Source organism: Bradysia coprophila, unplaced genomic scaffold (genome assembly GCF_014529535.1).
Source record: "Bradysia coprophila strain Holo2 unplaced genomic scaffold, BU_Bcop_v1 contig_297, whole genome shotgun sequence".
Classification (NCBI taxonomy): Eukaryota; Metazoa; Arthropoda; class Insecta; order Diptera; family Sciaridae; genus Bradysia; species Bradysia coprophila.
In genome coordinates, this window is record NW_023503555.1 from 4,018,947 (window position 1) to 4,091,035 (window position 72,089).

General features: G+C 35.2%; 2 protein-coding genes across 2 annotated transcripts; both read right to left on the minus strand.

Moving 5' to 3' along the window:
• Positions 1-25,643: 25,643 nt before the first annotated feature.
• On the minus strand, positions 25,644-26,716 carry LOC119078536 (retinol dehydrogenase 11-like). Its single transcript, XM_037186103.1, has one exon. The coding sequence runs from the start codon at positions 26,684-26,686 to the stop codon at positions 25,748-25,750; it is 939 nt and encodes a 312-aa protein (XP_037041998.1). The 5' UTR covers positions 26,687-26,716; the 3' UTR covers positions 25,644-25,747.
• Positions 26,717-58,218: 31,502 nt separating this feature from the next.
• Positions 58,219-58,802, minus strand: LOC119078551 (glycine-rich cell wall structural protein-like). The gene is made up of 3 exons (XM_037186122.1): positions 58,591-58,802; positions 58,453-58,503; positions 58,219-58,392 (listed from the first exon to the last, which is right to left on the minus strand). Exons 1-3 carry the CDS (start codon positions 58,730-58,732, stop codon positions 58,277-58,279), a joined length of 309 nt encoding a protein of 102 aa, XP_037042017.1. The 5' UTR covers positions 58,733-58,802; the 3' UTR covers positions 58,219-58,276.
• Positions 58,803-72,089: the final 13,287 nt, after the last annotated feature.

The window sequence follows — 72,089 nt, forward strand, 5'->3', positions numbered from 1 at the left end:
GCTGTAAATCCGATAAATTTTATACGCATTAACTCGACCTATTCTCGATCTCTTTGATAAAAGTCTGGCCCATTCAATACTGCGAACTCGACGTATACTTGCTGAAGTAGAGTGTCATATCTGGATCGTCTCCAAAATGGGTTGACATCATTTTCTACCAATCTGTAGTTATTGATCATTTCTTGAAGTAATTGATATATTTCTTGATAGAAAGAAAGACGAAGAATTGCTTGATCAATACCACCCATATCCACATAAAACTCCAACATATTCTTTAAGTGTTCCAAACTCGATCTAAACTGTTCCCAAAAATTTGGGTATGATTGTACTTGAAGGTTCATTTCTGAAAATGACTTTAATTTTTGATACGCCTGAGTTCTTTCCCAACGATGTGTTGCCATTATCAGTCAAAGCGTGGTTAGCGATGTTATACTTAAAAAATTTAGTGTCCAGCGTCCAAACGTTTATTGAGAATTTTTTCTTACTGACAACTTAAGTAATATGAATTACTTGATCGTAAGATTTTGTAAGACTTTGAGTAAAAAAACATCTTAATTGAATCCAGGAAGACGAAGACAAGATTCTAAATATAGACGATAAATACCTTTTTTAATGAAATTTACGTATAGGTTTTATTTAAAAAATCTGTCTCGCCTATGAGCAGAACTTCATTACTAAAGTCAAATGCGTTAGAATGGTAATAAATGTTTTACAGTGCAAAAACTCAAGTAAGTTGAGGACTTTCGGTTACCTTCTGAACTTTTGAGATTATCGAGGTGGTGACATTGGTTCCTAAAATTCCACAATCCACTATCTTCCCACAGTAGTTTTTCAGGTTGTTTTGGGCGAGGGGGAAACTTCGCGAGCAAACTCTGCAAACTCTCGAGGTTCACGTACGATTTCCTTCTATTAGCACACTATTTCTTTTTATTTTTATTGGTCACTAATAGCGAATAGAACCTGTTCCAGTATTTCCCCTCTTTTTTTGGGTCTCTTCGGGACTTTCAGGTTTATTGAGGTAGTTAGTTTGTGGGTTTTCAAAAATGCCTATGGAATGGGCAGGATTTTGTGGTATTTCGGGCATTTTTGGGATGTAGTTCCCTAATATTATTGCCGGAGAATAGAAAACCGAAAGCGATCTTCATGATACTTGATTCTGTTACGATAGATGAAAACTATCGTGTACAGCATAATTATATCCCAGAAGTGTATTTGGTATGACCGTTTCACCGTTTCACAATCTCCTCGTCAACGTCATGATACAAAGAATTTCAATAAATTTAATTTTTAAGTCAAGCCATCTGCTATAGCTACAACAACAACAAAAATCGTTTGAACTAGTGATTTCTTATAGGTGTGGTTAATAGGCGTTATAAAAGTTTTACCGTGTAGCAGTACAAAATTTATTTAGCGATCTAGCGATTTATTTAGCGACTTTTAACAAAAGAAGTAAAAGATTTAACCCGGAAATTGAGGTACCTTTATCTAAATTATATTGACAATCGAGTATAAGTCTGTAGCAATGGGAATGACATCTTCAATCAATTTTGAGTCAAGACCTAAAGCAATTTAAAATTTTTCTGATTCTTTTAATGATTTTTTCGTTAGCAAATTCGAAATATCCGAAAAGGATGCTTCCAATTTTAATATTATTAAGATTGAATGAACAATTTTTTACTAAAAGCAAATATCATTGTTACAATCGTCAATGTTTTTGTGCCCACCTAAATGACTACAAAGATCGATTGTGTATGGGCACCGAAAGCACGGTTTTATTATTGCAAAACTTATTATATTACTGCATCAAAAAAAAAGTTTTTTTCTTCCACATTTCGCTTAAAACAAGAAGTTACATTATTTACAGCTTAGAATTGAACGAAAGAAAAAAAACCTAGGCTACGTACAGTATTCCAATTGCACTGTATATATACCACCGATTTACGTTCTTATTGTAATACGTAATGTGTATACCATATTCATAATTCACATGATTCATTGCAATGAATTGGAGTCAGACGCCAGCAAGCCACACCGCAGGGAACTAAATTGCATTAAATTTATGAACTCTCTTTTGCGCTCATAAAGCACACAAATTTTTTTGTTGTTGTTGGTTTGTTTCATTTATTATCAATCAAGTTTACAGGTAAAATAGCATTTTGATTTTGATATATTTCTATTATGAGTAATTTCATAAATTCACGAATATGGAGTACATTTTACTGCGAAATAAATTGCACGATCTCTATGTCGATCTGAAACACAAAAAACAAATCGTTTTGTTGGAGGCAATGTATTAGCCCACGAGAAGGAATAAAGATTTTAGATATTGAATTCACTCTTGACCCGATTTCAAATGTGTGTTCTAAAAAGTCGTTACAGATTCATTGAAAACATTGATGTGGACACTAGAAACACTCGACTTTAGAATGTTAAGCACTAGAGCCTGCCGTCGATAGCCATACCAAAACGTGTGTGTATGGTATTATCAATTGGCAATTATATTTATAACAACAATATTTTGAACCAAAACAAGTACTAGATTCAATGATTGTGACATTCGTTTGATGTGTAACATCTCTTACTACATTCGTTTCAACAAATTTTTACTATATAATACCACATCATACGGATTGATTATTGTCGTCTATGCCGTCGATAACAGATTATTAGAAGTATCTCGAATTCACTCCTTTATGGCGCTCTGATATGATAATAATAATTTTCAACAAAAATTCCGGATCTGTGTTCCACCCAAAACTCTGTCTTGCAACAATGTCGGATCAACTCACTTCACTTCTCAGTTGATCAAAAATGAAAGCAAGTCATCGGCAAATTCGGGTCAGTGTGATGTGACTACTTCGTATGTTATGACCTTAAGCAATTAACTTCACTAGTTAGGGCATTTTTGCGCGATGAACAATATTTACAAACGACAAGCGCATAAATCTATTACTTCGTTTGTTTAATAATTAAATAATATGCGCTTGCTATGTAAGGGACACTATTTAAGGCTCATAACCTATTCTGGTTGCCTTTGTCGTTTGTAAAAGGTTAAATTTACAGTCACTACACTCAACTAGACACAGATTTATGAACGAATAAAATTAACTTTACATGAAGCGTATCACCTCGGTATAATTGTCGGACCTACTCCTTCTTTTGTTCTTACAAAATCTTTTACTTATTGTAACATATCGTCTACAACATAACTAAAGGGCGTATCTCCGATATCTCAAAAATTACTGAACCGATTTTGATAAACGTTGTTTGCTTGAAAGGTAGTGAAAATTTATGAATTTTGAGAACGACGTAAAGTCAATCGATCATACGGTTCGGAAGTTATTGTGGAAAAACTGAAAATCCTCCAGAGATAACGACGAAAAATGCTGATTTCACTGAAAAAAATTTTATGCTCAAATTTCATAACTTGTTACTACCTTTCAGGGGAAAAAAAGTTTTTCAAAATCGGTTCAGTAGTTCCTGAGACATCGGAGATACGCCCTTTAGTCATGTTGCCAGGGATATTATGTAGCCACATTAGCATGAGTTCATCGCTTATTTTCTCACTGCTATCGTCAATAGATGATACTTAATAGATGCAACAATTCTTACCAATTTAAGTCTTAAAACACTAAAGTATAAAAAGTGTATGCATGAAGGCACATACGTACGTATATGGATACGTGCACCTTACCCGATACATTTTGTAATTTGAAACAGAAAATTCATAATCATTAATAATATTTAAGTCGGCACCGTAAATCTCCATCCAGTCAGTCGTCTCCATATTAGATAAATAATATTTTCAATGTTCGTAAAGCCGGAGAGCGTATACAATATAAAATATAAATTTGTTTCATAAATCCATTATGAGTCATATCGACGATATTGCTATTAAAGTGCGCATTTATAAAAAGCAAATAATATCTCGATAACAGGTGGATATTTAAATTGTTGTGCAGGTATTATTTTAAACGAGTCGAGCAGAGTTGTTGTTGCTTTTTTCATTATTTTTTTTTTCTTTCGTTGGAACAAAATGAATAAGAACTTAAGCTCCCAATATATTTAAGCGATTTAAGCGTTTTCTGTGATCATATTCCATAAGTAAATTAAATGTAGACGAGAAAAATCGGTTAAAATGTTTTTGTTTTTTTGTTTTTACAAATCTTCCTACCAGCAGTGCTCTCTCGGGTTTGTAATAAAGTGCGCAAGATTAGTTGTGTGGCGCTATGTTTTAAAAGTTTTCTTGATTATTTTTCTGGTTTCGTTGTTTTTTGTTCGTTCGTATTTTTCTTATGATTAAATGTAGGCATGGAGAATATAATGGATTTCATACAAAACACCTACGTTCGGAACAATCGGTCTACACTTATATGCGAACAGAGAGCATTACAGTCAATTGTATTTCCAACATTGGATGGAACATTTGAATAAAAACTTTTTACATATTGTGGGTCTAATGTTACGCTATCTTTTATGTTGTTAAACCACAATAAAGTCTGAAGCTAGTTGGTACACTGGTAAAATTAATGTTTATCTCTGCTCTATTGTACATTTTTAGAATTACAAAAAAAAGTTTTTTTTTTAGATAAAGCAAATAGACAAACACAACACATTATTATAATGTAACACACTATTATGGACTTTTAAAGTGGGGTAATGGATATATATAGAGAGGCTGGTTAGAAAAGTAGTTTGTTGTTTAGCAAATTGATGAACTACTAGAATATAAACAGAAAAAAAATTGAATGAATGAACTCTCTTCCATATATACCGCTCATAAATCACTTAATTATGTTAATTTAAAGAAATTTTTATTGTAAAGGAAAAAAAACCCTCAAAGCGCTCTACCGAAAAACACCTTTTGCTCTGCAATTACACATTACTTAGCTTTTACATCCGCATTGCAATGTTAATTGTTAGTCATCAAATTAAATGAAAAATTAAGATTTATTGGTTGTTAAATCTGGGCAGAAAAGCCAAAAAAGCACCCAGCTTACGTAGCGGACGCTGCGACGTTAGGCCCGTACGAACCAGCATAACTAGTACGAACGCAGCCCTTGTCCAAACTCAAATTCATAACATAACTTTTTCGCATAATATTAACTATCAAACACAAAAGCAAAACAAAAATCAAACACTATCACGTTACAATCTATCTAAGACAGACGTTTAACGGTTTGGTTTGTTTGTCTAGAGACCTCATTAACAGCATTTTACAACCAATAACAATTTTAGTCCGGTTTAACTGAGGAAAGTAAAGTACTTAAGTGCTAATCTAGTCTCAATGTAGGCTTATATCGCCTAAATATAGGTTAATCTCGTCTAAGTGTAGGCTTAGATATATGCACACAAATTCGTCGTACGTCGGTTACGTCATACAAGTCATATAGTGTGAACCTTGCATTTTGCATTACATTGTTGCGGTGTAGAATACTTGGTTGAGCTTCACTTCAATTTAATTTCTTAATATTTTATTCACACTTTTGTTTTGAATCGAAATTATTACTACACATTTTTCGCCAGTGCTAACCCCATCGCATCTCGTCCGTATGCTTATGTTACAGTGTTTTTATCTAACTTATAGTCCAATGAACCGATTTTCATAAACCTTTTTCCCTAAGATTTTCTGATTCTCTGACCTTTCTGTGTTTGAATTGTCCCTTCGGTACCATCAAATACTTCCTTCTTTCTTCGGACCCATCCCACTTATATTGCTTTTCTTTTAAAGCCAAAAATTCACATATCTTTCTCGGCATTTTAAAGTCGGTTTCTCAAGTTATGTCTGAACCAAATTGCCTAATGGATTTCATATGTGCTTAGACATAACTTGGCAGTGGCTCCATACTCTGGATTTTAAGTCCTACAAACGTCATATTAATTCTGTAAGTCCTCCGAACTTCGTATGGAACTCAAAATAATTTTTTTAATGAAATTAAAGGTCCAAACAAACGTCTTCGTCAAAATGGAAAATATAATTTGCAAAAGCCATTTATTTGAATTATATTTATATTCAAAAGTAACTTAAATTTTATTACCGCCAGTTTTTTTTTCCTTATATTCGTAAAACGAAAAAAAAAACAAAAATATTTTTTATGTGGCCATTTAAAAATCATTTTAATTTTTCAACATGCTCTTCAAATTCGATAATATTTTTTCCTTATAAATATTTACCATCGGATATGAAGTGAGGTTTTTCGTTATTTAAACGTTGCGGTTCTGGCAAAAATTAAATACAATGTGTGTAAAACCTTCCATGGCAATAAAATCGGTTCGTACCGAACTGAAAGGCTACTTTGAGGTAAAAATTAAGAAAGTTATTGGCTTCCAGCAGAGGTTTGAGTGTTACGAGAAGAGATAAATTGGATGCATTTCCTTCGACTAAATTTAAGTTTGGAAAATTTGATTGTTAAATGCTTCGAGAAGCTATCGGTGGAGGGTATAGAAAAAAAAATATTTATGAAATAATGACAAATGACATTAGAATTATTGAGGCAAATTTTTCCATTTTTATTTCAACTATTCATACTTCAGATGAGTCTCTAAGTTATTAGAGCCAGTTTTCCCCATACATGACCTCCAGTATGCAAAGTCTGTCGCTCTCGTCACCTGTCGAAACAAATGGCACTTTTTCGTGTTTTTTTTTTCGCTCATCTCGAATTTCCTCAAATTCTGTTCTATTTTCTTGAGCTCGTTGAGGCTTTTCCAAAGAGCCTCATTTTGTTGAAATTAGACCACTTTTAGATGCGATTTTAGCTCAAATTTATCGTTTTTTGTAGCGCATTACGCAGCGCTGCAGCGCAATTGAAATTGTTAAATGGTCGATTTTATGAAATTTTCCTTTCCAACTTCCTACACCTAACTTCATAGCATCATTTCTTCGGGAAAAAACATTCTTCATTCGACCGTTCGAGTGAACAGACGTGTTATTAAATCGCTCTGATTAAAAAAAAAAAAAGACAGTTATAAAACATACCGTTAAGTGATGTAATTTAAAAAAATGTTTATAATTACAAAAGACAAGTTTGTTGTTTATACAAACAAAAAGTTACCGTGAAAAAAAAAACCTCCGTGTATTTATTCTTTCAATAACATAAAATGTTCTCAAAGAAAGATAAACAAAGCCCGACCGCGGACAATACAAAAACAATCACGATTACGCAAGCAGACTATGACATTCTAGTGCATAATAGTGAATATGCAAAAAAATTGCATAAAGAAAACAGTGACCTACAATCGAGTCTTGATGCATGTATTAAACGAATTGCTGAGTTTGAAATCAGTGAAACTGCACAAAGTGCTACAAATGCTGACCTAAAAAAACAACTGGAGAAGTTGAGTGAAAAAATTTCTGCGATGGAAAATTCTTCCAAAAACACAGAACTAGAAAATTCAGTCGTCATAAATAATGTGGAATACACAACAGATGAAAGTGAGTTAGAAAAGGAAATTGATCCTAATAGCTTCAAACGTCAATCTAGTAAAAGACGGAAGAAATTTAAAAAGCCAATGGAAACGGATTCCAAAGGCTCGACGAGTGATGCAACAACAAAAGAAAAACCTATTAAAAATGAGAAACCTCCACTACCGCCGCCGATCAACGTGAGCAATGTGAAAAATTTCTCTACATTTAGTGAAAAAATCATTGCTAGTGCTAGCTCAGCCAAATTTAAAGCTACTTCAGTAAACGATATAAAAATCACAGTAGAGAATGAAAAAGAGTACAGGAATATTAAAAAAATTCTAGAAGAACAAGTGTCAGAAGAAGGAGATTTAGCTGGCATCGTATACCACACTTATCAGCTGAAAAGCGAAAGAAGCTTCCGTGTAGTAATTAGAGGCCTCCCCCCCACTTGCGACGAGCAGGACGTTACTACTGAGTTAACCAAATTAGGACACGAAGTCCTCAAGACAACCAATATAATCAAAAAAATTAAAAACAACGAAGGAAAAACAATCGTGAAAAAATTTCCATTATTCATGGTTGAAATTAAACAAAGCATTAATAACAAAGATATATATGATCTCAAATATTTGATGCACTGTAAAATCGCAGTAGAAGCACCAAGAAAAGTTAAAGCAATTCCTCAATGTTTGAATTGCCAACAGCTAGGCCACACCAAAAATTTCTGCACGAGAGAATCAAGATGTGTGAAATGTGCAGGACAGCACAGCACCACCACATGTACCAAAAAATTCAATTCTACACCAAAATGTGCTCTTTGTCAACAGGAAGGGCACACGGCTAACTACAAAGGATGCTCAGTTTACCAAAAGAAACTAAAAAATCAAAATCAACCAGCAAAAACAGCAATAAGCCGCCTCAGAGAGTCCCATTCTGAGGCTGTTAGTACACTTAAACCGTCTGAATCTGGACTATCGTATGCGCAAGTGACAAAAAATATAAATGAAAGCAAATCGTCTAAAGTCACACAAAACACAAATGAACCATCAATCAATGACTTGATGAATATGCTCACCGATATCAACAACAATATCGGCCAGTTATCAAACAGATTGGTAAAATTGGAAAAACTCCATTTACCAAAAAAAAAATCGAACGTTCAACACAACAAAAATGATTAACTCGTTCCTGCGCATAATAACTTGGAACGCAAATGGGCTGATAGAAAGAGCCCGTGAACTTGAAATTTTTCTGCGAAGAAGAAATATAGATATAGCACTGATCACTGAAATACATTTTACGGACAAAAGCTTCCTAAAATTATATGGTTATGAAATTCACTGGACTACTCAATATTGTGTTGGTATATGGAACATTTTGCTCTATGGACGCGATTTTTTAAAAAAATTTCTAGTGGTCACGAAAAATCGTCGAAGTTTGTATGGAAAATTTTTTCCCCCATAGTAGGCCATACAAACTTCGGTGATTTTTCGTGACCACTAAAATTTTTTTTAAAAAATCGCGTCCATAGAGAAAAATGTTCCATATACCAACACAATATTTTGTATCGTATGTAATTTCCAAATATCGACAAAAAAAATTTTCCATACAAGTAAGAATCACGCTACTACTCATCCTAGCGATAGAGCGAGGGGTGGATCAGCAATTATTATTAAGAATAATATAAAACACCATAAACAAGAAGATATACGAGAAAAGTTTATCCAAGCAAATATTATAACTATACACTTCAACAATCAGGATGTGAATATTGCAGCAGCTTACTGCCCTCCAAAACAAACACCTACATATCTACAATGGAATGAAATCTTCAAAAAAATGGGACAACGATTCATCATCGGAGGAGATTTCAACACCAAACACACAGCATGGGGATCGAGACTAATAACTCCCGTTAAAGGTAACGGTCTGCTGAACGCAATTAAAAAGGAAAACTGTACCTACCACTCTGCACGACGGCCCACATATTGGCCCGCAGACCCGAAAAAAATACCGGATTTACTGGACCTCTTCATTTCTAAAGGAATCTCAACAAACAACGTGGAACTGGAAAACATTGTTGATCTAACATCAGATCACACGCCGGTTCTATTGACCCTCAATGCATCAGTTGTACTAAAAAACAAAAAGGAAAATCTCACTAATAAATACACAGATTGGAACTTCTTCAGGAAATTGGTGGAAGAGTCAATAAACTTAAACGTCAGCCTAAAAACAAAACAGGAAGTTGATCTTCAGTGTGAAAAATTCATCAGCCTGCTTCGAGATGCAGCAAGAAAAGCAACTCCGAAACTAAAACCAAAGCCCATTCAAGAAGTAAATTATCCAGCCGAGATAAGAGACTTAATCAAAGAAAGAAGGAAAGCACGGAGATACTGGCATAGAACCAGAAATCGGAATGACAAAAATTACTTCAACCACATAAGCAACAAAGTCAACAAACTCATAAAACTGCATAAACAAAAATGTTTAGACAAATACCTGAGTAATTTGGGATCGGGTAAGGAAAATGATTATTCATTATGGAAAGCTACAAGAAAGTTCAAGCGACCGTGCGTACAAAACCAACCTATCAAAGACTCTAATGGAAAATGGATAAGGAAGGATAGCGAAAAAACGGAATATTTTGCAAAATACCTAGCAGAAGTGTTTCAACCCAACGAGATACAATCGAACGTTGATACAACAAAATTATATCAACCATACAAAAAAATTAAGAAAATAACTCCGCATGAAATCGCAACGGAAATTGACAAGCTAAACAAAAAAAAGGCACCAGGAGTAGATGAGATTGCTCCAGGTGTATTCAAAGAACTGCCAAAACAAGCCATGTATATGATCACATATATTTTCAACGCCTGTCTAAAATTGAAGTGTGTACCAGGGAGCTTCAAGATTGCACAAGTAATTATGTTGAGAAAACCCGACAAGCCAGCTGAGAAAGTTACATCGTATAGACCAATTTCTCTCCTACCAACAATCTCAAAAATTTTCGAGAAACTACTGATCAAACGTATAAAACCTTTTGTGAATATCCCTGATTTCCAATTTGGTTTTAGAAACAAACATTCAACAATAGAGCAAATTCATAGATTGACTACTACAATTGAAAGAGCATTCGAAAATAAGGAATACTGTCCAGCAGCATTTCTAGATGTATCACAGGCATTTGATAAAGTATGGCACGAAGGACTCATTTACAAATTGAGCAAAATACTTCCAGAAAACTACTGTAAATTGCTTGAATCATATATGTCGGAAAGGAAATTCCGAGTGAAAGACGAAGAAACTTATTCCAACTACTATCCAATCATGGCAGGTGTACCACAAGGAAGCGTACTAGCTCCTCTCCTTTACACGATATACACTGCCGACATACCCGTCTCAGAGAACTCTTTCATTGGCACATTCGCTGATGACACAGCGATTATGGCAACGGATTCATCTCATAGTGAGGCTGTTAAAAAACTGCAAGAATCATTGGATAAAATAAATCAGTGGACCATCGATTGGAAAATAAAACTCAATGAGTCAAAATCTAATCACATCACTTTCGCATTGCGTCACATAAATAGCAATCTCCGCATCTTCCTAAATGGAAATCCAGTTCCACAGGCAGAGTCAGCAAAATATCTGGGACTAAATTTGGACAACAAATTAAACTGGAAACATCATGTGAAACAGAAAGCACAACAAATTAAACTGAAATCAAGACAAATGTACTGGCTAGTTGGATACAACTCACAACTGAACCTGTATTGCAAGAGATTGATCTACAAATCAATATTAGCACCGATCTGGATGTACGGTGCAGCACTCTGGGGCTGCGCTAAAAAATCAAACATCGAAGTCATCCAAACATGCCAAAACAAATTTCTACGAATGATCACCAACGCATACCGTTTTGTGACGAACAAAGAAATACACAGAGATCTAGAAATAAAATGGGTAGCCGAAGTAATTCGAGAATATGCCATCAAACACGAAACGAGGCTGTTAAACCACACCAACATAGAAGCCATTCTCCTGCTCGACATCACAAGCGAAGTAAGGAGGCTGAACCGACTCAAACCACACGAATTGACGTGATGAGGAATCCGAACACTTCATTTGGGCCCGGTCAATGGATCGTCAACCCACTCACGTTTTACTAATTTCGATGCATTCGTAAAGAAATTAGTACCCTTCATCAGTAGTAATAAATTAACGTCAAGCTAAGATTGTACTATTCATACCAATAAAGGTGTTTTTGAAAAAAAAAAAAAATTCTTCGGAACTTGTGGTCCCAAATTTCATCCTATTCATAATATTCGAGTTTAACAATAGAAGTACCAGATTTATTAATTACATCACGTTACAGATACTGCTGTTCGTTTTACATTGTGTTGTATTAAGTCTGCTGTCAGATGAATCATTTAAATTAAGATTGTTAACTTAACACTCAATAAATCCAATTATGGAACTGTTTCTTGTGTGATTATTACTATGTATTATTGACCTACGAACGAATTCTTCATCATCGTTGAACAATGAACTACATTGAAACTCAATATCAAATTATCAATCACACTCCGAAAGTCTCTATTTTGCTCATGCTTTCGATCGCGTTTTCCACAATGACATTTTATTTTCGCTGTGTGACGACGAGAACTCGATTACCATTTGCATCTCGATAAGTAAATGTACTTGTTGGACTATGAACTATCATTTTATACGTTTTGCATACAATTTTCTAGAGACGAAATGCACAACTAATTCTGCAATAAATCATTCGTCTAATGAAGTTTAGTTTATAGCGAACAGAATCGAGAGCTGTTTGCGCTACATTGTTGTATCATATTAGATCGATATTCCAATTATATGTATAACCACAGTGTGGACTTTACCGGCTATCCGATGCGATATATACGGATGAAATTAATGCGTCCCAATAAATTGTAATCAAATTTTTTTCTTAAACTTTAAATAACACTTTAATCCGATGTATAAATTACATCAATCAGTCATACTTTCAATAAGCACACACCACAGACCATAAAATGTGATATTTTCAAATATTTATGTGCCAGTGTCTGTGTGTAATAAATAAGTGTTCGATTTAGAAAAATTAACTCGCTTAAAATCGTCTTGTTATTTTCACACATTTTCGAACTGCCTTACAGGTGATATTAAAATCACGCAAACAATATAAAATTACCTAAAACACTATTTACCATACCGAAATGAATATGACACGATTTGCCGTTAGCTATTATTTTGCTATAAGTGTTATATATTGAGAAAGAGAGAGATATGTAGATGCCTTACCGAAAATAAGTGTATACACAAACGAGGTTTTCATACCATTTTGCGAATTTTTAATTTAGAAGGTGATTATTCTGTGTGTGTAGCCGGAAAGTGTATGCTCTCTTCGCAACGGACAAAAAAATACACCAGGTCATTTCATAGAAATGAAGTCACGCAAAAATCCAAAATGGAATAAATTTTGAACTGACTTTTTTATGTGTGGAACATTTAAACGATATTTAGGATTTATTATGTTTTTCACTTGGAGATATTTAACTGGATAAATATAACAAGAAAAAAGCATAATAAACACACCGGTGTGGACAAGTGATGAGCTATTATGTTAATACAGTTATTTAAGCTTTTTCTTGCCATACATGTCTGCATTTTTGAGAATGTTTTTCTTTTACTTTCGAAATTATTGTGAGTTTTCTCTTTTCTCTCGAAATTATTGTAAGTTTTTTTTTTTGCTTATAATTGGAAAATAATCACTTTTTTGTTCGTTAATTTTACTTTATAATCAAGTTCTTTGTTAACCTTTTATAGATGGAATACGTCATAATGGAAAGACACCTACGTTCCTTTTGGGTTTTCAAGGCTTAGTGAGCGAATCTAGTACTTGGGAAAATATTTTTATTTAATTTTTTTAAATTTCGAGCTCAATTTACTATTTTTAAAAAATTTATTGGAATGTTGGTTCATTTCGTCAGTTTAGCCTTTACAAAAAAAAAGTCTGTGCTACATCTTCTGGCTATTGTTGGTTTTGTTTCTCCGCCTTTCACGTCTTCCAGCTATATCACGTTAGTTTTACTAACTATTATCTGGTAAAACTAAAAAGACTAAAATTTTGATGAAGTCGCTCGAAAAAATGTTATTTGGGAAACGTCAAAGTTCGATGATTTTCCAAAATTTGATGGGCTGCGATACATTGCTAAAAATTAGCTAGATTTATTTCTGTGACAGTGGCTATGGTCGAGCTGGTGTTAGGGAATCTCGCGCCGCTTCATTCACAATAACTCACAAAGTGACATCTTCCTTATACAAAATGTGTCAAAATGTGAATTATTGTGGAATGACGCGGCGCGAGATTCCTAGCAACCGGTCGAGCTATGGTCAATGGTTATTGACACCTACACCTACAAAACTCCGGATTAGAGCTTCCTGCTGCCGTTCAGAGACTTTCATTTTTTTAGAGGTTTTTCACTTGTTTACCTTCATAAAAGTTCACAATTTGACATTATTCACATGTGGGAGTTATGGATAAAAAACGATTTTCGTGATCACTTCGGAAAATTTTTTCTAGGAGCCAACACGATTTTTTCGCGACAAAAGTTGTTCCACGAAATTCTCAGAATGGAACGACGATTCAATTGAGCCACAGTTCGTTTGAATCGCCGTCGGCTTAAATCTCGATTCCACATAAGTTGTTCGAAGTTTTATCGAATTGACTGTTAAGCGTAATGTATACTTTATTGATGATCCAGGCTAGTTCTATGCTGATCGTGGTTTTTATATTATATGTATTATATGGATTTCAGAATATCGTGTTTCGTGTCCTACCATACAAATCATAGCACGAACCACAATACTGCGAAATCAAAGTTCGTGCTGTACAAATTTTTGTATGTAAATTTCTACATCCGGAAAACGAACATTTTTTCCGCTGCTGAACATACGATACAGTCAGAGGCAGTGAAATTTCAACATGAATTTGCTTCAGCTGTTTTTCAGCTGATACATACCACACAAGCAAAACTGTTTATACTTGCTTTACCACTACCACGCGAGTATGTGTAGTAGTTTCAACCGTATAAACACGTATAAATAGTTTTGATCAGCTGAAAATTTCACTTCCTCTGACTGTATCGTATGTTCAGCAGCGGAAAAAATTATATAAAACACTTATATATTAGATTCCAGTGGAAAGCTCAATATACAATAGAAAATACCGTTCACCTCGAACTAGAGGTAGTGATTTACGTTTTCCACACAAATTGTTGCACGTGCCTGCCAACATAAAAAAATGCATTTTGATTTTGAGGTTTAGTAAGTCATAGCACTACTAGCATTAAAGACTCACATATCAACCGTCAAAAAACCTCCAAAATTTGATACACTTGTATGAGCTGTGTATCCTGCATGTACGAAAGAAATGCAGAGCCTATTATGATATCATCAGCCTACAAATATTTTCTATGTTAATGCTAGGAGCAGTGCTATTGTGAAGTAGGTGACTGTCTTAAGATATCTTTGTTTAGCGCAAAAATTAAGCGATGATTAACAGTTGCGATAAGTTAAGTACTTTATTTTTACATGATATGATAAGATGTTGGAACAACGGATCTCCACGTAATAAAATGAATTCGCTTGTTTGGATTGTCTCCAAGTGTTTCTATTCTGAATGTTTGGATTAAAAAGTCACGACCAATAAAAAAACTCAATAAAAATATCAGTTTGTACGCAAACAAGTGTGTATACAGTCGTATGATTTTATGAGGCGAATGCGTCGACAAAACCAAACCACTTTTCATATAAAAATGGAATAATTTAGTTCTTCGTGATAGTAATTGTCAAAATGCTTTCAAGCAAAGCAGTACCTTTACTGTTAACGATCAGTGCAGCTGTCGTTCTTGGCGAACAGTTTCAATTCACCGAACTTCAGTTGAAAGGTGCCTGCCCAAAAATTCGTTACATAACCAATCTCAATTTGCCTCGGATTCTCGGCTGGTACTATCGAGCATTCTCCAATTTGGACAATCCACTCTGTTACAACAATGAAGGACAAACGATGTACGTGGCACAGTATGATGCCACACGCATGGACGCGGTAATATGTTGCCGCAGTTCTGCCGACCCATTCCAATTTGTGGGGCTAGTGTTGGATCTGGAGCTGTGACGGCCACGTCAAATCCCGGCGCTTTCACGTACCAGTTCGAAGATAATGTTTATCCGATCTTTATGCTGGACACGGACTATGAAAATTTCACGATTGCATACGGTTGCAAACCGGGAAGCAGATACAACGAGCGTGATGAAGTGATTTTTGTTGAGTCTCGTGACTATGGTTTGAGTCCGCTGTTGAAGGCCCGTGCTCGTGCTGTGTTGGAAAGGAATGGAGTGCGATGGTCGGATGCGAAGCCTGTTGAACAAGGACCGTCGACACCATACACACCATTTGCAAAACAATGTTTATAAAAAGTTACATTTTTGTATTATTCTAAGTTACATTCGATTGATGACATGATGGCGCTTTGTCGCCTCCAATATGTCTGGTTTGCAATAATTTTTTTTTGATCGCCAGGACCAGCATGTCATCTCTCGAGTATTTCTCTATGAACTAAACACATGTAGCATGTGCAAAAATTGAAGAATATGAAATTAAAATCAGTCAAAAATCCTTAAAAGAGTAAACGTGACGCAAGTCCCTGTGCATACTTCCAAAACAACTGATATCGCTGTAGGTGACGCATTCTGCGCTTGTACGCAAAAGGAAAAATTAGGCCATCAAAATTCTAGAAGAAAAAGTTTGCGTCACAAAGTTGCAGATGATTCGGCTACTTTTCATTTGTACATTCTTTCAGGACGTATTTTTCCCTATTTTAACAATTTTCTTAACAGTACTTTCCTCAACATCTGCCACTTGTGACGCAAATTTTTTTTGGTAAAAATTTTCTTCTAGAATTTTTTTGGCCTAATTTTTGCTTTGACAATTTTTGCGTACAAGCGCAGAATGCGTCACCTACAGCGATATCAGTTTTTTTTGGAAGCATACACAGGTACTTGTGTCACTTTTACTCTTTTAAGGGTTTTTGACTGATATCAATTGTTTTGGAAGTATGCACATGGACTTGCGTCACTTTTTACCCTTTTAAGGGTTTTTGACTGATATTTGAAAAATTGAAAAAAAATTAAAATTTGAAAAATTTAAAAAATACTAAATTTAGGAAAAAAGTTCGCTTACCAAAAGCGAACAAATTTGTTCTACCATGCACATCCACACACACACACACACTTAAAGGTGTTCTTATATGGGAACTTCGAGAAGCCCCAGCTCCCAAACGAGGTCCGTTCCCCCAATTGTTTTTTCTGGAATGTCTTAGAATGACGACTAGATTCTACTCCCAAAATTTCAAGAAATTCCGAGGGGTGGATAAACATAAAAAACAAGGTTCGAAGGGATAGAAAACAGACATAAATTTGTTGCAAAACAAATAAAAAACAGAAAAACAAGAAAAAACACAAAAACAAGAAAAAACCGAAAAAAAAACCGGAAAAAAACGAAGAAAACAAGAAAAAACCGAAAAAAAACAAGAGGAAAACCGAAAAAACAACTGTAAGAAACTGAAAAACCAAATTAAAAACTGGAAGAATTAAAAAGAAAACAGAAAAACAAAATTAAAAATACAAAACCCGAAAGAAGTACCATGTTTTTTTGTTTTTTTCTTTGTTTATAAACAAGAAAAAACAGAAAAAAAACAAGAAAACATTTGTTTAAAAAAAACAAGGTTCGAACGGAATTTACGTTTATCCACCCCTCGAGAAATTCTAAAGAAGACTTTTGAGATATGTCTCTAACTGGAAACACGGACGAACGAACGGAACCACAAAGTAACGTAGGATTTTTTCATTTCGTTTAAAGTACTGTAAGAGACCAAAATGTATGGAGATAGGACTTCTTGGAAGATTTATTGCGTGGCCAAATTTTAAGCTGCAAGAACGTGTGATTTGAATTGTAGCAGTCTACGACAAAAAATTTTTTTTTTAATTTTTTCTAGTAATAGGACTTGCGTCACGGGCGCTATGCTAACCCCCGCGCCCTTGATGGGTTTAGGCCTAAAATTTGTTTCCATCGTTCTATTCGTTCCACATGAATTTCATCTCATGAAGTGACTCTTTTTACGTTTCTTTTGTTAAAAGCATAGAAAATGATGCGGACAGAATAGCTCTGCAGCTTTTTTAAACACTGGACTATCACACTCGGCCTACAACAGAGAATATTTTCGGAAATTAAAGCTCTTGTTTTGTCAAAATTTATTTCTAAAATTTCAATATTTGCACTGGTCAGCTAAATTATTACAAATATTTTTGAAATCAAATTGATAGAAAACTATTTTCGGAAAAACCGGGGAAAACGTCCTTATTTTACTTATTTTCTTGAATTTTTCTAGATTTTCATTAATTTTTACAAAAAAATAATTTTGGGAAAATTTGTAAAAAGGCAAATTTAGTGAAACTTCAGAAAATATAGGAAAATATTCTTCCAAAATTAGTCCCTGTTTTTCATTATGTGTACAAAAAAAAGTAATTTTGAAGTCAAAAGTAAACTTTCTAGATTTCACGGCATTCAGATTTAAAAGAGTTTTGAAAATAAAAAGTCAGTTCCTCATGGTGGCTAGTCACTTTCTCATAAAAGTAAGACGAAATCGTTTAGAATGCTCAAATGATTGTCCTTGTAATGTAAATCGAAATTTTAAAATAAAAACTACTTTGAGAAACTCTGCGGGTAGTATACTGACTACGAAAAAAATTCTGAAAAAATATTGAGGTTTGAGCTGCCGATCCTGTAATTTCCATTTTAATTCTATTCCCATAAAAAATCCCACTAGGAATCAATTTCTTTGTAAGTAAGTAAGAAAATTTACGTGTTACGGCATGTTTCATTTTCATTTACATTGCCTAATCACGTAAAGCATTGTACTTACGAGGTTCCAAGTTGTGTATTTGACAAGTGGGGAATACAGCCCTCCCCTTCGGGTCGGGCTGTAACGTCCCACTTATCAAATACACAACTTGGAACCTCGGAAGTAATATACTATTAATGTTTCGCATATCTGATTAGAAAACACTTCTCCTACAATGTCACCAAATCTGAAATTTTTTTGGATTTTGAACTAAGTTTTTGAAAGATTAAAATGTACTCCCTCTCAGACCTAATAAATTGGGGTTAAATTCCGGAGGAAATTAAATTTTAATTCCAAAAAAGATTTGGTCGTGTGCTCTTAATCCCTAAAAGATTCTATGGATGACAATTCGGAAATATTTCCGGTACGATAATTTTGGTGGAGATTATTTGTCTCGTATAGTTCGAGAGTCAATTGCATTTAAAATCTTGAGCCTATTCTTTTCAAACTAAAGTTTTCATACGGGTCCGAAAAAAACTGCCACGAGTGGACATCACTGTGTTCTTCTTTCTCATAAATACCAAATTATTATTAATTGTTTTTACTTTCGTAATTCATTACCGTATAATATGTACCACTGAGACAACTGGGAAAATAAAATAAATGAAACGATCCAGTCATTCAGTCATGTCGTACAAATAAAAAAGTAAAAAAAAAAAATAATCAAAATAAATAAAATGTTACATCACACGACGAAACTAACTTGTTCACCGTCGTAAGTTACATTTTACACAATTGTAATCAAGATCAGTATCTGGTAAAGAGATAATACCAAAAACAACATAGATGAACAAGTGAGAATATATCGTGTCGGATTTTTTGTTGTTTTTGTTTTCTTCCATATAACATTTGCTTCTTCTGTATACACGTCGTCCCAAGTGATACAACATATATTATTGGAGACTAAGTAAGAGAAAGAAAAAAATGAGAATAAAACATTAAAATTAGCCTACCATTATTTATTAATGCTCGAAAAAAAAAACCAACAACAAAAACAAGCCTTTTGGTTCTTCATCAAAACACATTATTGCTCGGGTGAAACAAAAAAAAGTGGATACATATTGAAACCTGTTCCATCTCATGTATTAGATTATTTTATACGTACATCACATGCGGCATCCAAAGCCACAGTGATATGTCGACCATATAGAGACAGACAAATTTCCGACAAGTCACATTTATTACACAAACATTACGTTATATTTCATAAATGACAAATAATAAACTAGAAAATCATCTGGAGAAAAAAATAATATTTATAATTACACTTTGCCATTATAGGCGAGTTGGATTTATTGGATCATGTCAACTGATGTAAAAATTTCTTTAGTTTTAGATAAATATTCATTTTTTTTTGTTGGTTTGTTTAATACGAAGATGATATACGTTCTCGCGGTTAACTACTTAAGACACAGTTCAATTTTTTTTTTGTAGAATTTAAACACATTTATAGTAGATTGTGGCCGTCCACTCTGGTGAGGTAATCGCCTTCACTTTTGTTAAGCAATGTAAATGCAAATTTATATTTTGACTGTCGACAAGTGTGGTGTTTGCAGCTTGAGCCGATGGCGAGGTAATGCAATCACCGGCAATCACACAAGTGAAAATAAAGATCTCTAGCTTTTATACTACTTACTCGCGATCACATCCCCTGAAATGAGTTAAAGGTTGAGTTACCCTTAAAGGTAGTATCCGTGAAGGAAAAATAGTTTCTCAAGATTACAAAAATCCGAGTATAGTTAGAGGCAGTGAAAGTTCAGCATGAATTTACTTTAGCCGTTTTTCAACAAAAAAAAACCGCTGAAACAAATTCGTGCTGAAAAAGTTCTCAAAGTTTTAATTTTAGAATTTAAAAATTAGGGCCAAATAGGGTCTTATACGGTTTTGATGCATGTACGATGAAAGAGAAGTTGAAATGTTTAAGTGTCCACATTTCATCGCATATGCGTCCAATCCGCATGTGCCCCAATTTGGTCCAAAAGCACATAAAATTACCCTTCAAATGACCATGTAGCTTCTGTGTACCTCGAGAAATTTCTGTAAGAACAGTGTAAGTCTACAGTTGAAAACTGTAACTGCACAAATTTAAGTGTAGATGCATTTTAAACCCAATAAGTCCCGATTCGGATCAATAGTACATGGGATTATCTTTCTAATGACACCCCGCACGACCCTGTACGGCTCGTGTAACTGGAGAAATTTTTGTGAGAAAAGTGCCTGTTTTCGGTTTTTGAACGCCTCACACCAGCCACACAAGCTTCGAAGAATTTTTTTGAAAGTGGATTTGGCTTCTAGGGTCGAAGTACCTTCTAGGTATATACAACTTAGACGAACTATATAGTCTAAGATATATCAGAAAGTCAAATGGAAAATGCGTCCGATTTCGGTAGGCTGTTTTTCAAAACAATTCCTCATGAGAAGTACACCAATATCATCCAGTGCCTAATATTTGGGAATTAATTCCCTAAAATTCCCATTTTTTTCGTTGCTTGTAAACGTTTTTTATTTAAACGTTTTTGAACATTTCCTGATGCTTTACGAGCATTTAACTCTAAAATTTAATTCTCACATTTGATTAATGGTTTGAAAATGATGAAAATTGCAATGGACAAAAAAATTTCCCACATAACATTTCCAAAGAGATCACCGCGATAGGTTGGATTTCTAACAAGGCTGTGATGTAACACTTGACCTGTTGTGTGCCTTATGTCGTCGTCTAGTTATATTTTATTCTGATCATATCACTCTGGCATGTTCGTACACACATCAAACAGGTAGATATAAACAACAGACGAAAATGAAACTCATCGCGCAGTAAAACATATTTTTTCCCCATCTAATTGCAAAATGTCTCATAATACCCATCTACATTATGCAATGTGCAGTTGACATTGCTGCAATGTTACATATTAAAATGTAAACTCAATTACGGCACAACAATCCGATTGAAATGTAGATTACCGAACTCATTATATTGGAAAAACAGACAGTCGTCGGGGCATTACAATATGAATTTTCAAAGGTTTCGTTTTATTATCATTTTTATGTCTTAACAATATGGTGTGAAAAAGCATAGGTGGAACTGACTCAGCATTTAACAATAATTTTCGAAATGATCCTATCAAAGCTTAGAATCACCTCCAGCTTTACACACACACATTATATACGACAATAAAATAAAGACGAAAAAAAAACCCCTCAAATACTAATCGCATTCACGTTTAACAATTATATTTATATAATATTGTTCTGGTCTGGTTATATCCGTGGTATTATAATATAGCACACACAGAAACGAACATATTTATGTTCCGTACGTGTTCAAGCATAATAAAAATTAATTTCCTCCTGTGTGTGTATACACTTTTTGATCCACATTTTTCATTTTATATTCAAATTGAATGACATTCTACACCATTTCTTTTCAGTTGTAGTTTGTCTTCCTATCACAGATTCATCATAACGATTTCATTCCTGGTATAATACCCGTGTGCAAGGTTTAAAGAACTCATTAGAGCATGTGCATTTCGCCGTACGGGGGAATGTGTTGTGTTGGGTCTTTGGATTATTACAATAAACGAAATCCATTCAAACACCAGTGAAGGAAATGCATGTACACAATTTGAGAAGACAAAAGATTTTTATTTGCAATTCATTGGACGAACTGATATCTTATAAAACATAAAAAAAAGTAATGTTCGTCTCTACGGTTCTTGTATACACTGTATGCGCTCTCTATCGGTCTCTGGTATGCTTAACAGCGGAGATGGATTAAGTTAGCAATTTGAATGAATTGAATTCAACTGCTCAATGGCTCACGTATGTAAATATTATGCGAACGGAACGGAACGGATTGGATGCACTCGTTTTATTTGTTTAGATTTTATTTTTCGTATGCGACAGTTGTAACTTGCTTTGTAAGACGAATATATATATATATCTAAAAGAACTATAGTGCCGTGTGGCACATAATAATAGGATAGGAATATTGATGTTGGTCTATCGAGCACTTAGTACTATTGTCACTCGGAAGATAAAAATAAATACTTTGGAAGTACGAGGGAAAATCTTTGAAAACTTCAAAAATGATTTTTTTTTTATTATCGGCTCCTAGAACCAGTGCCTATTTTTGATAAATTAGTTTCCTGAATTTTCTTTCAATTTCCAGAAATCGAAAAATTGCAAAAATTTCTACAATAAAATGACAGCAAAATAAAATGATCGAGTCTTTTTTTTGAAAATTGAATTTCAATTGTCAAAAACAAGACTCGATCATTTTATTTTGTTTTTACCTTATTAAGAAATTTAGGAATCTACGAATTTACGTTACATTTCGTAAAAAGATGAATTCCCTAGTATTGTGTTCAAAACAAGTTTAATTTGCAAAATATCCGGATTTTTTATTCAAATTTTATTGGCAGATACTATTTGCACCTGAGTGCAAATAGTCAATATGAACACTATTTGCACCCGATTGCAAATAGTCAATACGAGCACTATTGGCACCCGGGTGCAAATAGTCAATATGAACACTATTTGCACCCGGGTGCAAATAGTCAATATGGATACTATTTGCACCCGGGTGCAAATAGTGAATATGGATAATATTTGCACGTGGCGGGTGCAAATAGTCAATATGAACACTATTTGCACTCGGGTGCAAATAGTCAATATGTATGCTATTTGCACTCATGGGGCAAATAGTCAATGTATGAGCTGTTTGCAGTCGAATGGTCGTTAACATTATGAAATATGACTTCGCGCGGCGCGAAATCATATTTCATAATGTTAACGACCATTCGACTGCAAATAGCTCAAACATTGACTATTCCTTCGCTTCAACTAACAAAAAACATGTTTTTCAAACAAAAATTTCATTTCGTTAGATTGGTCAAGAAAATATTTTCAGTGAATTACGTTGAATTGTGACAAAACAAAAATAATCAATATTTTTTCTTTCGACGCTTTGTGGAAATTCCATTTCCCCAAGGTCTCAGAAGGGCAGCTAAATGTAGTGCATTTTGACAAAGGTTACTCATTTGGACCACACCAAACTCCTCCCTTATAAACAGTTGGTAGATGGAAGAATTCAGGAATAAATTAATCTCCTTAGACAAATTGTAGAAAGATGAATTCAGTAGCGACGAACCAACAGTTTGTAGAAGGATGAATTCAGTTGGAACAAACCAAACTCCTTACTTTCAAAGTTTGTAGAAGGATGAATTCAATAGGAACAAAAGAAAGTCTTTCCTTACACAAATCGTATATGGATGAATTCGGTAAGGACGAACCAAACTCTTTCCTTACAGTTTGTAGAAGGATGAATTAAGTACAAACTAAACTCCTTCCTTACACAGCTCCTAACAGGATGAATTCAGTAGGAACAAACGAAAGTCCTTCCTTACACAACTTGAAGAAGGATGAATTCAGTTTGAACAAACCAAACTCCTTCCCTACACAGCTTCTAGAAGGGTGAATTCAGTAGGAACAAACGAACATCCTTCCTTACACAACTTGTAGAAGGATGAAGTTAGTAGGAACGAACCAAACTCCTTCCGAACGAACAAAGTTTGTAGAAGGATGAATTCAGTAGGAACACACAAAACTCCAAACACAGTTTCTAGAAGCATGAATTCAGTAGGAAGAAACGAAAGTCCTGCCTTGCACAAATTCTAGAAGGATGAATTCAGTTGGAATAAACCAAACTACTTCTTTACACAGTTTTTAGAAGGATGAATTCAGTAGGAAGCCAAAATACTTCCTTACGCAAATTGTGGAAAGATGAATTCAGAAGTAACAAGTCAAAATCCTTCCTTACAGTTTCTAGAAGGATGAATTCAGTTGGAACAAACCGAACTCCTTCCTTACACAGTTTCTAGAAGAATGAATTCAGTAGGAACGAACCAAACTCCTTTCAAAGTTTGTAGAAGGATGATCTCAGTACCAACAAACGAAAGTCCTTCCTTACACAGTTTGTTGAAGTTATAGAATTCAGTTGTCTCCAACCAGACACTTTGTTTATACAATTTGCAGCGAATTGTGCGAGTAGCATTTTCGACAATATAATTCGTACAGCTTGCTAACAATGATTTTTTTATTATTTCCGATAGTTTTAAAAAGTTGGGTGCAAATAGCGTTAATATTCACTATTTGCACCCGGGTGCAAATAGCGTTCATATTGACTATTTGCACTCGGGTGCAAATAGTGTTCATATTGACTATTTGCACTCGGATGCAAATAGTGTTCATATTGACTATTTGCACTCGGGTGCAAATAGTGTTCATATTGACTATTTGCACTCGGGTGCAAATAGTCACTTCGAATTTTATTTTTTCCGGGTGCCAATAGTCTCTTTATAATACTGTGGCTAATATCACCGGGTGCCAATAGTCTCTTCATAATACTGTGGCTAATGGCATCGGGTGCGATTAGCATTTGTATAATATAGAGACTATTGGCACCCGGTGCCATTAGCCACAGTATTATAAAGAGACTATTGGCACCCGGAAAAATTTGAATAAAAAATCCGGATATTTTGAAAATTAAACTTGTTTTGAACACAATACTAGGGAATTCAGAGCCTAATATTTGGGGATTTTTTTTTTTCATTTTTAGAATTAAATGCTCGTAAAGCATCAGGAAATGTTCAAAAACGTTTAAATAAAAAACGTTTACAAGCAAAGAAAAAAATGGGAATTTTAGGGAATTAATTCCCAAATATTAGGCACTGAGGGAATTCATATTTTTCATTGGCGCCAATAGTCTCTTCCTTTTTTTTAATTTTCTCGATTTTTCCAAGAGCTTTCTCAAAAGTTGGAACTGCCTAGAACTATAGCATTTCGATAGACATGCATAATGGAACACAGCGTTTGAGGTCTAGGAAACCTTCATGGGAAACAGCAGCGGCATTGCATAACAACGGCTTTAACATGATGGATGTCTCGAGAAGTGAATGGTGCCATGAAAATCCGGATTCACATAACATCATCGAAGACCCTTCGAACAAAGTGCCCGGTTTCAACCTGACCCAACGACACTGTACCATGCTAAACCGATTCGAACGATGAAGCACATTGCTTCTGAATGCCACAATAGAGCTTTTAACGGCACGATGCGAAATATACATGAAGCGACATCGGACGTCATTCAGTGGCTAATCAGCCTCGACATATCAGTGTAACTACACTGTGTCACCATGGTTATGATATTTTCTTTTGTATTTTCTGTATTATATTGATGTACACGACAACACATACGATAAATAAATAAATATCACGAAATCTGAGACCTAAAGTCAATAATTGAACCAATTGAAACCTAATTATATCGGCGAAATCACTACTGTATTCTACTTCACTTATCAGGTTGATACAATTTTGTCAACTTTGCACTGTCAGCCCAGAACCAGCGAGCCAAAATTTTGTCTCTAGCAAAATATGATGGTTGTTGTTCGATACAATCTCGAAAATGTTTTCCAGAAACATTTTTCACACTCTGATCAACTGCCAGCATGAGGTGAGTCTGTGCACCATGTTCCGGATTGCGGCCGATAAGTTGTTGAAGAGTTTCAAAAATGATTCGAATACTGGATGGTAGTTTGCTGCCTATCGCAGACATTGAGATCCCTGGATCCAAACTGTTGACCGTTACACCTGAATTTTCAAGTTTTCGCGACAGTTCACGCGTGAAGAGAATGTTGGCCAGTTTACTGTTACTGTAGGCTTTGATGATACCGGGAAAGTAGATTTCACTATTTAAATTGTCGCGAATTATCAATCCAATTTGGTGTGCAATAGAACTGACAACGAGAATTCTGCTAGGTGCCGACGCTTTCAAGAGGTCTAACAGTAAGTTGGTGAGTAGAAAATGTCCCAGATGATTAACAGCCATATTCAGTTCGAAATTGTCTTCGGTCTTTTCAAATGCCGATGCAGTTCCTGCATTGTTGATCAGAATGTCCAGTCGTTTTTCTATTTTGTGAAATGTTTCGGAAAATTCTCGTACTGATTTTAAAGATGCAAGGTTGAGTTTGATGAACTGAACGTTTTGATTTCCAGTGGATTTTCGAATACTTTCAGCTCCTCTGTTTCCTTTCCTTTCATCACGAGATGCAATATAGATTCGTCCACCTCTTCCAGCTAGATTTCGAGCAGTTTCCAATCCCAATCCACTTGAACCGCCAGTCACAATCACAACTTTACCGTCGATCTTAATCTCATCGTTTAAATATCGACGATCACACAACTTTTCGGCATAAAGCCGGTGTACACTCAAATTAACAACGATCGACATCGCAACGAAAAATTTCAAGTTTATCTTTTTCAACATGTTGCCAAGAACTAAACGGAACTCGTCAGATTATGCAAATTAAAGCTGAATTTTATAACCACAGAGTTCGTAACGGGGGGCAAGTTACTCGGGTCCATTTCGTGAATTGAAATTTTGTTATGGGATTCGAAACTGAAGCTTTGGGTTTATTCTATTCCGTAATATCTAGTCTTAAATGAACCACCAATCATGGTCGCTGCAATGTCATGCTGCACAAAATAAGAAATCGGAAATTACTCAATTTTTTTATGATTGTTTCCCTCTCGGTATAAGCAGGGCCTTTTATTTCATAATTAATTTCCAGATGATTTCCTCTCTCGCAAATAAAATCTTTCATATACCTCGGTTTCAGTGTCGTATTAATTAGGTTCTCGACTCGATTTTAGAAAAAAAAAATTCGATAATATGCCCTGCCTTCAAAAAAACTGGATAACCTTCTCTCACATCTCTTTACGAATCATGTACGCATTCATTGCAAATCCTTTCTTATACTAATGCGATTACAGTAATATCATAATGAAAGATATTCTGGAAGTTGTTGTATATAAAGATGAAATACCTACTCAACATTAATATGGTTAACCTTTCTCAGACGGAGACGGCAAGCATATTATCAGTTTAATAATTCCACGCACCACTGTATTTGCCTTTTGTGGATTTCAAACAGGCGTTCGATAGTTTGGATGGAAATGTAATGTGGGATGTTTTGTTGAGCTACAGTCGATTCTGGTGTCAAACCGGGATGTGTGCTATCGCCACTGCTGTTCTTATTGGTAATAGACTGGGGTGATGTCCAAAGTAAATACCGGAACCAGAGATATTGAAGATATTGATTTTGCTGACGATTTGACGCTCATGGCACAGGCAGCTAGAGACATGCAAGAATCGTTACGTCTACTTGTTAAATATGCTGGGTAATTGGGACTAAAGAAAAACGTGACGAAGACGAAATCAATGCACATAAACTCAACTGCACCGTGCAACCTGAAAATCGAAGGATAAACAATAGGCGAAGTTGGGAGCTTCTGTTATCTGGGAAGTTTCTTAACAAAGGACGGCGGAGCTGATGTGGACTAGCGTGATTCTTACTTGTATGGAAAAATTTTTTTTGTCGATATTTGAAAATTACATACCATACAAAATATTGTGTTGGTATATGGAACATTTTTCTCTCTGGACGCGATGCTAATGTGGACGTTCAAAGTCGGATTCAAAAAGCGCGACAAGCTTTCATCTCTCTAAACAATATTTGGAATTCTACACAACTAGCAAGAAACTTGAAGCTGAAATTCTTCAAATCAAATTGCATCTCAGTATTGCTCTACAGCTGCGAAACTTGGAAAATGACATCGACAATCGAGAACAAAATACAAGTCTTCATCAATCGATGCCTTAAAAGAATCCTGAGAATACGCTTGCCAGAAAACATTTCAAACATCGACTTGTGGAACCTAGCCAAATTCGAGAAAATGAAAGTGATGATCAAACGTAGGAAGTGGAATTGGATCGGCCACACAATTGGACGCCCTGCGGGAAGCATCGCGAAAACTGCACTGGACTGGAACCCAACACGGAAAAGGGGCAGGCCTAAAATCACGTGGAAACGAAGCGAGAGAAGCCAGTAAAGAATGGACGGAAGTCAAGGCACTCGCTCCAAACCGAATTCGATGGCGACAATTTGTAGACTCTCTATGCTCTCTCGAGGAGTAAGAAGTCAGATGATGACGATGAATTCCACGCATTGTTGAAATCTCAAGAAAAACAACACGGTTTCCAGTTTCTGTTGAGTTTAAAATTGTTACTTTAATTGGTTTAAGATGTTTAAGGATTGAAATAGTCTGACCTTATTGGCCTGCTTATTGGCTGTAACATACATTTGGTGACATACGCGACATATTATGACTTACTACATGATATTACTTCGTATGAAGTAGGTAATTGACTTTAGGTTAGCGGTCTACAGACATTGATGTGCACAGATTCAGGGAGAGGCTCCCGTCTGTCTTTAAAACAGAACAAACTCATGCAATTTTTCGTTTGTAGCGTTAAGAAAATATGTCTTTCCAGACGTATTGAGCCAAAATTCTGATGATAATTTGCTCTTTAACATTTAACCTTTAACAGACGACAAGCACAGTTTTACTATCTGATCTACTACTTCATTTGATCAAAGATTTTCATAGATTTATTTCAGAAATCTTTTACTTCATTTGTTTTGAACATGTCTTTTGCTATATAAGACCTCATCGGTCAGAACTTGTCGCTAATTATTGCTGTCGTTGTCGATAACAGATGGCAGCCGTCTGCAACAGTTAAATGAATGTGAATGTGAATGTGCCAGTGAATGTTATGAGAGGCGAACCTTATTCAAAATTTTTGGTGGTTTTATTAAAGTTGTAACAATTGGTTTATTTTTAAAGACAAACGTTACTTCATCCTGGATCCTTACAATTTGACATCTGGCCAAGGAGTGAGAATTAGATTTTTCATTTTACACATTTTTACACATTTTTCCCATGTGAGTTTCATGCATACTAATGTTGTGGTTCCTTCTTTAGTCAATTGGATAGTCAATGGTGGCGACGCAGTCTCCGGACACATACCAGTAGTCGAATTTCGAGTCGAACACCTCTTGTGCTTTAACTGATATATCTTTTGACGAATGAAATAGGTGTCCGACTACTGAAGCATGTTCGAAAACTCAAAGTTTCAAAATTCCTTTTAGTTGTAAAGCAAAATCCCTTATTCTCAGCGAATTATATTCAATCAAGATGGGAAAACAGCTGAAGCAAATTCTTATACAAATCTCACTTAGCCCAATGACAACATGTTGGGTAAAAAAAACAACAATGTTGTTTTACCGTTAGAATTCTAAGGGTTAGGTCGAAAGCCCACGAGCAATTTTGCATTAATGGGATCGACAATTATCCTGCGTTTTCCATTGTTCAGCCGCTGGTGACGAATTACAATGGAAAACGCAGCATAATTGTCGATCTCATCAATGCATCAAAATCTCATCAATCAAAAAATATAAAGTTTGTGGAGTCATTTCGTCAGTAAGGTTTTACCCGTTGGTGGAAGTAAATAAATAAATTTCATGGAACGTATGTATCTTGTGGTGTATTGTACATCGAACCAATTTTTGAATTACCTTAATTAACGGTTTCTATATGGAGAAATCAGAAACTCAAGTAAAACACAAAAACAGCAAATGTGACGGGTTTCAAAATTCCGTGTGTGTAACGACATTTCTTCGCTGTATTTAGTAGGTGCTGCTTATGTTCCGGTTCTAAATGTAACAAAAAACCAATTCTAATTTTTTTAGACCCGTACGAAGTACTGGGGTCTTATAGGTTTACGCATACGTTTGTAACACGTCGAATTGGACTCCCTGAGTAAGGGGAAACCTATTGTGGTTGTCTAGAGATGCCAAATCCGCGAAAAAAAAATGTCCGTCTGTCTGTCTGCACGATAACTTGAGTAAAACGCATCCGATTTTGAAATTTTTTTTTTCCCGTTTGGTAATGTCAAAAGACAGGCTAAGTTCGAAGATGAGTGATTTTGGATCGACCCCTCCCGAGCTGTGGCCCAATAAGTGCTTTACGGTTTTTCGAAGATATCTCCGGACATTTAAACGTTAAACTTGTAAGTGATACGTCAAATAAAAGGTATTTACAATACCGATCGTCAAAAAAAAAGTTTATGGAAATCGGATGACCGACTCGTGAGTTAGACCCCTTGGTGTGGAACAGGCACAGGGCGGCAAGCAGTTTTTGCTTGTAGGTCGGCCACATTTGAACATATTTCGTCTGTTTTAGCTTTATTAGATAGGTATTGACCGTACCAATTAGGGAATTTTTTTTAAATGAAATTATGTTCTCCGGAGCGTGAGCTAGGTCTCTTGGAGTGAGCTCTTATCTGGCTACTCGGAAGTACAGTGAACGTGGTGTATTTTGACAATATCTCGAGTAAATTTTGACCGAATTTCATGATTTTTTTTTTGTTTGAAAGGTATTAACGAATGTAAAGCGTCGGTACTATTTCCGGTCTCCTAACAAAATGGCTGCCGGCGGCCATATTGGATTTTAGTAAAATAGAAATATCTTGGGAAAAATGATACTTAGAGAGTTTCTGTTAACATGGAAATAATTTGTTATGTGTGTGGGGTTTCAGGGATTCCATATACGGACATCTATATATACCTATATACAGCTATGTTGAGCTATATAAAGGCATATAGAGCTATATAATAGCATATATTTATCTGTGAAATGTTTATTTATAGTGAAATATAGTTAAATATAGCGGTATATAGCTGTTTAAATAGGAATTTATGAAATTTGTCTTCGTACGGGGCTGTCTATATTGCCTCCGGCAATTTAGTTGTATATGATAACAAGGCAAAGAGTGAATAATGTAAGTGATTTTAAAAGGAAGAATAGTTTTTCAGCAGAGAGGAAAATGAAGTAAGAGAAATGAAGAGTTTCACATTAAAGGCTTTTGATACGAATAGGTGTTTCGTACGGGTCGGCGTTAGCTATGTTTTTCTTGGACGGTAAGCGTAAGGGTTCAAGTTTATTGACGCCGAGTATTTCGGTGAACACATTTCCACCTTCAAAATTTCTTAACATTGACCCGAACATGTTATCGATAGGCGCCCACCAACCACAAAATGTATGCATACGTACGAAATTATTAGACAATGATTTGAGCATATTTTTAAAGACTTTAAATATGTGGTAATGATAGGGGAAAGGTATAATTAATCATAAGTTACGTTTATTATTATTTATTGTTAAAATTCTGTTTTTTTTTTCGTCGTCATTTTCGAAAAGGTGTTTTCGTGAACTCGTGTGCATATGCGTATGGGATCAATACCAATTATATTTATGTTTTATGATTGAACTAACCTACACAATTTAATTTAACTTTTACATGAGATAATATGAATAAGCATATGCCCCGTACAGTATATATAGATAAATAAGTAGAAAAAAAAGCATGAATGGGTTAGGAAATCGTGGTTGCGAGCCATCAACTATGTTACGCAAAATATTTTGGTTTAATTTATGACACAAGGTGCGTGCGATGTCTTATGGGCCTGTAATTAAATGTTCCGTTTTCTTTAACAAATGAGGTAAGATGAAATTTCGAAACGGTTTTGCTTTATGATCTAAAAAGATCAGTGAACTAGTTTTATGGGTTCTTTGTATGGCGGTGATGAATATTCATGGCGTTGCATAAGATATATCCATCCAGACCAGACAAGGCAGAAGATTTTACCTGCGATTGGTAACGAACGTTTTTTGTTGGTCTTGGTAACACGGGTTCTGCTCTACTCATTTAATTTTGGGTTTGCGTAGCTGGAATCAGGGGCTATTTAGTCGAATTAATTTGCCTAAATTCGCCAAAATTCGTCGAAATTCGTCGAAATTCGCCAAAATTCTCCCAAATTAAAAAATTTAAATTTTGAAAATTTTCTTACAAATTTATGTTTTTTGGAATATTTTGCTAGTTTTGTGATATAGCATAACCAAAATATGCAAGAATCTACCAAATTCACAAATATATGTAAAATTCACAAAACTAGGACATTTGTCATCGTTTGGCCAAAAAACAACCATCATGGCTTCCCGGTTAAAAATAGATATTTAGAATGTCTTGGCCAAAAATATGTAACTAAGTTTTACGATTCTTTGAAATTTCTTAAAATCATGTATAAATTCACAAAAAATCGCCAAAATTCGTCAAAATTCGCCAAAATTCGTCAAAATTAGTCAAATTCGCCAAATTCGTCAAAATTCGCCAAATTCGCCAAAATTCGCTAAAAATTCAACTAAATAGCCCCTGGCTGGAATCCAAGCAATTCTTTAAGCATCGGTAAAAGGGTAAGGGAGAGTTAATTCTTAGTGATGTACGTTAGTGTAGAATTGTCCTTCGTTACATGGGATCGAAGCAGAATATTTATGTACGAACAAGTATCAGTTTTTTACTTAGTTGCTTTTACTGTCATGATATCCGATTAAAAGTGCTAGGATCAGGTTTGGTTCCGGGTTGTTAAGGCCGAGTTGTCTTTTTCGCTTCAAGGCAATTTCAAGCAATTGATCATCACTTTTGACTTATTGTTTACTAATGCCTTTGGCAAATACCCGTTGCTAATCACCAACGTTAAAATTATCGGCACAGCAAATAGCCTTGAATCTATTCTATGCCGAGTTTTTACTTTGAAGTTGCAGATCGGCATAACAGTTTTATAGTGTCGTATCGCATAGTTTGTCTTATTTAGAGGGCTTTCGAAAACTTTGAGGTTCTTTTGGATTCCCACAGAAACGTTGAATATTTCATAGGAATTCAAAAGAAGCTCAAAGCTCTTTAAAAGCAAATGCGATGCGGTGTTTTGGCCTAACACGACAACTTGTTCATGTCAATCAAGTGAAAATTCCAATTCTTTCTGTTCTAGACCAACGCGGAGGAAAAGTTATAACGAAACTGACTTAGTTTGCTTAAAACAAAAAAACTAAAGGTACAACTCAGTTCAGTTTTGTTTTGGTGATGGGGATTACCTTGTTTCTTCATCTCCATCTGTTGTCCAAAAATAACAAAAATAAACGATAGCCTGTAGTAAATAGCTCGTTATTAAACAACTTATGTTAAATCCAATGAAGTACTAGATTTCGAATAAATCTCTTGACAATGTTTACATCAGAAGACGTAGAGCAGACTTGATCACACATGGATGTCCCTGTAAGGTTCAATGAAACGAGTCGGAAAAATAGCGATTATTACATATAACAAACGCACCATGTACACCCCAGTGAAAATGTCGGTCTCACGAGACCATGAAATACGTATTCTCAACGGTCTAATTCCAGTCTCAAAATTGCTGGAATTCTCAATTAGGTCTCAAAATATTTTTGTTTTTGCTAAAATCATTTCGGATGAACAAATGAGAATACCGTAGACCAAACGAGTAGTCTCTTTTCGAATATTATTTCGCCAGACTGTGCGAGACTGGATGAGTCGTCTCGTTGCAGTAATATACTCAGATCGCTTGAGACGAAACAAGTAGTCTCTTTGCTAACATTTATTGGTGAACTGTGCGAGACTGGATGAGTGGTCTCGTTGCAGTTATATGTCCAGATCGCTTGAGACGGAACAAGTAGTCTCTTTGCTAACATTTATTGGTGAACTGTGCGAAACTGGATGAGTGGTCTCGTTTGAAGAAAATATTTTCTTCGATATCTGAGACCGGTTGAGTGGTCTTGTTTGAAGAAAATATTTTCTTTGATATCTGAGACCGGTTGAGTGGTCTTGTTTGAAGAAAATATTTTCTTTGATATCTGAGACCGAGTGAGTGGTCTTTTTGGAAGAAAATATTTTCTTCAATTACTGAGACCGGTTGAGTGGTCTCATTTGAAGAAAATATTTTCTTTGATATCTGAGACCGGTTGAGTGGTCTCATTTGAAGAAAATATTTTCTTTGATATCTGAGACCGGTTGAGTGGTCTCATTTGAAGAAAATATTTTCTTTGATATCTGAGACCGGTTGAGTGGTCTCATTTGAAGAAATAATTTTTCCGATTTCTGAGACCGGTTGAGTGTTCTCATTTGAAGAAAATATTTTTTCAATTCTTTGAGACCGGTCGAGTGGTCTCTTTTGAAGAAAATATTTTTTCAATGCTTTGAGACCGGCCGAGTGGTTTCTGTTGAAGAAAATATTTTTGGTAATTCTTTGAGACCGGTCGAGTGGTCTCTTTTGAAGAAAATATTTTTGGCAATTCTTTGAGACCGGTCGAGTGGTCTCTTTTGAAGAAAATATTTTTTCAATTCTTTGAGACCGGTCGAGTGGTCTCTTTTGAAGAAAATATTTTTTCAATTCTTTGAGACCGGTCGAGTGGTCTCTTTCGAAGAAAATATTTTTTCAATTCTTTGAGACCGGTCGAGTGGTCTCTTTCGAAGAAAATGCTAATTTTAAAAATAAATGCAACCGAATAGTTGAGGTTTTGCGTTCTTTTGGTTCGTTCTGCAGATCCAGTGAGACAATATTTTCTTCAAATGAGACCACTGAACCGGTCTCAGAAATCGAAAAAATATTTTCTTCAAATGAGACCACTCAACCGGTCTCAGATATCAAAGAAAATATTTTCTTCAAATGAGACCGCTCAACCGGTCTCAGATATCAAAGAAAATATTTTCTTCAAATGAGACCACTGAACCGGTCTCAGTAATCGAAGATAATATTTTCTTCAAATGAGACCACTGAACTGGTCTCAGAAATCGAAAAAATTATTTCTTCAAATGAGACCACTAAACCGGTCTCAGAAATCGAAAAAATTATTTCTTCAAATGAGACCACTAAACCGGTCTCAGAAATCGAAAAAATATTTTCTTCAAATGAGACCACTCAACCGGTCTCAGATATCAAAGAAAATATTTTCTTCAAATGAGACCACTCAACCGGTCTCAGATATCAAAGAAAATATTTTCTTCAAATGAGACCACTGAACCGGTCTCAGTAATCGAAGATAATATTTTCTTCAAATGAGACCACTGAACCGGTCTCAGAAATCGAAAAAATTATTTCTTCAAATGAGACCACTAAACCGGTCTCAGAAATCGAAAAAATGATTTCTTCAAATGAGACCACTCTACCGGTCTCAGAAATCGAAAAAATGATTTCTTCAAATGAGACCACTCTACCGGTCTCAGATATCAAAGAAAATATTTTCTTCAAATGAGACCACTGAACCGGTCTCAGTAATCGAAGATAATATTTTCTTCAAATGAGACCACTGAACCGGTCTCAGAAATCGAAAAAATGATTTCTTCAAATGAGACCACTCTACCGGTCTCAGAAATCGAAAAAATGATTTCTTCAAATGAGACCACTCTACCGGTCTCAGAAATCGAAAAAATGATTTCTTCAAATGAGACCACTCTACCGGTCTCAGATATCAAAGAAAATATTTTCTTCAAATGAGACCACTCAACCGGTCTCAGTAATTGAAGAAAATATTTTCTTCAAATGAGACCACTCAACCGGTCTCAGTAATTGAAGAAAATATTTTCTTCCAAAAAGACCACTCACTCGGTCTCAGATATCGAAAAAATTATTTCTTCAAATGAGACCACTGAACCGGTCTCAGTAATCGAAGATAATATTTTCTTCAAATGAGACCACTGAACCGGTCTCAGAAATCGAAAAAATGATTTCTTCAAATGAGACCACTCTACCGGTCTCAGAAATCGAAAAAATGATTTCTTCAAATGAGACCACTCTACCGGTCTCAGAAATCGAAAAAATGATTTCTTCAAATGAGACCACTCAACCGGTCTCAGATTTCAAAGAAAATATTTTCTTCAAATGAGACCACTCAACCGGTCTCAGTAATTGAAGAAAATATTTTCTTCAAATGAGACCACTCAACCGGTCTCAGTAATTGAAGAAAATATTTTCTTCCAAAAAGACCACTCACTCGGTCTCAGATATCGAAGAAAATATTTTCTTCAAATGAGACCACTGAACCGGTCTCAGTAATTGAAGAAATTATTTTCTTCAAAAAAGACCACTCACTCGGTCTCAAGCCGCCTGCCAATGAGACTGCTCATCCGACCTCGGAAATTGTAACAACGGTTCAAAATTAGAACTCCAAATAGATATATCTGATTTAGCAGCACGTGAACGTCGACGGCCGTCCAAATTGAAAGTTAAGCATCATTCGTCGCGGTTAGTACTTGGATGGGTGACCGGAAAAAACATTACAAATAAAAAAAGGTAAAATAAAAAAATTCAAATATTACTAACGATTCTACAATTTCAGTCAGTTTGGTCTAGCGAATTATAAAAAAAAGTAAAGGGTAGTGGCCATCTGTGAACTCAACATAGAAGTACAAAAAAAATCTTCCGATAAATAACGAACGAAGAAAAAAGTTCTAAAAAGAAATCAAATACGAAAAGTCTCAAACGGTCTAGAAAAAACTGAAAAAAGAGAAGTCTCAAACGGTCTAGAAAAAACTCAAAAATTAGAAGTCTGAAAAAGTTTTTTTTTTTATGACACTCATTTATCCTCATCCAGTCTCACAAGGTCTAACAAATCCAAAATGAGACCACTCATCCATTCTCACAACGTCTAACAAACCCAAAAGGAGACCACTCATCCAGTCTCACAAGGTCTAACAAATCCAAAATGAGACCACTCATCCAGTCTCACAAGGTCTAACAAATCCAAAATGAGACCACTCATCCAGTCTCACAAGGTCTAACAAATCCAAAATGAGACCACTCAGTCAGTCTCACTACGTCTAGCAAATCCGAAACCAGACCACTCATCCAGTCTCACTACGTCTAGCAAATCCGAAACCAGACCACTCATCCAGTCTCACTACGTCTAGCAAATCCGAAACCAGACCACTCATCCAGTCTCACTACGTCTAGCAAATCCGAGACCAGACCACTCATCCAGTCTCACTACGTCTAGCAAATCCGAAAGCAGACCACTCATCCAGTCTCACTACGTCTAGCAATTCCGAAAGCAGACCACTCAGTCAGTCTCACTACGTCTAGCAAATCCGAAAGCAGACCACTCAGTCAGTCTCACTACGTCTAGCAAATCCGAAAGCAGACCACTCAGTCAGTCTCACTACGTCTAGGAAATCCGAAACCAGACCACTCAGTCAGACTAGAACATCCTCAAATGAGTCTAAAGAGAGACGTCTCATGAATTTTGGATGAACTCCGATGAACTATTTCGATAAATTCTCGGTCTCAAATATTCTCAAAGGCTCGAAATACGTAGTCTCACGGCCATACAAAAGTTTCGGTCTCAAAAAGGGTCTCAAATACGTTTTTTTTTTCACCGGGGCAGCAGCGCGGCAATAACAATTTTTGGCATACATTTTCTCAAAATGAATATGCATACTGCATTCGTGTATTACCTGAGTTGATTTGTATTGCCATGCATGCTTTAAAAAAAAGTCCACTTGCAACGCTTAAAAAACCGTACAATTGCAAATGAATGACTGCAAGTATAATAAGAAAGAATTGAAAATTAAATTTGTTTGTAATATAAGGTCTGCTTGTGGTATAATCAAGATAAATTATGGCGATTTACCACCCGCTTTTCGATCTAATTTTGTACAATCTTTCCTGTTTCGGTTTAACTTTGTTTTTGGAATTATAAATGGTGCCGACAATGTTTTGAGACTTTTTGTGAAATTAATTTGTTGTTTATTAACAAAAAAAAATTGTTTCGCTCTCCTCTCTCTCTCTCTCTCAGCTCTGTGTCTCATTTGTAATTTGTAATTTCTGGTACGGTGGAATATTTATATGCGTACGACCAATTCGAATTAATATTTATTTTTAGCCAGATATAGAGAAACCATTACAGGAAATTTGTCATTGTGAAAGATTAACGAAAAAACGAACGAGTAGAAAGTTTAATTTATTTTGATGATATATAAATGTAGCAGAATTATAAATACGATTTGTGCAATGCATAACCATAAAAGATAAGAATGGTTTGAATGCGAGCGGATCGACTAGAAAATATTGGAACAATACAATAACCATCGGAATCAGTAACATTCTCCGAATAGTTTTTGGAAAATGGATTACAAATTTGTAGATCTATGATACAAATATTACGCAATTGAGCAACACCTGCAATAATAGTCTGTAGACTATGTATTACAGAGTGATGTAACTATTGTTCTCGATGGAAGTTCCGCTTATTCGAAAAGAGTCGAAGCGATTTTCAGATCCGAGTCATCTGCCGAGTCTGAGCTGTTACTCTACTAATAAAGTTCAGTTGTATAAGAAAGTCATCAAGGTCTTGCTAATAAAAAGGGCGTCATTTAATGGCTTGTCCTCTTCATTTCTGCCGCGAACGAAACAAAAGTCACTCGACGCGTTTCATTTTTAAGTACGTGAAATAATTCGTTTGAGCACATATTACTGATTCATATCAAAACTTTGCTCAGTAAGTGCAGCGCATAAAACGAATAAACAAAACAAAATATTTTATCATTTCCTTAAGCACATTCATCATTTCCAGCAAATTTCAACCATTTCAATACAGCATTGGACTCATGAGTCATTAACAATAATGATTTTCATCGTCATTAATTTCATTCGATGTTCAAACTGAAGTATTAAAAGACATTCTATATGTGGGCCGAAAGCAACGCCATCTGTTGTCAATTCTCTGGTTACATAGACTAGAAAGTAGAAACAATTTAATAAGCTCTTCTTCTTCTTCTTCTTCTCCTTTTTCAGCCTGTTTCTATCCACGGCTGGATGTAGGCCTCTCCAACTTCTTTCCATTTCGTACGATCCATTGCCATTTGCTGCCAGTTTGTACCTGCAATATTCTTAATTCCATTTGTGGTCCAACGTTCGTCTGTCCTTCTTCGTCTGTCCCAGCTCCATTTCAGAGATGCTATTCTTTCCATGAGCTCAAGGTCGCTACATTGTAACATTTCCTTTTTTATTGACTTTCCTTCAAATACCTGGTTTTATTGTTAGGAAAACATTTCCCCATATTTTCTTAAATTTTCCCAATAAATTTTTTGAAAAAGTGTGGAAAAATATAGAAAAATGTGAGAAACTTTCTCAAAAATAGTCCTGATAGACTCTGTCTTTTATTTAACCTGTTCCGTATTCAGTTAATCGTGTGAGGAAGGTCAGAGCACCTAGCAGGGCAATAGAGGTTTTACCACGTCAAATATTTCGATACCAATAATACCATTAGCAGCCTTAATGGTAATTTTGCAATGACATTAAGAAAAAAGGTATCGCATACTTAGATTAAAGTACTACTTTATTTTTTTTCTATTATTCTGCTAGGTGCAAGGTCATTCTACTGCCCATGTAACAAACTAGAGGAAATTGATTAAAGGTCTTAGGTCATCTGTTATCGAAGTAAACATAATCGATAAGCTCAACATAATCGATAAGCTCTGACTATAGCGGCCTCTTATCGGAAAGTGTATGTTAAAACTATTGAAGTACTAGATTTTGTTTCTGTCGATCAGAAGACGTACCAGATTCAATTATAATCTTGGTGATATTGTCGTCCATTACAAGTTTAAGCAACGTTATGGAAACGATTGATGTATAAATCTATCTGTGCTCGCACAAAAATTCTGTATTCTCGACAGTTCAGAATCTTTGCGAGTTACAAATTTTCCAACAGATTCAATTCTCGAGGAATTAGAAATCTCTCTACACCAGTAACAGTTGAACGCATTGTGCTTATTGTTCTCTTTCGTTTATGTGAATGTGCTTAAGTTAATGGTGAACAAAATGTATTGTTTCTGTCAGCTTCACCAACAGATTACAAAAAATAGGTTTCTGCAACCTGAGGACATTCCGAGCTACGTTGATAGTTCGTAAACATTCCCTACAACAGCAAATGTGTAACCTATCCTCATAGCCAGTACAATGGGACCAAACGGAGGTCACCGTGTGAGCTATATGTTAGTATAACGGCTAATTTTAATAAAAAAAGAGTTAATAATTTTTGAAGGTTATAACAGTATTTAACAGTCTAAATAGGACGAAGAGTTCTAACTGTTTGAGAGTCGTGAATTACTAACAGTTCGTTGCCTTTATTAAGAGGAATCAATGCTTTGTTGAAAAGCCTAATTAGGGCGTTTTTTGAGTAATGTCTTTCCGCTGTTGTCTTTTTGAATCCTCAAAAATGCAAGGCGACAAAAACGACCACAAAATTATTTAATTAAAAAAAAAAATTAGGTATGTTTGTGGCATTTTCACCACTTCTGAGTAAATTCAGCATTTTATGCAAATTTATGCAAACTGTTGACTTTACTCAGAACTGGTTGAACCACATTTGTGGTGGTTATTGTTTTCTTACATTTTTCAGAAACAATTTTTGTAATATCTTTATAAAAATAGAATATGAAACGCCTAAATCTAGACTCTAATTTCAGCTAAGTGTACCTCTTAAGTATATGAACATTTTCAAATGTTGGCTTTGGAATTCTATTTACTTTAATAACAAATAAAAGATCAAGCGGGGAATTGATTCTAATATTCAAAAACTATAGAATCTGTTGATTTCTTCATTTCGTTTAACAATCGATACCGCGATTATGAAAAAATGCAACTTTAAACCAGTTTTAATCAAATCAGTGATTAATTACGACATTTGATTACCATCCCAATAATATTGTTTTGTTTTAGTGAAATATTTGTTGCAATAAAAATGAAACTAAAAAGAGGAAAATGATTATTGAGTGGAATAATTTTCGTAACTAGCCGTTGGCTTATCAAATCTTTTTATAAACTTACGGAATTCGAAACAGGTATATGGTTATGGTTATAAATGCTGCATATAGATCATTGCACTTCATGCATGTAACGAAATACAAAGCAATAATTCTGTTGTTACGAGAGGCGCATTTTACCTTTTAGATGATTCAAACAGGTGTAGGCGTAACATAAATATGTAAGTATAATCTCTAATCTTTATGGAATATGTTTGAATTGATGTTTAAATGTATATACGAAAGCTTGAAGCGTAAAGAAATTGTAAGTTAACTGACATTTTGTTCTCGCTCTGAGTATGTACTCAACAAATCAATCATGCATGGTATAGAATGGGTCATAAAAACCAGAAATAATCGAATTGAAAACCGGAAAATCTGTCGATATTAGTCTAATGTTTCAAGCCGAAGTCTTGGCGGAAAACACAAAGAAGCCGTCAAGGCAGCCAGAGCTAAGAAACTTTGTTCTGCGACCAGAGAATATTTTGTATTGTAATCGTATTGGAAAGAAACAAAGAATGAAATTTGGAGTATAATGATGACGAATGTTGGCTTCTAATTGGCACGGATATCACAGATACTAAATCTGATATCCAAGCGACGGACGAAAATAAGGGGTGAGCTATGGCTGATGTGGTCTTATATAGTGAAATGAATGTTAAAATATCTGAAGTTCAAGACTTTGCATCACTTTATTGAAGATATGTGAAGTGCAGTGAGAATTTCGAGAAAAATTTGTGAATTTTGAATTTTCAAGAGTTTCACGAATTTCAAGAATGTTCATAAATTTCGACAATTTTCGAAAATCAATTATACGAAAATAGGCCCTGAGTGTCAGATTCTATAGATGTACTATACTATACTATACTGCTGTTGGTGCCTGTGAAAATTTTTAACTCATGAAAGCTTTCTTCGACGATTTTGTAGAAACTGGACGTGGACATACATTAATGTAGGATGTTGTACGTTCCTATCCCATGCAAATTTCAGAATTTATTCAGTTCCAATTGCAAAATATTAATCTTTCCTACGCTCTGCAATCATTACAATTTACATATCTTCGCCAGCTTTTTTATTCCTCCTCGAATCCACGGCTAAATATGTTCAGAATATTTATAAAAATTCGAAACGAATAATACGCTTCAGGCCTATCGAACATTAATATTTTCCAGAATCGTAAATTGCTTATCAACATGCAATTCACCTGTGCCTCGATTCTAATTATGATCGTTAGTTCCATGCCCCTCACATCACATATCTATAATACTTTTTAAAATTTATATTCTATCTCCTGTGGCATTTTGAATAAAACAATTTTTTTTGTGTGTATGTTAGACACTGTATTATATAGATGCAGATACAGATAATGTACACCTCAATACACTGATTTATGATGAGAAAAGATTTTTTTTTCATTTTCATTTGAGAATAAATTAATCTGATTCGTGATAGAAAGAAATTGTTTAGATCGGGATTAATTTTACATATCAGAACAGGTTGGAGTTTGTTGATTCTTCGTTGTTGTTATTTTTTTTATTATTATTATTCACTCACTTTATATTATGTGCTGTTCGAATAATAATCGAATCGTGATGGATCTGATATGTTATACGAAGATTAATACCAGTGTTGCTGGGTGTTGTGAGTTTTTAAATTAAATATTAAAAGTCGTTTGAATCGATCAATAAAATTTAATGTTTGTGATTTTTTGCGATGGAATTTGTAACAAACATTAATTCGACGAGAGAATATTTAACTCCTGACCAGGAAATATATATATATGTACGAGCAGTCGTTCTCAATTGTTATATACACTCATTATTGCTACCATGAATTGAAACGAAATCTAATTATTTTTTCATTCCTTTGACTGAAAGTCAGGGTCCCACGACAGAAAATCACTTGAAACGTTCACAACGATTTTTTTAAACAATGTTCTACATTATTGGTGAAAACGTTATTGGGTGATTCACATGCTTTTAAGATGAGTACACAGTTCGTGAAAAATGGTTGAAAAATTACTGAAAAATCGACGCTCTACAAAATGAATAAAAAATTGCGGCGCGAGGTTTAAAATACATTTTCAATACATTTTTAGGTGCAATCGGTGAGGAGGTTCTAAAATTCACCATTCGTGGGGCCTAAGAGGCATGGATGCTTATCTAGAATTGTAGCCCACATTTGTGTGTCTCGTACTTCATTTTTGATGATATCTATTCATCAGAATCCTTTTTTAAAAATGTACCACCGCAAAAACGACCAGGAATATGTAAGTTTTAAATAAAGATTAGTTTTGGTTAGTCGTTCCACCAGCTCTAAAAAAAAGCTCTGAGAAAAGTTAACAGTTTAACAAAATTTTCATAAACTGCTCAGTTTTCTCAGTGCTGGTCAAACTGCCACAACCAAATTTATTTTCTATTGAAAGCTACCACATTCGTGGTCGTTATTGCGGTCGTACATTTTCCGATTTTAACCGATTTTCAAATTTTTTATTTTAAAAAACAAAGAATGAAATTCTGGAGTATCGCGGCCTAGATGAATAATATTGAAATTAAGAGATGCGAGTGAAACATTTTAAACATTCTTCGACGAAGAATTAAATTCTTTAGCTTGAGTTATCGTGAAAAACTCTTACCCGATTTTCAATTGAGTTGACGATGGATTAAGGACTTGAGTTCGTAGGTGGGGTAGCGACAAGAGAGTTATTTCCTTGTAACCTCATTACGTAATATAGAAAAATAGAGGTTTCCAGCAATGGAAGCGAATTTACTTATACCTTTCCAAATCACTTTTACTCATCAAAATGGACTAAGAATTGGCCAAGTTATCAGTCTACAAAGTTGAGGAATTTTCCGGTACACTTTTTGGGAAAGTACCAATACCAACGCCATCTGGACTCACCCAAAAAAAGTTGTTCCACAAAATGTCGGCGTAGGATGACCCTCTTCAGAAAAAAAAACAGATTTTTGAAAGAGACTCATTCCTTCAGAAGACATATGACTTTAGATTTTTTCATATAAATGGGTTTTCCGGCCGGAAAATAGTTTTTCCACTTTCCGGAAAAAATTTAGTTCTATACTTTTTCACCACAAACAACATGCTTAATCAAAAAAAAATTCAAAAGTTGCAAGGCGAGCGGAATGAGACATGCAACCGTACTACAAATAGCTTAGAAAATAGAGCGAAGTGTAAAGATAGTTGCTACTCTTATCTATTAGGACGAATAGAGCGAATGGAAGAAACAAATATCTCGGTTTGCGGTGCCTTTGCTACTATTATTAAATGTTAAAAAAGTCTATTGAAAAATGTTCAGTCTAGCTACCTGATTCACCCGAGTGGTGAGGCCTAATAATATATAAAACAAAGACGGTGCTGTGATACGAAAATGAATTCTTTGATCCATATTGAATTTTTCGATTTTTTACACCTAGCCCAGCGGATCCAGATCGTATCAGATTTTACGGTTACCCATATACCTTTCATTTTTTATTGACCATGAAATTTGAATTAGTTAATCTGATATTTACGAACGGTTTTTTTTTCTCGTCTGTCTCGTCGTCGTCGCTCTATTTCAAGTCTCTAATATCCTAACAATTGAATCAAAATATTGAATTTGGGAGTTTCCTCATATGTGTGTTAGCAGCAATTAATTACCGAACAATAGGAATGGTAAAGTGTTAGACTATTTGCAGCAAAAAAATGCACCGCTGCTATGCGGTAAAGGTCAAACTATTTTGTTACATTTCATAATAAATAAATGTTCTCAATCGTCCTCGATACAATTTTATTTCGTATAAAAATAGCGAAGAATTTCTATTTTTAGCTGAAAAAAAAAACTTTGCAAAAACTATCTTTAACAAAACGGTCTATTGAAAATCGAACAATCTATTGTGTTGCAAACATTTTGTGTAAATGGTGAGCTTGCTTATCTGATTTAACTGATCTGGTACCATGATATGAGTGTACAGTACTGAGTCAGTACTACTGACCCACAAACACCTTATATTATTGTGCTGTGACACCAGTTCAATATTGACCTTTGAAATGAAATGAAATGGAATGCTGCACAAAGTAATGTAGAACGGTAAAACATATCCGACTACACCCTTTAATATTTACAAAATAGAATACAACTCGTCACTGATTGAAATGGAACATTAAACAACTCACACCATGGTGTAATGGATTTTCAAACAAATTTTACGCGCTTTTGAATTGCATAGTCCGTAATCCATTAAATAACTCGGGATAAAAATTAAAAGTCTAGTTTTCTTGTGTTCTCGTCTTCGTTTCGAATCAAAATTCCAACGAAAACTCTACTATTCAACTTTTTATCTCGAGTTTGTAAATTTACTTGCTATGATTTACTAAATCCTTTTACTTGTGTTCCCTAGCAATGGTAATAGGCCATTTTAGTGTCATAATTACACATCAAGAGCCTAATAAAGTACTTTGCACCTGATGTCATAAATAACCATTACATCCCTAGGGTTGTAAAGTCATTTTTCTCAACTCAGTAGGCAAATTTAAAAGAAAATTAGTTTAAGATTTAGAGAATTCATTTCGATCAATCATTCGTTCTGTACTGCCTTATCTGTCAAGAAAGGAAAGGGCACGAAGAGTCACAATCACAGTTTTTCGCTGTCGCAACTTACACTATCGATGTTCGTGATGATAAGTTGCAGATGTATTATGACCATTTACAATCGTGTTTTCGCCGGCCAGGGATTCCTCTTGTTGTTTAAACTGGATCAGTATCAATGTGTAGGTGGCTAATGCTCCAATGATCTGAATCATTAAATAAAATTGATTAAGTGATCAACCCTATTGAGGGGCCTGTATACCGAGTAGAGTAAGTTTAGATCAATCTTAAAGAAATTGTTGGCGCTAAATTCAATTTTTCTATGTAACAGCCAGTGATCGAAACTGTCCAACTAAAGGTAAAGGAAACTTGAGCACCATTTTTTGTGGGAATTTCAAGACGAATTTTACCAGATTTAGCAATTGCTTTCCTGTACAGTTTTGATTGTGTGTATCCAGAATATGTCCACAACTAAATGCCTGTCGGAATTTAATCGAAATCAAAATCTATTTAAAATTAGAAAATCAAAAAAAATCTTTACTTCCATCACAGTCAATTCGGTCGACAGGGTCGTCAATCCAATTTTGACGAAATTCTGAATCATCCAAAATGTCACGCACGTTATAAGTTCAACCCGATTTGTTACACTGCTGTCCATGAATACCCAACTGATTAAGTACACCTGCGATGTGGTCAACGTAAAATCATGAGCTATTCTAATGATCAACATGATGCCATAATTATCGTTGATCAATTCAATCAACGAACATAACTCCTTGTACATCATAAACAATTTCGTTATCTTTGCCACATTCGATCGGTTCCCGATCCTCGTCGATTCGCTGGTCAATTTGATCTGAATATTTTTCAACATCCGGAATCGTTCTCTGATTAGAAGGACATAATTGATGTACGACAAGGACATCGTTCCACTACATATTTGTTCGTACTGATAGAGAAATGCGAACACATACAGTCCGAAAGAGGTGAGTCCGTGGCCGTAGAGGAAGAATAGGACGAAGGCAGTCAGTACTTCGTAATAGATTAAACAGAGAAGAACGGCCACAATGTTATTCAAATACAGTTTTTTGTATCGAATTTCCATTCGAAAATCGTTCTTTATGACCTCGTCAATACCGTGGATCTGATTCAGGAATGACAACTGTCGATTCTTCTTAAATTCACACAGAACTATCGACACTATAAATCCCACATTGTTGAATAGTATTTCGAAACCGGCAATGACTGCCCAGAGATAGCTCTTTCTAAAGATTGGCAGAATGTTTCCCGCTTCTTGAATTAGAACAGATGAGTACATAATAAGTGAGTAGTACACAATGATCGAGACAAGACCGTAAATTGATAATATCAACGATGGTTTGAGCAGATTACCGACTCTGAGGAATGGTGATATACAATACACTCGTTGAAGTATCATTGTTGGCTTTAAAGCGTCCCACAGATTTAGTTTAGTCATTTTGTGTTTCTCTCTTCGAAATTATTTTCTTTATTTTATTGAAACGCGCAAACCATGTAATGCTCTGCCGCTATACTTTGATCGTACACTCACTAACTGACCTTTGATGAACTATTTCGTTTTTTCCATTTTATTTTTATACTGGACGCTTATGGACTTATGAGGAGAATTTTGTGTGCCTTGTTATTCATAACCTGACGTTAAACTAAAGTAATACACCAGCGTAATGTCTGTCACTTATACCTCAAACATTTATATACCGTATATCAGATCATGTCAATCAAAATAATTAATTTGTTTTCTATTAGCTGTTTAGTGGCATTATGGGCATAACAAAATACAATTTTTTTTTCTCCTCTCGGTTGTGTGTGAAGTCTCAATGCCATGTGATATAATATACCACAGATAGCGATATCGAAGGACAGATAAGGTGCTAAATTAATGGGTGAAAAAAAAAGTTATTAAAAACCGCTTTATGTCCGCCGATCGATTCGGATCGGAAGGATGAACTAAATTCTTTATTGTGATCGATTTTCGGGTTTGACCTACATTTCAGTTAGAGTGTCACTCTGGAATGTTATTCCGTTAGAAAGTTTACGATTTAAATGCGAAGAATATTGACTTGCTTTAAATCATCTAATCCACTCCACATACACTGGTCCGGAATGTTCTGAAAATTTACATAGATTGTGGTGAATCATCACAAGAGTATATTGAGAATCTTTTACTTCATTACTTGGAACATACGTTTTTAAAATACCATTTCTCATCAGGCCATGGTCACAGTGGCAAAAAAAAAAGAACAAACTACGAGAGGTAGTCATAACTTTATACACGCTAATTTTTAGTGAATCATTAGCTGTTGATGTGATGAGTGCATTTAGCATTCTATGTTAACCAATTTAATGATGATCAGTTCATCTTTTGGTTTAACAAATTCAACAAATGCACATCGTGTCTGTAGAAGAATCAAACTACTCATGCATAAGCATTTGACTTGTTTACAGGTCTGTTGTGTATGTGTTTACACATCGTTCTGATGTGCTTTTTCTTTCGCAGTATTAACTAGAAGAACAATTCAAAAATTACACTCCTTTTTCTGTCATCTTTACTCAACCTCTGAAGCATGAGAGCACATTTAAGTCTAGGCTGAAATGCCTATCAAAATGAATGTAACATCGAACATAAATTAATTAGAAGCATAACAGAGTCAATACTCTCCCCTCACATATGTTGTGTGAAGCAAATTAGAGACGAATCAGGCTGCTTCGACCTCCGATCAAAGGTAAAAGGTTAGAGTGGGCTAACCATCTTCAGTCGTTTCCCCTATAACCGTTACACGATAGAGCATAAACGAAACTTTCTTTTTGAACTAGTATTGTGAAAGATAGTTAAAGAAGCCTTTTGTCCTAGGACGAGTAAATAGTGAAAAATCGGAGAGACTGCTGTGAAAATTCTACAAAACACAGTCCACGAACATTCAAAATCATTCTCTGAGTTCATGAGGAAAGAAACACGCTACTCACCACGTAGTGAAATTATGCCTCAGACGTACAGCAATGTAAAAAGATCGAGAGATATTTTCAACAAAGGAAGTAGCAGATTCAATGATTTTGTTGCGATACGCTTGCAATTTCTAAAGGGTTTTAGACAACATACTAACTCTTTAAAAACGAAGGTTCATTGATTATCCAAAAAAAAATCCCTTGCGTTCTTAATCCCGTTGGTGTGACCTGCAGAGTTCAGAAATTGATTGGACGTAGCAATTTGTTTTTAGTCTCATATAAATCCACCGACAACTTTGGTTCTTTCCATGATAATCATCCATCCCAGTGGCGGATTATGCCATGGGCAATTCGGGACTTTGTCCTGGGCGCTGGAAAAATTGGGGCGCTGGAAAAAATTATGAGCAAAAAAATGACTCTAAATTACATAGGAAAATTTGAAATCGAAAATATCGCGCCAAATTTAGATCGCTCTAGAGTGATTTCGTTATCAATATTTTAATGAAATTTAAACTTTTTATAGCCATGGCAGTATGGGCAGTATGTCACCTAAATTTTTACAAATTCTTCCAAGTCTCATTTTTATGTTGTATATTTTGTATTCATATACTCTCAAGTAATATTGACAAAGTCGGGTTTTAAAAAGCCTGGCGCAAAACTTGAGCCCAAAAAATTCACTTTAAAGGTGTTTTGGCTAAAACCATAAAAATACAAACTTTTTTCAACAAAAGCAGAAGATCTGTCGATTTTTTTATCATGAACACATACCCTAATATTTTAATACTATCACCCATCAATTTTTTGTTCTGAGTTGATATAAGCTTGTCCTGCAAATTCAGGTGAAAATCTACGAGTTTCTGAAAGTATATATATGTGTCGAAGGTCACCAAAAAATACTTTTTGTACTTCAGTGCGTATTTTATTGCTTCCATACATAAAATCTTGTTGCTAACTCGTGCCTATTTTGAGCATACGATGTGTTGTCAACCTCGGCTTCGCCTCGGATTGACAATTTTCACATCTATTGCGCAAAATTTCCATTTACGCAATAGTTAGCAAAATAGCTATTAAGCTATTACAAGTCCGATGAAAGTATGAAAAAAGTTGAAAAATATTTCCGAATTTCGTTTTGCATGATCATTGTGAAATTCAAAGTGAGCTCTAAAAACATGTGACCTTAAATATTGTCTTGTGAATCAGGAAAAAAATGTAACTTTGTTCGACTTAAAATCTTTACAGTGACCCGAAATTTGGTAAAATTATAGTTTTTTGAAGCAAGTTGAAAAATCAATACTTCTGAGATAGAAACTCATTTTTTATATATTTAAGATTGATTAATAATAACTAAATAAGTCTCTTTTTTTGTCGTTGACACAATGTTGATTTTCCCACTTGTCTCAAACATATTTTACTGATATTTCGAACCACGGTTTCGACAATAATTCTGATGTAGATCGGTAGTTATGCTGGACTTTTCTTTTTTTCTTGTTATCATCAGTGCAGATTCTGTGACTCTAGTCCGTACTACCTCCTTTCACTCATGCGAAGAAACTGTCTAACAAAACAGGAAACAAAATACCAAAAAACAGAACAAAATTGGCGCTTGATTTTTATTTGCCAGGGGCGCTAGAAACGTTAATCCGCCACTGATCCATCCTTTATTGGTAGCTTAAAATCACCATGACAAACATTTCTAATTTGACATTACAGTGCTGTTCATATCAGCTGTCATTGTTTCCTCTTGCTGTTTGAATTGAATGAGTATGAGAACATAACTGGTCAGGGCGCCTACCACCTGGTAAGATACACATATAATTATAAATTCATTAGGTCTTAATACATGGAGTAGATGGTGTGACTCACAGCATATAGCAGATTCAAATCGATCTTAAAGAAATTGTTGGCATTGAATTCGATTTTACGATGTAATAGCCACAAGTCGAAACTGTCCAACTGAAAGACATTTTTATTCAACAAAATGGATACAGGGAGACGTCAAGTCACACTCAACATACCATACATTGAACATCCTCGTCGTCGCTATTTTTATTGGATTTGTTGATGGTGTAACTACATGTCTTTGCCTAAATGCAATCAAATTCAATTGAATATCGAATGCTCGGAACGGGTCAGGCCTGGTCTGACCGGAACTCCAATCTGATTTCGACCCGAATGTGAGATAAGATTTCAGTTCGACACGTACTGGGCCTATACCTGAAATTTTTTACTTCGGATTCAACCTTAAACAGGCCCGAGCCTACATTGGTTCGTCCCGAATATGACCTTCGTGACCATAATTACACGTTTCGTGAAAATTGTGATTTCGTAAAAATTTCTGGTTCAGGTCAGGTTCGGGCCAAACACGAAGGTTCAGATTTGGGTCGAACCAATTCAGCTTTGGATTGAACCCGAAATCGAAAATTTCCGGTTCAGGTCTAGCTCGGGATTAACGAACATGAAATCTTACTTCGTGTTGAAATCCAATTTGAGTCACCCTGGATTAAAACAGGTAAGCTAAAGCCTGATCCGAACCTCAATCAAATATAATATTAATAAACCCCACTTGAATACGCACCTCAACAACAGTAATTTCCGTCAACAATGTGGTAAGGACCATTTTCACAATATTCGGCAACATCCAAAAACAAATGGCGAAAACCAATTCGAATTTGTCCTCTCCATTATTGTCCATTAAAATCCAACTGATCAGATACACTTGCGATGTAGTCAGTGTAAAATCATGAGCAATTCGTAGTATCAGAATGGATCCACTCATCTTATTTAACACGTCAATACACGAGCAAAGTTCCTTGTAGGTCATCAATAATGTTGAAAAAATTGGAATATTCTCAGCGTATCCGGCACCACTCTTCAATAACATTTTCTTCTCCTTCACCAATTCCTCTTGACGCTTTCGAATATATGCGAATCGAATGCGTAGCATTATAACATACAATATGTAGTTCCATGTGATAATGGCTGTGGCGGATTGTTCGAATTGGTACAGAAGTGCTAGGAAGCCCACTCCTAGGGTCAAGTATTGAAAACAATACAATTTGTAGAAGACATAAGACATCAACGGTACGTAATAAATGAAAATGATGAAATATGCCGTGTAGCATACTCGTCTTAATCGCCAGTACTTAAGTTCCATTTTGAGCTCATCAATAATGACCATATCGACATCGTACACTTTTTGCAGAAAGAGGATGTGAGCATTCTTCTTGAAATGCGAAAACGAGATCATTATTAGAATTCCGAAATTATTGAAAACAAGTTCGAAAACGGCGATCACAACAACCAAATAACTTTTCGAAAAAGTCTCATCGGATGGTCGAACTGATAGCATTTTTCCATCGGCATATTCTGTTTGGATCAGCCATAATGATAGCACCAAAGAGCAAAAGTAGGAAATAGCAGAAACGATGGAATAAGTCGCTGCAAAAAATGAATGGACAATTTGGTTTCCTTGCCGCTTCAGAGGAAATACGCAAAACAATTTCTGAACTGCAAATGTTAGGGATAATCCATCCCACAAATTCAATTTGGTTTTCTTTGACTGTCGTACGGACATTGTTCTCGTGACCCGATATACTTGAAATGAGTGTGATGATAGGTTTGTAGAACTTTTTCACTGTTGCGGCGAGGAATTTTTTTGAATTGAATTAGGTGTTAGGCCTTAAATAATTAATTTACCTAATCAGATAACAACCTTTAATGTTGATTGCATTCGAAAAACATGAAAATAGTCAGGTATGTACCGGGCTGTGGGGTGTGTCAGGTCTTTAACAAGAAAGCCTCCTCCGAGGAATGTCCACACTGAATTGGTTTCTAGCTATTAACTGCAGGCTGTTTAATTATGACGTATGCAGCACTTCTCTTTGCTTCAGAGTGAATATTCTTTCTGTGTGTTTTCTCTCTACTGCATTGATGCACTAGTTTGCTAATGGACAGGGAATTTGAAATGAACCATCGTCATCGCTGGTTGATCTGCTTTATATAACAAAATGGATGCTACACCTAATGAAGTAATAGATTTTGTTTCAATCTTTTGAAAATGGTGATTTATCAAACCAAGTAACACATTCGATATTAGTATCGTCTGTCAAAAGTTATGGAAACTTCTCAGCTTGATCCAGGGCCTATTTTGAAGGAATTAAATTCTTAAATTTTACAAGCGATTTTCTCTATATTTACTCCCCTATTAGAGCTATAATTATTCAGGGCCTATTGTAATGTAGGAATTCCATAAAATCCTAAAAATTCCTTACTTTGCAAATTTCGAAATCGAATTTTTAAGAATTAAAAATTGGCTCTGATTACGATTCGATAAATGGTGCGATTTACATTTGCTATTCATACCGAAATGGTATGTCCCGCTTCTGATCCACTTCTTATTCCAATGAAAAAATTATTTAAACAAACTAAAGTAACGAAATTAAAGAGAATTATCATTATAACCGCAATGTCACGAAATTTGTTAGTCAAATTCTTGTGTAACGTTAAATCGTGTGGTTGATGGATTTCTCCATCAGATGTTTTCGAAAAGAAGAAAACAAAAAATGAGTGGAAAAGATTTCTTTTACTAATATCATTAAGAAAAAAGCTCACCGAGTTGGATTACATTGTTGTTGGTATTCGATTGTTCGTTTGTACAAGAAAATTGGTCCGGACAATTATAGAGTATACCTACCATAAAATTGTATTACGAATCATAATAATAATGCTACGAAAAAAAAATCATTAAATAAATAAACTGCTTGTTTATTGTTCCATTTAGAAATGATTAGTCTTCCGGATTTATTGTTATTATTATTCAAACAAACAAAAAATTATGATTTTAATATGTCCGATTGTTTTGTTGTTCTTGTTGCTGTTGTTGTGGCAGTTTTTTTTCTCGTATCTTATACCATGATCGTGACTAAGGTGATCTTCATTTCTTTTCTTTGAGACGAAAAGAAGATGAAAAAAAGCTCAACTTGTAAGAGCCTTTTCTACGTTGTACAATTTTTTTTTCGTCTTCTTTTTGATTACGATCTGGTGTAAGTATCACTAACATTGAAGTTGTAATTCATCATCAATTCAAATAGAGTTAAGTACACATTAACCGAACTATCTCTATTTCTGCCTGAGATACCTATATTGTACCAATCGCTGTAATTCTTCTTCTGTGGCTTTGCTGTCTATAAATAAATTCGTTTATAATACACAAGACGGAAATAGGTTAGAAACTTTTTTTCTTTTCTTCAGGACACTTAACGAATCCACCTGAAACACCTGACTACCGTGTACTATGTTATTGCAAGACACAGTAGTATGTATCGATTGCGTACAATTTTTAAAAACTTCTATTCAGGGAAATTATAAGTGGCACCTCACGGTAGAATATACTTGTCGAGTGACATCTTGGGTTTCGTGGAACCAATAGGTTTGTTCCAAGACCATACGAATTGTAAAATTACTGTCAAATTTCATCCATAGAGACATAACCTCATCAATATTTATATGGAAACCGATCTCCTATAATGAGAATGGGGTTTAGAAACTAAGTATAAAATCTTATACAATTTAGTACTTAACTACATAAAACGAGCCATCAGAACAGTCGGAGCGTTTGCTGCGACTGAGCCCCTTACAAACCCGTATATCTATTGCGTACGTGACCCTAGTGAGTCTGTCACCCTACTTTGACCGTAAGCCTATTGCGCCGGTTAATGTAGTTAAAATAAAATTATTATGTAATATGTACATCTTACAAATTGCGCATAGCGCAATTACGAAGCCCCGTATGACGTTCCTTTCAAATGAAACAAAAATTTCAAATCGCCCTAAAATTTTATTTTTTTGAAGGGCCTAGTATCGGCCTCAGTCCGAGGACCCAAATTTAAAATTTTTTTCAACTACATTCTATTCGGCCTTTGATTACCTTCCAAATGAAACAAAAATTACGAAAAAAGGATGAAATTTGCTCGAGTTATATGTAAAATACACATAGGGCCCTAGTATCGGCCTCAGTCCGAGGACCCAAATTTAAATTTTTTTTCAACTGCATTCTATTCGGCCTTTTATTACCTCCCAAATGAAACAAAAATTACGAAAAACGGATGAAATTTACTCGAGTTCTATGTAAAATACACATAGGGCCCTAGTAGCATTTCACTTCTAAGGCCCTAACTCACGGTCCACTCACCCGATTTTAAAAAACTTTTTTTTCCTGGATTGGTATTGACAATACCTATCATTTGCCGTGTCATTTACATTTCCATCGTTTATTTTGCCATAAATATCACCAAAAGACCTTAAATCACTTAGGTGGCCCTAACTCACGAAGGGCCGACCCGAATTTGCCCATCTTCGAACTTAGCCTCACTATTTCGACTATCTTTCAGGGAAAAAAAATCGGGAAATCGGATTTGATTTACTCAAGATATCGACGTGACAGACGGACAGACGGACAGACAAAAATTTTATTGCAGATTCGTCATCTATGAACATAGGCAAACACTTTGCCCTTACCGTCTGCTTCGAATTCCATCAATTACACACGGCATCGTAATCCTATAAGCCCCTTTGTACTTCGTACGGGGCTAAAAACTGCTGTCACTGAATTATTTTATTTTATCAAAATTGTACGTAAAATTGAGAGGCAAAAAACGCAAAAAACACACCCTCGACACACGCATTCTCATGCTTCAAGCTGATAAAAAAATTGTAAATTATGAATTTCGTTATGTTATGTTATGCACACATAGAAACTGCCATTTCCATTTTTAAGCTAAGTTATTACTGTCTTCGTTTTTCTGATTTCTCTGATTGAACGGAAAATAAGAGAAATCAAGGAAACGTAGAAGAACAGATACGAAAGTGGCACTTTCTGCATGTGCAAAACAGTGCATCTTGTTATATTTTCGTATAAACAGATGGCGCACCCCTACAGTTCACATGGTTCACATACAAACCATATAATGTACAATATTTAACTACATAAGCGGCAGTGGATTTTGTGTGTAAGCAGTATGAGGGATTCTTCTGAAAAACAGAGACCGAAATCGGACGCGTTTTCTATTGGAATTTTTTATGTGTGCCCAGTAAGGTATTCGACCCCAAAAACCAAAACCACTTTCAAAAAAATCCTTCGAAGCTTTTGTGGCTGGTAAGAGGTCATCAAAAAACGAAAACCTGCACTTTTCTTACAAAAATTTCTGCAGTTACACGAGCCGTACAGGGTCGTGTGGGGTGTCATTAGAAAGTTAATTGCATATACTTCCGGGGCAAATAGGGTCTTATTGGGTTTAAAATTCATCTACACTGAGATATGTACAGTTAAAGAACCGAAAAAAGACTGAAAACTTACACTTTTCTTACAGAAATTTCTCGAGGTACACAAAACATGCATGGTCGTGTGGAATGTCATTAGAAAGGTAATTTTATGTACTTTCAGGGCAAACAGGGTCTTATTGGGGTTTGCGAGCATCTACGACTAATTATGAGAAGTTGAAATGTTTAAGTGCTTATATCGAATCGAAGATGCTACCAAACTTCCGTAAGATCTACTTTCCCTGAAAGTACATGCAATTACCTTTCTAATGACACCCCACACAACCATGGACGTTACGTGTACCTCGAGAAAATTCTGTAAAAAAAGTGTAAGTTTTCAGTCTTTTTTCGGTCGAAAACTTCAACTGTAAATATCTCAGTGTAGATGAATTTCAAACCCATTAAGACCCTATTTGCCCCAGAAGTACATGCAATAACCTTTCTAATGACACCCCACACGATCCTGTACGGCTCGTGTAACTGGAGAAATTTTTGAAAGAAAAGTGCAAGTTTTCGGTTTTCGATCACCTCACACTAGCCACACAAGCTTCGAAGAATTTTTTTGAAAGTGGTTTTGGCTTCCGAGGTCGAAAGTGAAGTAGAGTTTCTAAGCCAATTTCGGTTACTGTATAAAATAGCCATAATTTTTGAGATGGAAATTAGAAACCGTTAAATGTTATTAATCATCTTGTTTTTTATACGAAATTATAATATTTAAATGAACTAGATCATCATCTCTGCGATCAGATTTTTTCGGTTTGGCCATTGCGTGTGAATAAACATTTTTATTTCAATGTTTTGAATTGATTGATTATAAACTAAAATGAAGAGAACTAACGGAAGCAGCACTTTTAACGTCAAACCTAATTGGACATTACAAGTTGTTGGTTGTTGTTTTTTTTTTTTTCGTAAATCTTGCCATTTCAATCTATCGAATTGTTAAGATATTTTTGAGCTCAATTAAAAATTAGCCAGAATATTTTCTTAACATAGAAACATTGTTGATATTGTGGCACGTATTCAGTGTATAACACAAAAAGGGCTACCGCTAAAGAAATGTAGAGAGTTCGTTCGTTCGAATTTCTTGATTAATTGGTTGTTGTTTTTTTTTTGGATTTATTAGTTAACGTTGGCATGTATTTCGAAGATCATTAAAAAATATTCGTCCATTTGTCTCACGTCGACGTCTATATCTGGCTTAAGTTTTTTGCTGTCTGTAGAGACACTTTAAACAAAGAACAGTTTTTTGAAGATACTTTAGTAAGAATTAACCCGAAGCATGATGCATTAGAGGACTATACAAAATTTTGATGAAAGACCCATAGAACTTAATGACAAAATTTTTTCCGAGACATTTTTTAAATGTCATGGTGTCTTCTACATGTTTTTGCATTTGCACAAAAATGATCCATCATGGCTTCTTGGTAAAAAACAAATTTGAAGAATGTCTCGGTCAAAAATTTGTCACGAAAATCCATTGGTCTTTCACTTCTTAGTTGCAAAACTTGACAGATTTTAAGTCATGCGGCGAATTAATAAGTGGAAACAGGGGAAACAGAAGAGCAAATTCTATCCCTCAGATTCTGTTAATGATGACTGGAATGTCATCAATATCCTATTTTCGGTGAAGTTATGCAAAAGTTTAGAATATTTGAGCGAGGGCATATAATCGTATATCTTGAGTTCAAAAGGATATGTGTCATATATTTCATCGTCTAGACATCTGATATCGACAACGATGACAAATATAAACGATTTGCTCTGGCTAAACGTTTTTTTATAAGCGAAATATATGTTAAAACAACTGAAGCAAAAGATTTTGTGCTCAAGATTTTAAGATTCTTCAAAGGAAGTAATAGATTTATTGACCCGTTAGGCCTTGGTGTTTGTAAAAAGTACCTAATGGAACTTGTTTCAAGTAGATAATTTATATATTCAACAAGACTACTAGATGGATCTTGGCGACGGTATGAATAAAGATATCCGCATCCTCTCACATCGTAGAACTTTCAAAATTGTTGTTCGCTTGGATCTCGTATTGTAAATTCTACATCTATTACGTGAAACAATACCATTTCGATACATCTATTGACAATAATAGATTATATAAGCATCGAGGCTGGGTAGTGAGCATAGTATGGAAATAAGTTAATTTCGTTAACCTGCTAGGAAACCAAAGACTCCTGAAACAATCTCATTGAAGAACAATCAAAACGTTAATTAGGCTATTCCACGTGAAATTGTGGATGTCACAAAAGCCTGATTCCCTGACATTCATGGACACTTTGAATATAAAATCTCTGACTTGATAGAATTTGCCATTATACTCTTCAATTCAATATTAGAACGATTTATTATGCAGTGATTTCATTTTAATCACATTACTATTAAAATAAGCCGAAAAGGCCTCCTCCCGAAGAGTGGCCACGATCGCCATGGTATCCTGGTTCTTGGCCTCCAACTTTTTGTGCAAGATTGGTTCCGCCATGAGCACCTTGGGCACCTATAACAAAATTCCAGTTAAAGTAAATGTTTTAAAAACCTTTTGAATTGTGCCACTAACCGGCAGCCAAAGCGCCTTTAGGTCCACCAGTAACTAGGCCTGCAGCGCCACCTATTCAAACAAATATCATGAATTGGTTTGAATTGTTATTAAAGAGGAAAATGTTTTTCGGTCACAGGTCGCAGAGTTTTAACGTACCTCCAAGACCTCCAACAGGAACCGCTACAACACCCACCGCAAATCCTGCAGCTGCTTGGGCATGTCCGCCAAGGTCAAGATCAAGGGGTTTTGCCATAGCACAGGCAATAAATGCCAACACAACCAAAACGATGAATTTCATTTCGAAAAATTTGAGTTTCTTTTCGTTTAGAAAATAGTGTTCTACTGAACGGCAAGATGCAATTACTACCGTTTCGTACTTTATGCGACCTTATATACTCATATTGTTCTTTCGTCTAAAATCTGGTTGTTTCACTCAAATTATTTTTAAAAACAATTAAGTGCAAACCACAAAATGTAAATTAGATTACTTGCTGCTATGCCTATCTTTGTACTCGGAACTGGTTGTCTTAATAATATTGTTTACGCATGATATTGTGGTATAATGAAATGAACTAAATTAGACATTCATGTTGACTGCACATACTGGATTTACCGTTCAAGTATTTCAGATGCAACATATGAAGATGTGAAAATAGAAGACTGCTTTCTTATCATGATAAGAATGATTTTCAAATTGTTTTGACGACTAAATCATGTTATCGTAGCGTCGTTTTTTTAAAGAGCTCCATCCAAAGTCCAAAACTGATCTTTAATCTTTAATCCAATCCTCTATGTAAACAAACAAAAAACAGTGTTTGTGACGCCTTTTGCTGCACGCGCTTATAATTGTATGTATTCTGCCATAGCACTTGAATGCTATGATTCTGCTATTTTTTAGAAAATTTCGAAAAATCTTCTACTTCAAAAGTTTTAACATAAATTTTCCTATAAGGACGTAAATCCATTTATTTATGTAGTCAGCCTCAAATATTTTTCGGAAAGTCTCGCATGACAGTAGCCTTGATATAATTGATTTGTATGTTATTAAAGCACACATAGGCACACCTAGATCATTCCATCAGTTGTCTACATTACATAAATTACATTTTGTTAATTTTACCATCTTTCCCCACCACCTAAAAGCGAAACTTTTCGATATATCTATACGGTTAATCATCTGTTACCGACAACTACGACTGAAATAAGCAACTAGCTGTGGCCTGTATTTCTGTTTGTTGTAGAACCTAAATTTTAACAAAAGAAGTAAAAGATTAGATATCAAGCAAATCACAAAGGACGAATTTGTATGAGATGATGTAGGAGATGGTAGTCGTTATGAAATTATGATTATACCGTTGCCGTTTATAAAATGCAGCAAGGACTTTTTTTGACAAATAATTGTCCCATATTTCCTTGTATTTTCCCATATTTTCCTTAATTTTCCCAAATATTGTTGAGAAAATTTTGAAATTGAAAATTGCTGTAAATGTGGGAAAATTTAGGAAAATGTGAAACAACGCTTTCCCAAAAATAGTCCCTGCACTGCAGTGAATTAGTTCTCATCGGACTATTCACGCCGTAAGTGTACCTAAAATTTGAATCTCAAGTAAACGTGTCGATGAAAAAGTTAACCGAAAAATACATTTCAACGCTATCTTTTGTATGAAAGTAAGGCTGCGTTACAAAGACTTGTGTGAGAAAGATTTTGAATATTCAACTAACGGCAAAAAAGGCGTGAAAGCCGAAACCATGAAGCCTCAAACTTTTTGGTTAAATGATTTTGAACCTTTTACAGACGACAAACATATTAAAGTCGGTGCTTTCAGCCTACGTAATTTTAACGAATTCTACAAAAAAGGTCTCGTTCATTGATTTCATAAAGCAAGAAGAGTGATAAAATTCAGGCACTCGAGACATATCCTTTTCTGTCGCACACTGATGACATTGGCTCTCATAAAAATTACAATTCTTTCATTAAACTAACGAACAGTTGAAGTACCAAAGGCCCAGTGCCAATATCTTTCGTGTTTAATGCCTGCCTTTTATCCGTACATAAAATCTACTTCATTTATGCTTAACCACTGTTCACATCATATAAATCAGCCCAATAACCTGTTGCATGAAATCTCTCTCTATCACAATTAACCAAAATAATGTATGACGATGATAATGATGATGGCCAACGATATTATAGCATGCATTCCCATGTCAAGAACCTTCATTATCATCGAAACCAAACCCATTAAAATTAATTTCTCCATAAATTTAATTTCACATTGCCTTGATTTACCAATATTTACAATAAGCAATAACCGTATGGCAATAACGTACACCAGCCGTATCGAAGCCTATAAGACCAAATTACAGACAATATTCAACATCATTCAATAAAATCGTTGTTGAATCCATAAAATTTCGAATTAAATTCCACTCTGCATTTAAATTCACCTTAATTTAGTGTGTTTAGTCATGGCACGCGTCCTACATGCGAAAGTGTAATAATACGATGGTTCGGTGAAGAAGATAAAAATTGTCAAATGACACGACAAGGGTGGATTCGAATCGTTGATTCGTGCGTTGGCATTGCAAGTGCGAGTAAATTAGGTTCGATTGCAACTTGATGTTCTTTTACATGCTCTCAAATATTGTCCTACCTATTTGTTGGTGTCATCTGAGGCTATCAGTGACATAGAGCTCCCTCTAATATTTAACGTGCTATCAAAAAATGCTAGAAACTTTCGCGATTACAGGCCTATATCATCTGTTGTCGACAGTAACGACAAAAATAATCGATGAGAGCTTTGTCTAATTTGGTCTTATATCGTGAAATATATGGTTAAACGAATGAAGTAAAAGATTTTGTATCAATCTTCTGAAAATATGTCTATCAAAAGAAGTAGCAGACTAGATGAACGTGATGAAATGAACTGAAATAAATTTGTGCTGTTCATTCCACGTCACCGCTTTGTCTTATCTCCAATTAAGACTATCATCAACGTTGTGCCGTAGGGCTAGCATGGGAAAAGTGTTGTAAGCATGCTTGTTTTGATTCAGAATTTGTTACATATTAAATGAATGATTCCGTAAACACTAAGACCAGGCTTTCTCCAAATGATAAATCTCAGACATTAATCTTCACATAAATAGGAAACGAAACATTGATAAGCAATTTGTCGAGTATACAACATTAGCACGGACGTCATTAGCCCTCGCCCTCGCATAATGCCCATAAACAGCGTCAGCACAAAATCAATTCAAGCATTTCTGCAGTTTTTCCTTTCGGTGACCCGTAACTGTTTCACATAATTTCACCAATTTCTCAGCCTCGACATCAAAGCGTTTATGGTTGTAAATACCTGTATCGCCACAATTTCATTTCTTTCTGCGCACAAAATAGCCCTTAAGCTCAGACACAAACTTATTGAATCGCTTGATAAAATGTCTGTCTAGCACCTACTCGACATACATGTATATCACGTAAAAACCTATTGAAAGAGTAAGGAGTGACACAAGTCACTTATAACAGTATTGATATCAGAATGTGTGCTTATATTTCTCTCAGAGGTTAACAGTATGTTTTTCACAAGGCTGTATACTTTGGGGAGGTCACGCAGATACAGACACGCGGGTTACACACCACAGTTGATGATAAAATGGCCGATTTCATACAAAAATTCACCTGCTCTTATGATTCTCGTCGTCTTGATGATGTGGTGAATTTTTTTACATGTAAAATCATCAGAAGTGGTGTGTTCCAGCGTATCTAATAAAATGGTGGTCTGCGTGACCTCCTCAAAGTATACAGCCTTGCGTTTTTCATGCTAGCGATGTGAAAATCCTTATCTTGTCCACTATGAAAATAGCGTTTTGTTGTCATTCTGACAAGCGCCATTTTAGGTGAGAAAATAATCATTTTCTACCTTACAATGGTGGGCTCAGCCCGAGGTTCAGCCATAGTGAGTGCGAAAATGATCATTTTCTCACCTAAAACGGCTGAATACCAAAACGCTCTATTTATTTTATTTTCAAAGTAGAAGTGGACAAAAATGCGGATTTTACCTGATATCTTCTCAAAACGCAAGCATGAAAAACGTTGTGTTCACCTCGTGGAGAAATAAAAACCTTTCGCTCTTGGTGTGAAATTTCCTAGTTAACTTGATTAACAAATAACTATTTCATGTGTACATGATGAGACTAACCGTTCTTTCCACTAAACGAAAACATCAATTCGACATACCATTTTTGAAACCAGAAACAAAACGATCTCGCAGTAGGCAGTGATGGATGGATAAGTAAATCATACGATTAATGCAGGTAAGTAAATTATATGGGAATGTAGATGAATTCGAGAGATAATGAATAAATGGAGAGAGTCGTCAACAATCTTCAATTTTCTCATAGCTGAATGATGGGAGAAAATAAGGTTGATCACAGCGCGCACACATAAAATAATTATTTGTTCAACGAATAAATAAAAGTTGGAAATTACATTTCTAGGTTTCTACGTTTCTAGGTTTTTTGTGTCCAGAGCGTAGCGAGCGCTACAATTCACCACAACAAAGAATGAATATTTTCTCGCCTGCATTGTGAAAAATTACTTTACAACTAAATTCTCGATCATGTAAAAATTACGTAACAGTTGGTGAAAAAATATCAAAATTTTATACGGGTCTTTTGAGACAAGGGAGAAAAGTGAAAAAATTGTATAAGTTTCTTAGTTCAAAAAAAAAAGATTTTGTATGTCTAGTGTTGAAATATCGCGACTTCGTCGCTCATTTCCAGCCCACTACAAACAAAACGTTGTTCCTAACTTATGCTAAGAGGCTTTTTTAGCGAACTCGATTCCAGCACTCGCCTCCGGCTCTTGCTGGAAACCTCTCGTTCGCTAAAAAAGCCTCTTAGCATGCGTTAGGAAAAATACTATTACAATTTTTTGGTAGTTTGGTAGTTGTGTGGTTGCATCCCTCGCCTTTGGCTCGAGCTACAAAAATCATACTTGGCTAAATAAAAAGTTCAAAACAAGGACTTAACTTCTACTATTAAATTTTGTTGTAGTTTGGATTTGCGTCACATCCGCTTACTACCGTGCTGGCATGATTTACTCTCTGTTTATATATTTCTTAGCCAACGGCGCAAAAATCCTTGTACACAAATTTGAATAACCATTTGTCAGATTGTGTTAATCGACATTTTTGCGATTCATCTAAACCATATTGCCGTAAATGCTCTTTTATATTCAATATGCAAACATGTGCACGGAACCACACGTATATATATGAATGTCGGTATAATGTCTTCGTATATGCATTATATTGGCGCATTATATTTGAGAAGAAAAAAGTTGAATCATAAATTCCGCATCAACTACATAAATTTTGAATTAAAAATAGGTAATTTATCCGCTCGTACATGTTCGGGATTGTTCACTTTGTTCTAGAAAAATAATTTAATAAAACAGAAATGTATATCGTTGCGGGCCAAAGGTTACGGCTGAAAGCACTCTAGCGCGTTCATTCATCCAAATTGAGCGTCTCAGGTCTCAATATATACCCTTATTTAGCATAGCCACGGAATCATCAAAAACACAACGAACTATTTTAAAAGATGGTAACAGCGCATTGTTTTCATTAAATTGAAAGAGCGATAATGCAAACCGAAATAAAAATAAATCCCATTTCATTTCAGCAAAATTACACACATTTAATTGCAATTACCAATTTTCTATTATTCGAGAGGTAAACCGTATACACGAAGAATATGTGTCTAGTGCTCCAGAGACATACCTATGTACATATTTGATGTTAACGAAAATAAAGAAGCGGTTCACATGATCACAGAATGTATATCACGTTGTGTGTGCAATTTTATTTTCACTTGTAATTTAGCATCATCACCCAGGGAAAATACTTTATTTATCCCAGCCACACACAAATTATTATTTTAATTATTTCCTTATTGATTGTCTTTTTGTCTCGCTTAATTACTCTAGGATGCGGCCGTATCTCACGGTGATTTAAAACAGGTACCCAGCTAGTAAATAAACGAAAATCATTTTTAATTGAAATTGAGAAGAATTTAGAATTTGAACGTTTTATTTTTCAGTTCGTTCTCTTTGAGAACACAAAACGCAGAGATGATTCTCACGATTACGATTCTGCTGGTGAATGCACACAGAATGCGCTATAAATGCAAACTCTTGACATGCATAAACGTTAAAATTCACAGTGCGATGGAAAAGAAGAGCTCTGATATTAACCTAGAACGTGATACAAATCCAAAACTAATTGATTGCCAGTTCATTTTAACACCTTAGGGTGGGTTAAATGCAACGGAAATCAGAATATGATCATCAAAATGTAACGGCATTTCATTGTCGGATTTTATGTTCGAATGACCGATGAGATTTTCAGATTTTATTTTACAGTTTTTTTAGCATATTCACTCCGGTAAACATGGGCGTTGGTTGAAGGTGAAACTATTCTTTTCAGTTATTTTTTGGTATTTATAAATTAGAGATATGGACTAAAAAATGGTTTCCTGGTCTATACGCGCCTCAACCTTCCATTGGCGATAAGTAATCGGCAGTATTTCTATCGGATCTACTACTTCTCTTGATTTAAAAATTTTCATTTTGCATTTTGGTAAATAAGATCACAAATAGTCAGAGCTTGTCGTTTATTGTTGTCGTCGCCGTCGATAACAGATCACATTGAGGGTCTACAGATGCCATGTTCTAAGTGAAGTCAGTTTTCACCAAGTGATCATCGTAGCCTCACAATTGTCAATTAACTATTGAAACATATTTTAGATTCTCAAATTAATTTTTAAAACCAAGCAAATGACATACTATCTGACAATATATGCGAGCGCAATAGTATAGCTATCTCTCTCACACTACGGTTTACAACATATTCACCTCTCGCTCACACCCGTTAGGAACGTTACATTTTGTCGATTGGTATAGTAAATTACTGTCTTGCTGGGACATTTTTTGTTGAGGCGTGTGGGAAGGTTGTCTTTCGACCCGAAGGCGAGGAATACATCCCACACGCCTCAACAAAAAAAAAATCCCAGCAAGACAGTACGGTACTTTGTTATCTTGAGACCAGAAAATACGAAAAACCAGGTTTGAGCGAGACAATTACGCATTTTCTCGCCACAAGACATCAAAATCTGTTAAACTGTTACGTTAGACATTTGTACACCTAGCTCAGAATATCTAGAAAAAATATTCATGCGACTCTCTGTTTTTCTTAGTTCCACATGTTCATAACGTTTCATATGTTAGTGTTATTTGGTTTATACTCGGATTTACCGCTTATGCGTGCACACGTAGAGTTAGACACCTAGCGTGATGTACACAGAGTATGTGTGTGCAATATATTGATAGAAGTGTGGAACTGTTGGAACTCAAAAAAACAACCAAACACATGAATTTCTTGCTATCTATTCTACGATGCAAACCGTGAAAGTTGTACATTAGACCTTGCAATATCATTTGTTATCGACAACGAAGACAAAAAAGAACGAAGAGTTCTTAGTAATATATCATCCTTATATAGCAGAATTCACATCACTAAAGAAGAGAAGTAAAAGATTTTGCATCGATGTATCGAAAATTGTTAGATCAATAGAAGTATTTAATAGGCTAAAAATTTTAAAGTAGTCTATTTATTTATTCAAAGCGAAAAAAAAGACTGCTCGCATACGGCGCAGTCAATAAAAAAACGATCTTTTCAATCAACAAATATTACAATAAATAAAAATCATCCGCTCTATTACTTCCTAAAGTTCCAAGAATACATGCCGCATTGCCTCTTTGTATAGCAATAGAAATTTTCTGCAACAGATAATCTTTGGAACGTGGCTCCCCTGATGCTCTCTTCATCAACGATCCCAACTTGTCAATAAATTTCCTTGTTTCTGGACCCATGCAACCTAATGATTCAAAGGCAAGGGGGGTAAATAAATAGTTTTCTTTAAGACGTATATAATGATTATGCTTAAATCTCTCCGCTTTATCTGCAATAGACCCTGCTTTCTTAGAGGATTCACTGATGTATGAAGGAGCCAAAGTATCACGTATTGTTACATCCCATAAAAGTGATTTTCCATGACTCCACGGAACTACTGTCATACCATCAGGTCTTTTACCGTCGTCTCTAGAAATACCAGGTAAAGTAGTGATTTATTCCCTTGACTGAAAGTCATGGGTCTTACGGATGATAAACACCCTAAAATGTTTGTCACACAATGATCACTACTATGATTGAAAATGCATGAATGTATGACCAAAAACCTTAAATACAGAAAATGTTTGTCACACTTTGATGATTCGTTGATAACACAATAACTTGAGTAATTTTCAACGGATTTTCAAAAACTTTTTTTTAATCGACGGGGAATTAAATTCCTCAGGTTAAGTTCGAAGATGGGCTATTACGGTCGGGTGTTCTTAGAGATATTCCCAAAAGAATTTTTGTCTCGTCCCTTGATTCCACGATAACTCGAGTAGTTTTTTTATTTGACGGGGAATTAAATTCCTCAGGTTAAGTTCGAAGATGGGTTATAACGGACGGGTGATCTTAGAGATATTCTCAAGAGAATTTTTGTCTGGTCGCTTGATTCCACGATAACTCGAGTAGTTTTCGACGAATTTCCAAAAACTTTTTTTTAATCGACGGGGAATTAAATTGCTGAGGCTAAATTTGAAGATGGGTCGTAACGGGCTGGTGATCTTAGAGATATTCCCAAAAGAATTTTTGTCTCGTTCCTTAATAACACGATAACTTGACGTAATCCTCAACGGATTTCCAAAAACTTTTTTTTAATCGACAGGGAATAAAATTACGAAGGCTACGTTCGAAGATGGGTCGTAACGGGCTGGTGATCTTAGAGATATTCCCAAAAGAATTTTTGTCTCGTTCCTAGATAACACGATAGCTTGACGTAATCCTCAACGGATTTCAAAAACTTTTTTTATTCGACGGGGAATTCCATTCCCGATGATAAGTTCAAAGTTGGGCTATGACGGTCGGGGGATCTCAGAGATATTCCTAAAAGAATTTTTGTATCGTCCCGTGATATTATCGTGTTATTAGTTGAGTAATTCTTAATGGTCCACAAAAGACAATTATCCCACTAAGAAAGACATTTTTGGGTTAAGCTCGTTAATGGAATATACTGGAGTAATATTCTAGGATTCATTACAAAATTTTGTGTGTGTAATATCTTTATATCGATGATAAGAAAAAAATTAAAGTTTGGACGAGTGTGAACTTTGCGGCCAGAGCGAAGCGAGGGCCGTAATCACACGAGTTTCATTTTTATTCAATATGTAAGCAAGAAATTCGCCTCTTTCCAGGGTCTGTATCTCGTGCTGCCTTTTTGATGGTATCTTTTCATCAGAATCCTTTTTTCAAAACACACGACCGCAATTCACGCCGTAAGTGTGCCTAAAATTTGAATTTTAAGTGAACGATTCGATGAAAAAGTGAACCGAAAAATACATTTCAACGCTTCATTGTATGAAAATGACGCTACGTTAGAAAGACCTCCGCACTTTCCATTTTGAATTTCGACCGCACTACCGGCGTGAATAACGACCACGAATGTATTAGCTTTCAACAGAAAGTAGATTTGGTTGTAGTCACTTGACCAGTTCTGAAAAAAGTGACCAGTGTACCGAAATTTTCATAAACTGCTCAGTTTTCTCAGGGTTGGTCAAACTGCTACAACCAAATCTATTTTATGTTGAAAGCTAACACATTCGTGGTCGTTATTGCGGTCGTACATACTTGAAAAATGATAATTTTGGTGGAAATATATCACCAAAAGACAGTATTTAAAAATCACCCAAATGTATACTTTTCAGCAAATCATCGATGCCTCTTAAGTAATGAAAATACGTATGAACCAGTATATGATCAAGTGCTGGAATTTCTCATATACGTGTTTTGTATCGAAAGTAGGGTACGCATACTAGGGTTGTCATTGTTTATCGTCTACTATTCTTTTACCTTGTCAATAGGAAAATGCTTCGCTACAATGTCGTTACAATAGATCCAATGTTAGTAATATCAAGAGAAAAATTATTAAATTTTCTTCGGAGCACATGACCTCAGAACTCCGGAAAAGCAATTAGTTTTTCAATCGGACCAATATTTGCTACGCGACAGGAGTTTCGATTAACGATGTGATCAAGTGGAACCACTCACTCTCCTCACTCACACTATTTGTTGATTTCTGTTATTTACTTTATTTTTTCTTTGCAAGATAGCAACAAAAACCGAGACTATGAACCGAAATGGATTTTTTGTGTGAAAATTATGAACTTTTATGTGAAAATTGTGGAACAAGTGTGCAAATTTCGCACTTTTTTTTTCAAAAAGCTTCGCTTAGTTTCTTTTATCATTACGAGTCTTCAACTTACTTATTCGAGGAGAATCCAACGGAAAAAAAAAAATTACAAAAATCTCAAAACTAAGTAAGGCGCTGAACTCGTAAAAGTTGTCATGGGATATTCAAAAGTAATCGGACATCAAAAACTAATGATGCAGATCGATTCGTCTCTTCAAGCCACACACCCTACTGGTTGTGGATTTTAAAATTGGGAAAATCGACCCACCCTAACGCATACCCTGGTATACTTTTATATATTTTCAGAGTGATTTTTTTTTGCTCGGATAACAAAAATCTTCTTGAGAAAAGTAGTCAGTCAGTCATGGGATCTGACCCATCCAAAAGATGGGGCCTAGTGTTATAAAGACCAAAATTAAGCGCAGCTAACTTTTTTACTTTAAACAAAGGGATTATTCACCACTTATGATTTTGTAGCTAAATTTGTAACAGTTACGATGTCTGCGCCATGAAGATTTTAGTATTTGACGGCTGAGTTATTGTTCATTAAGAGACTGACGTCGGTAATGGACTGAAAAATAAAAATTTTCTTCTTATGTAAATAGTCGGAAACGATAAGTAGAAGTGATGATGCCGCAACCAGAATGAATGCGTAAACGAAGAGAAGCGTTCACATTCCACTACCATTCTGCAAATATTCAATGAAATCGGAATACGGCTGACTATGACGAACTTTGAGCAATAAAGTCGACTGTTGATGTGGATACAATGATCCTTGCGTGTACAAGGATAGATCATGGTACAATATATCTTCGTTTATTAATTGTCCTCCTGCAACAAACGCGAACCTTGTAAATATTACAGACGTCGAAGCATTAAAAAGAGTGGAACAACCACTAGTTGAACTGGTTGCAAAATTTTATTTCAGCAAGAATTTTGGTTTCTACAAATAGTGGAATCTACAATCTAATGGCATTACGTAATACGTATACATGGCTGCTTGAATTTAATTATATGCATGTTGCTTGTCGATATAGTACGAAATTGGATATTGAGTTGTATCGCCTGGAGTCGAAAGCTAGGCTAGGCTAGGCTAAGTTATTTGGTCAAATCAATTTGGGAGTTAAATTTGGTCGAATCCAGGCGATACAACGCAATATCCAATTAATTGTAACATTTAAATGTGAAAGCCGGTTATTAAGCTTCTACCCAACGTTTTCCTTTAAAACTACAGTGAAACAAGTGTTACCAAATATGCAGTCTGCTTGATTTATGGTTCTCACTGATGCCGATGGGCTGATCAATTTTTCCAGATGAACTCCGAGATTTTTCAATAGGATCTTTCGTGGTGCCCGTTGACATGCAACAAAAATCCCATTTCGAGATGGCCGACAAAGAGCAACGAATATACAGAGATTATCACACGTCTTAACCATCATGACTGCAAAATGTGAGGTAGGGTGGTTAGACACTATTCTGTTTGCTACATTTTTGTTTATATTTTTGATTCCAAATTAGAAAACTGAAATCGCTCGTTTCATTTTTATGGTATAGATCATTTTCATTATACGGTACTCGTCAACTTAACCCCACTTAATCTTTCGTCAAGTAGTCCTTAACCTTAATCAATTGACGGAAAATGCGTTCAATTTACTGGTTTTTACATGAAAACCGTTCGTTCAATTCATTCGATATTTTTCGACATGTCTGACGTTTACAAGGTCATGAAAATGATCTATATACGTACACAGTCGGAATTGTACATTTAGTCGCCCTACGTACGTCACCACATCTTTTGGCTAGAATAGATTGTGGAAATTGTTATCGTCACTACCGCAAAAATCAGCGATGGCACTGCCTTCGAGTCGGTCTTTTGAGATACGAAATTTAAAAATCAAAATCATCTTTTAGGAAATCGGTACTTTTTGATTTTAACGAAAAACCGGGTCAATAAAACACTATGCTTTAAATTGTGCTAATTACTTTTATTTAACCTACCAAGGTTTCAACTGCCATGCAGTCATCATCAGGGTTCTTTATTGACTGAAATTAAAACATTTGTTAAACATACATCTCTTATCACTCGATAACAACAAACATTCGTAGCATATGATTTTACGTTATTTCGTCTGAAATCTATTGTATGTGTATACACTCTACTCATAACGTACAACTAAAAGTTTTTGTTTTTCTCTCTCCTTTTACTCACATTCATCAGCATACCATTGACCGAAGAGAAACGGACGAAAGAAACCCAAAAAATCATCGAAATTGGCAGAGTCAATGGCTACAATGAGACAACAATCCGAAGCATCATCAACAAGCACGTTAGGAAAAGTGGAGAAAACAGCGTGTCAACATTGAACGAATGTGTAACAGAAGAGAAGAAAAGAGTAAGCGTAAGGTTTTTCCCATTGGTCACCAATCAAATGAAAACGGCTTACCAAACGCATAACTTGGAGATGGTTTTCCGGAACGAAGGCTCGCTAAAACAACTTCTGGGCACAGTGAAAGACAAGCCGTTAGAGCTACACAAGTCAGGAGTATATCAAATACAGTGCGGGTGTTGCGGATAGGGATGGGAGGCGTTCAAAATTATCGATAATATCAATCGAAAGAAATTATCGATAATCGATTAATCATATCGTTATCGATAATTTAATAATTATCGATAATTATCAAAATATCGAAATTCGATAATTATCAAAATATCGATATTTTGATATTTATCTGAAAATTCATGATAATATACCGATATATCGGAATATATCGATAAATATCGGATTTTCGGACCGAAATATCGATATATCGAATTATCGATATCTTGATAATTATCAAAATATCAATAATTATCGATTATCGATATTTTTTTGATAATTTTCGATAAAAAAAGTCGATAATTATCGATTATCGATAATTGATAATTATCGATAATCATTTTCATTATCGCCCATGCCTAGTTGCGGAAGGATGTACATAGGCCTTACAGTAAGGAAATTATTCGAACGTTTTAACGAACACATAAAATCAGCGAGATGGAAGAAAAAAACCGCCGTCGGAAAACATATTTTCGTTACAAAACATGATGTGAACATAAGTGAGCTAAAACTTATGCAACCCATTGCAACAAAGTGGAAAATTGAGTACTACGAAGCGATTCATATACACAAACACAAGCACGAGAATTTACTCAACATTGATGACGGAAACATCACATCACCTTTATTACTTCTGTTCTTAGTAGAGAGAACGATAAACGAGAGTATCATTGATTTAACTGAAGATACACCCAATAC

Bases quoted from the DNA above. Each gene is read 5' to 3' on its own strand.
- LOC119078551 (XM_037186122.1), bottom strand. From the start codon at position 58,732: ATGAAATTCATCGTTTTGGTTGTGTTGGCATTTATTGCCTGTGCTATG. The intron at 58,504-58,590 runs GTACGTTAAAAC...TTGTTTGAATAG, and splicing joins TCCTGTTGGAGGTCTTGGAG to GTGGCGCTGCAGGCCTAGTT. The intron at 58,393-58,452 runs GTTAGTGGCACA...ATTTTGTTATAG, and splicing joins TAAAGGCGCTTTGGCTGCCG to GTGCCCAAGGTGCTCATGGC.
- LOC119078536 (XM_037186103.1), bottom strand. From the start codon at position 26,686: ATGTCGATCGTTGTTAATTTGAGTGTACACCGGCTTTATGCCGAAAAG.